The sequence below is a fragment of the Miniopterus schreibersii genome (genome assembly GCF_964146895.1).
Source record: "Miniopterus schreibersii genome assembly, chromosome: 3".
In the NCBI taxonomy this organism is placed as follows: Eukaryota; Metazoa; Chordata; class Mammalia; order Chiroptera; family Miniopteridae; genus Miniopterus; species Miniopterus schreibersii.
Genome location: NC_138103.1, coordinates 29,033,757 through 29,099,781, shown reverse-complemented (window position 1 = coordinate 29,099,781; position 66,025 = coordinate 29,033,757). Strand labels below are relative to the sequence as shown.

The following is a 66,025-nucleotide window of genomic DNA, read 5'->3' as shown; positions in this document are numbered from 1 at the left end:
CTGGGGGCCTAAACCAGAGTAAAGGCTCAGGGAAGGCAGCTAAAGAGGGGGGGGGAGTCCTAAGTGTGCACAGGGCTCAGTCCAAAGGCCACTGACACCACCACTTACACCGCTCCTGCTGCTCCCCGCCTCTTGCTCTGTGCCTTTGCTTAGGCCAGGAGGGTCCTCGCTACTTCACAATACCCAGCAAACTTTTGTTTTACCTACCCCAGGGGTTGGCACTCTTAGAAACATGCCCTGGTTGGCCTCGGTGCTTCCCCTCCATGCCCCCGGTACCTGGCTGCACCTCCATTTTCTTTTTTTAGATATGTTTTTATTGATTTTAGAGAGAGGGGAAGGGAGAGGGAGAAGGAAAGAAACATTGATGTGAGAAACATCCATCAGTTGCTTTCCCCACGAACCCCAACTGGGGATCAAACCCGAAACCTGGGCACGTACCCTGATCGGGAATCGAACCAGCGACCTTTCTGTGTACAGGATGCCGTTCGACAAACTGAACCACACAGGCCAGGGCCGTGCCTCCATTCCCTACTCGCTGCGACAGTGCAGTGTTACGTCAAGGGCACCCTCCTGCTGAAAGCTCCCTGAGGGCAGAGCCTGGCCCTCACTCAGGACGGTGGAGGTGGGTGGGCTCCCAGTGTCCTTCACAGGCCCACCCACAGAGCAGCCACTTCAGCACAGTGGCAGTCACATGGCTGCATTTCAGATGCACGTCGTCCAGCCATCAGCACTTAGAGGACAAACTGGTCAAACAGGCAGAATTTTAAGCAAATATGTGGGTCTTGGAGAGAGAGCATGACTGGAGCTACACTGCCCAGATGAAGAGAAGAGGATATGAGTGGGTCCAACTGGGGCCAGCGGGCAAGTCCGGGTCAGACTCAGCCATGGAAAGGCTTTCTTTACCTCCCCAGCTTTGTCCGATGGAAATGACCACATGTATATAGTATAAAAGTATCCAGGTCAATGAATGCCCGTATATACAGCCTCCACCCAGATCCAACAATTGTTAACATTTTGCTATATTTGCGCTGGACCCCCGCTCCCCAGACATATATATATATTTATATACTGTGTTACTCTCTGTACACCTGTAGGAGGCAGTTAGGCATGAGCAGAGAAGAAACCAAAGGCCAAGTTCGGAAGGTCACCAAGGCGGAAAGCCCCAGGGTGACCTTTCCTCCCCTAGGATATTGCTGGTCATGTGATTTAGGCCCCCTGACCTTTCATATTTCTGGTCGTGAGGTTTGGACTCTCCCCTGACATTTCCTCCCCTGGCAGGTCCGCTAGTCAAGGGGTCTACCCTTAGAAAAAGAACAAGGGGGCCGGAGAATGGCCTCATGTGACTCCCTGGCACAGGCACTCCCTTAAGCATTAAGCCCTCAGGACAATGAGGTTCTGACCCACATCAAATGATCTTGGAAGCAAAGCCTCAGGTCTGTCGATCACAGAGACAGAATTTTGGTCAAACTAGAGATAACTTCTAGGCCTCAGTTGTGTTTCAGCTCTAGGACCAGAAAAGCAGCAAGGCCAAGCCAGCAATGCCATGGCTGACATCGGGACCAGCTGTGAAGACCAAGGATCCCCCTCCCAGGAGCTGACCAATCAGTGGAGACCGTGACCCTGAGGAGACACACCTGGAAAGCTGATGAATATTCTATTCGTATCCTCCCCTGAGACCTCCAGGTAAGAACCCTCAAGACAAAGGACTCAGCTTTCACTTCTTTCAGGGCTCACTTCTACCTCTGTGACTTTCTAAATAAACTTTTGCTTGTATTTGAGTCTTGACTCTGAATTTTTTCTTAGCCAAAACTCAAGAACTGAGGTAACACTGGTGCCGTTTTGCTGCTAATTCATCTGTATACACACACACATATATGTATATATAATATATATGCTTATATAATAGGTTTTTATATATTACATATTTTATATAATATATATTAATATATACATGTTTACATTTCTTTCTAACTTTTGAAAAGAGGTTGAAAGCAGACATAAAGTGGGAAGGACTCGCTTCATCCCTTTGAATGCACGTTCTTGCTCAGGAGCTCATCTCCCCAGGTGCCCAGACGTGGGCAGGGCAAGCATTCCTATTAATCTCATTAAGCAGATGAGAAAACCGGGCCCCCAACTGACTGGGGAACTTCCTGTGCTGGGCAGCGGCACAGCTGGAGATCAGCTGCGAATCTTCTGAGACTCCGGCAGGACTCTCTTTTCCCTTTTTTATCTGTGTTTGATTTGGGGCCTGTGGGAGCAAGTGATTAAGCTTCTTTCTCAAATTGTGACTTGCTTCTTACTGCTCTGCACAAGCCCTGCCTTTATTTTGTTAGATTTTCTCTTCAAGCCCATCTCTTGCCCACTCTTGCCCCTCCCTCAGTTTGGTGTGTGTACCCATATCAGTTAGTTACCTGTGGCCGTTGTGGTATACAGGGCGTCCCCCAAAAATGTATACACACTTTAACAGCGGATAGCTCAATTTGAAAGTGAAAAGTATTTTAATAAACACTGCCTTTATAATTATTCACAGTGTGTGTATACAGTTTTTTGGGACACCCTATATATTATGGTCTTTGTCTGTGGACCAGGCACAGAGCTCCTAAAGGGGCACCTTTTGTTTCCTGAAATAGCTCCAGAGTAATGAAGGTCAAAGGGGTGCTTTTTGTTTTTCATAACAAGCCCCTTTCAAACACACCTGAGTTTATGTTAATAAGGTGGTTTTTTGGAAAGCCCCTGGAGAACCACAGGATGGGAGCTGGCTGCCAAGGGAACCAGCCACGTGATATCAGCCCTACCTCCAGGGAAGGGAGAGGGACTGGAGGTTGTATTAATTATCAAGGATCAATGGCTTAATGAAGCCTCCATAACAACCCCAAATACTGAAAAAAACTAAAATACTGAGAAATCAGTCCTTTCCCTATTGATTTGAAATACGATTTTTATCATACACTGGAGAAGTGGGCAGTCCTTAGTGACCCATCTCCCGTACGTATCAAGGGTGTTCACACCCGCAGCCTGCTCGGAGTACCAGCTGGCTCAGCTTATCTCCTTGGGTACTGGTGTGAGGGCTTCTTCCAGGCCCACAGGGCTCCAGGAGCCCTCTCTGGTCTTGCATTCATCCTGGGGCTGCTGCAGGTGACAAGAGGGGAGCCAGGCAGCGAACAAGCAAGCACTCGGCGAGGCTGGAGGGGGAAGAGACTGGGTCACCTGCATTTCCCCTCCCTGCCCAGACAAAGTCCCAGGCCACAGATCTGGGGCCTCTCTTTGCTGAGGAAGAGCCTTGCTATGTCTCCCTGTATACCTCCTAAGGACAGGGTGTGATGGTTGTCAAGAAGCTGAGGACTTATTTGGTGACACAGGGCTGGGTGGGCCTTTGGGAGCCTTTCACTGGCTGCTCTATGTGAGGGGATGAGAGAGAGCCCCACCCTGTCCCATGAGTCACCCTAAAGGTATACAGCAAGGTAGGTCCTTAGGAATAGACTATATTCCCCAGGGCTTGGCATGCCCCCACCCAACCACCTTGGCCCCTCTGGCCATTCTGGGCCCACTCCCTGCACTCTGGGAGTTGGGGACATCTGGAGCAGGGCTGGGGACATCTGGAGCAGGCAGAGGGGACACAGCAGGGAAGCTGGCCTCTGCCCAGAAGCCATGACATTCTGGTCATCAGCCTGATGCTATAAAACAAGACAGCACCCATGGGCCACCTGGCCAGGCACACAGAGCAGGAAGGGGTCGATATTAGCAGGCAAAATGATTGCTGAGCACAACTATTGTGCCAACCCTGGGCTCAGCGCTGGGGTGACCAGATCCCTGCCCTCAGGGAGGTACATGGAAAAAAGGCGTTCACCAAATAACAATATTGCTGATTGGCGACTCATGACTGTGAGGGCCCATTTATCCTGTGGCAGAGGGAAACACAGTGTAAAGTTACAATGACCAAAAAAATGGTCTGGTACCAATTCCTGAAGAGACAGATTGATCCAAAGCTTGAACCAGAGTCTGAAAACTAACCTTGGGGCCACTCACCAGACCTTGACAGACACATTTGTGTTAATATCAAGCAGGAAAGACCTCACAGTTCATCAACCCTGTCCTGGGCCTGAATCTTTCTTTTTTCTTTTTCTTCTTTTTAAAATATGTCTTTATTGATTTCAGAGAAAGGAAGGGAGAGGGAGAGAGAGATAGAAATATCAATGATGAGAGAGTCATTGATGGGCTGCCTCCTGCACGCCCCCTACTGGGGATTGAGCCCACAACCCCGGCATGTGCCCTGACCGGGAATCGAACCGAGATCTCCTGGATCCTAGGTCGATGCTCAACCACTGACCACGCCAGCTGGGCATGGGCCTGAATCTTTCTACTGCCCAGTCTGTTTGTACACCCCTCACGACAAGCAGCTCACCACCTCCCCAGTTTAGTTAAAGCCTCGTACACATGGAATCATAAACCAGAAACTGTTTAATAAGTGAATGCCTCTTTTCAGTGAAATCTCACAATTTTAGGGCCATGAGGCAAGCAACCCTGGCTGGTCCCTGATCCACTGAGCCTGGGGCCAGGTCCTGTCTGCTCTGGGCCTGCATCTCCCCACCTGGATACTGGGCAGCTGGGGGTCAGAATACTGAGACCTCTTCAGTTGTTACGTTCAGTGCAACTGTTTGGTGAGGGTCTACTATATACAGGCCCACTCTGGGCGTGGGCTGTGGGCAGAAGCTCTAGAGGAGAAGTGGGGGTTGGGAAAAGGGCAAGCACTTTATCCATTCATTCTCTAGCAGGTCATCATAGAGCCCCTGTTCTGTGCCAGGCTCCGGAGTACCTCGGGGAAAATAAACCAAGTCTCACATCCTGGTTGGGAGGGACACAGTAAAGGGCTCTGACAAGGACAGGGCTCCATGCACAGGGCTGAGAAGGCAAAACTGAGCCTGGAGTTTTCCTAAATTACTCCTGGGGACTTTGGGCCCCCTCTACTGGGGAGCAGGGAGGGGTCTGGAGATGGGGAGGGAGAGGCCAGGATGATTAATGGGACATTCCTCTCTGTCCTTTAGAGGGAGAAGTCGAGGAGAAGAATGGTTGTCAAGGGCAACACATTCTTTCCTGTGGATAACTCTGGCCTGCGTCACACACAGGGAGTGGGGTTTCGGGTGTCTGAGCCAAAGGCGCCTTGAGATATTTCCTCACTTACAGAGGGAAAACTGAGGCTGGGGAGGTGGGCAGGGCTCACAATGAATGAGGCATAAAGGGGGCACCCTGGGCTCCTGTCTCAGTCCTGGGACCGTCTTTAGGAGTCAGGGACATCCAGGCTAAGACCAGTGTGAGCAGGGTCAGGGTCAGGGCCGGGGAGCAGGCAGGGTCCAGCCTGCACTCACCCCAGTCCATACTGAAGGCCCTTCCTACCTCCGAGCCTCTGCACAGGCTGTTCCTGCTGCCTGCAAAACCCGGGCCCTCTGCTTGTCTGTGGGCTCTCAGAAAAGCCTCATCACCGCCGTCTGTTCTGTGCACCCACCCCCGTCACCACTCATGCCCATGACGCCGTAAAGGTGGGTGGATTGCTCTGATTGCGCTGCCATGGCAAAATGCTACAGACCGGGGGCTTAAACAACAGACATTTATTTCTCATAGTTCTGGAGGCTGGAAGTCCAAGTTCAAGGTGTCGGCAGGGTTAGTTTCTCCCGAGGCTTCGCTCTTTGGCTTGTGTATTTGGCTGTCCTCTGCCGCCTCCTCACACAGCCTTCGTGCACCCCCCCCCCATGTCTCTACGTATTAATCCCTCTTATAAGAGATTGGCTCATTGGATGAGGGCCCACCCTGAAGGTCTACATTTACTTAATTCTCTCTTTAAAGGCTCTATCTCAAATTCAGTCACATTCTGAGAGGGGATTAAGGCTTCAACACGTGAATTTGGAGGAACAAGATTTGGTCTAGAACAGTGGGTGTGCCTCCTGGTGAGTGGGACACTTTCTGAGGACAGGGACTGGGTCTGAGCCTCTGCGTGGCCTTGGGCTCTCTGGGTCAGGTCTCTAGGCCCGTTGTCCTGCTCAGTAGTGGGTGCCCAGCAACTGCCCCCTCCCCCTGACTCCACCTCATTCCTCACCCTCCTGGACTTCTGGGGGTGGGGAGGTAGGCTGCAGAGCGAGCAGTGAGATGTGGCGGTGTCCCTCTGCTCCAGTTTCATGCTGGTCTCTCCTGAGAAGGTGGAGCCTGCCCCACCCTCCATAACAGGCCCTGCACGGAGGGGAGGGAGCTCCAGGAGGCAGGGAAGCGGTGGGCTGGGCTTTGAGGCCAGGAGCTGGATACATGCTCTCTGGGCCCAGCTTCCTCCTACGGACAGTGGCAAAGGGCCGAGCTCTGCAGAGGGTCCTCATGTTCCCATGCTGGGAGGGGCTGGGAAGTTCTGAGGCAGCAGCAACCAGTGGTCAAAATGACAGCTTTGTCTTCCTCTAAAATAACAAAAAAATATCTCAAAGGAAAATATAAAAATGCATTAATTGGGCATCTACATGTCAGACCTTTCAACCCCCTCCTTTCATGGCCACTCACAGCAGCCCCAGCTGCCCAATGTGCAGATGTGAACACTGAGGCTGGAGGGTGGAGTGTGACAGGCCCAAGGGCTGATCCCTAGAAAAGCCCTCCCTCTCTCCCATACTGGCCCTGGGACTTCCTAGAAGGCAGACAGTCACAAACCCCAGCAAGGCTCTCAAGAACACCCAGCATTTAATGAAATTCTTTTATTATAGTGGAATTTACCAACCAACATAAGCTCCTCAAGGTCCTAGGTGTGGGAGACGGGTGCCATTCTTTCTGACTGCCCCGCTCCTGCCACTCCTTCATGTCTGGGACATTGCTTTCTGGCCACACATGTCCTCAGAGGCAGCACTAGCCATATGATATCTTTGTGAGAGTCACAAAAGGGCGCCCCTTCTCCAGGTGGACTCACCCCTCATCTACACCTGGGTACCCTTGTGCTCAGCCCATCTCTCACCGCAGCAGCCAGAGGGGGAGACTTTCCAGTCTCCTATGCAGCCGGGTGCCCACCAGTCATGCACCCACACCAAACAAGGAAGTGGGTGCCGTGGTCAGTGCACTTTGGCCAGGGCAGTGGCCACCAAGCCCAGCTTCCAGAGGCAACAGAGCCGAAACTCCCATGGTGGGGCCAGGAAATACAGCTTTGGGCTGGGATTGCTGGTGTGATCTCCAAACCTTGCTCTCAGAGCCTCCAGGAGCTCCCCAATCTCCTCCAGAATGTCCCTTTCCCACCCAACTCTCCGAGGTTGGTTCTTGCTGTTTGCAGCTGAGAATACAGGGGGTGGAGGTGGAGCAGGGGCTTGGGTCCCTGGGGAGACTGAGCCCCTTTGATAGTTGTCCTATGTGTCCTGGTGAAAGAGACTCTGCTTTTCCCAAAGGCTAGGCACTAGCTTGCAGTTCTAGCCAGTTACAAAGGGTTAAGAGACAATTCAGCCAAGTGAGAGGAATAGTGACTGACAGAGCTCACGACAGGCAATGTCAGGGCTCCTGTTTCCTTTCCCCCCCAAATTGTGCTCAATGAAATGAGCCAGTCACAAAGAATCACACATTGTGGGATTCCATTTCTATGAAATGTCCGGAAGGTAGGTAAGGAGTTACCAGGGACTAAGAGAGGTTGGAGAGGAATGGGGAGTAGACTGCTTAATGGGTACAGGGTTTCCTTTGGGGTGATTAAAATGTTCTAAAGTTGATAGTGGTACAACTCTGCGAATAATAAAATCGTTGAATTGTACACTTTAAAGAGGTATATGGTATAGTATTTGAATTGTATCTCCATGAAGCAGATCTTTTTTTAAAAAAGAGTATAAAGTGCCTTTTATAAAGCATTCAGTCAACAATTACTTATTAAGCACCTGCTGGGAGCCAGGCACTGTGCTTGCTCTGGGAGCACCCTGATGTCAAACCAGACATGGTCAGTCCCTGCCCTCCTGAGTTCACAGCTTAGTGGGGAAGATGCAAAAGCTCCCTGTCTTAAATGTCTAATTGCAAAATGGAAAATGTGCTGAGAAGGAAAAGAATCACAGCTTAGGAGAGCTGAGGGATCCGAAAAGGCTTCCTGAAGAAGGGAATGAGCTAGAGGAAGGGTGCAAGGTGGAAGAGTGTTCTACATCAAGAGAAAAGCAAAGGCAAAGGTCCTGTGGCCTGTGCGGCTGGAATACAGGGGATAAGGGGTGGATCATGGGGCCTTGCAACTGAAATGTTGAATCCAGATTCTGTTCTTAGAGTAGGAAGTCTCCGAGAGCTGTGAGCAATGGTGTGACACCATCAGGTTTATAATCTGGTCCCTCAGGATGCTGGGAGGAGAATGCAGGTGGGGAGCAGGAACACTGGTGTGGGGAGACCAGCAAGAGACAGACAGCTACTGACATCCCAGCGAGAGCGCAGGCTGCCTGCTTTTTACCTGCTGTCATTCTGATTCCTTTGATTTTAGGTCTTGATGAGTCATCTGCGAGTCACCACCCCCACAATCATTGCTGTTTTTTCCTTTTTAACAATGGACTTGTTTTTAACCACTGAGCCATTGTTACGGGCCAATGGATTTGGAGATGCTTCCCCAAACACTGCCCTGGGGAAAATTTTAAATGCCGTTTAATAAAAGAGTTTCCAAAACTCCATTTAATAAAAGATTCTCCACAACACAGCTGTCACTACGTGCTCGCTCAGGGCTGTCATGAGCTGGCCAAGGAAGGGCTGGGTTCAGCTGATGACTCCGGGGCACAGTGCCCTGGCACAGCTGCTGGGGCTCAGCGTGACAGTGTTTGGGCTGGGAGATGACTGATCCCACTGCCCCTTGCTGTGTGGAGTCTGTGACACCCTGGGGTGCTTGCTAGCACAACCCCGGGGCAGAGCACCCACAATCATGCCAGTTCACAGGATGGCCTCCTGCTGACCAGGGTACTCTTCCATCTTTGTAAAATACTAACAGCTTGTGGACTCACCCAGCTACTAAGATGACATCCCCAGTACTCCCTTTTCTGGGGATCTGCTGAAGCAAGCTAGGGTGATATAACCACCCTCAGAACATAAAGGGCCCCCATTTTGCATTCACAGCCATCCTCATGTCAGAAATCCAGGCAGAGCCTTCTCCTTCGGCCTCATCTCCCACATCTAGGAATCCCCAGTTCCTCCTACCACCTCCTGAATATTTTTGGAATTCACCTCTTCCTCTCCAATGCCCTTTGTCTGCCCTGGTTCAGGGCTCAGTTCACCTGCCTGGAAGAACAGGTCAGCTTCTTTCATTGGCCTCCCAGCTCCCAGTTCTTGCCACCACACCCCCCACTCCCCAGGCACCATTCATGCCACCGTAGGGCAAGATGGTCTCCTTCCTCTCTCCTTTCCTCTCTACTTGACTAACTTCCATTTGCCTCTCAAGACTCAGGTCAGAAATCACCATTTGGAAGCCCCCTTGACTCTCAGGTGGGGTCAGCTGCCTCCCCTGGGCTCTCCATTCCCTTCATAGTCTCCACCCATGTGTTGCAAAGTCTGTTTAGAGCCTGTCTCTACGCTCAAGCCCAGGGTGGCCAGATGGGGTGAGAGCAGCTCCTCAGAGGGCTGGATGGGGGGCTGTTCAGAAACTAGGGGCAGCCCAGGCACGCACAGGATGTCACTGGGGCTGTACCTAGGATCAGCACAGATTCTGGCACTATGAACAAGCCAAATAGGGCCCTGAGACATGGAAGAGCCTGGAGCAGTTTCTGCTCCTGGCTAATCCTCCTGCCCTGTGGGGTTTGTTCATATTTTCACTCAGCAAACACCAGCAGACCCCTCCTGGGGAGGCCCCAAGCTGGGCATCCTGGGCCTCAAGGGCCTCTTCATCTGGTGTTGAAACCAGGTCTGAACAGGACAGTGTGAGACAGACTCTGCCAGGGGTAACCAGTGAGGGTGAGGTGGGGCGCCTTTAACCCCCGTCAATTCCAGTAAGTCAATAGGGAACTGGGCTCTAAAGCAGTAGAATTTCAAAGGTGGCTGCCCAAAGGGGCTGGCTCCCATGACCAGATGTTATGCAGGACACAGGGCCTGAGCTCCTGGCTGCATTTGACTCTGCTCTGTCTGTGCCTGGAGAGGATAGTGTGGCTGGTGGGGGGCAGGCAAGATAGAGGGAAGGCCACCAGGAGCCAGGAGCACGGGGATTTGGAAGCAAAGACTCCCTAAAGTGTTTGCCTGGGAGGGAGCACTACTAAATCCACATAAACTGCTTAGTAGTTGGCTTCCTGGCTCTGCAATACATGGGTGGGTTTTCCTAGGGCCCGTCAGGAGGTGGGGGCACCCCCAAAGTACAATTAGGGTTAGCAATCAAGGGGACAGGCTCAGGGCAGCCCGGGGCTGGGCAGGGAAAGGGCTGGCTGGACCCCAATGTGTAAATGCTCCTCTTCTGAAACCAGCACAGGCACCACTCAGATGGAAAAGCCAGAAAGCATTTATTCACCTCAAAAGAGAGGGCACTCCCGCCCGCAGGCCACCACAGAGCGCTGTAGTCAGGCTAAAGTGGCCAGGGGACATGGGGTGGGGTGGCTGTGGACAGAGCACAACTGAGCCTCAATTTCTCCATCTAGAAAACAGTTGGGGACTGTGTGGATTGGAAGGCACGCAGTGAGCCCTCAAGTGGGAGTGGGACGACTTATCCCTCCACCTTGGTCGAGGTGGGGCCTGGAGCCCTGACCTCCAGAGGCCCTGCTGAGTGGCAGCTGCTGGTCTGAGATTAGGAGGCAGCCTGCGAGGCTGTGCGGCAGCAGCTGCGGTGCACTGGCGCCCTCGTGTGGCCACGGCAGGTACCACCAGCCTTGTGGGCAAACGGATGCCTGGGGAACGAAGTCTGTCCTGCAGTGAGGGGTGGTAGTAGACCCTAGAGGGCCCATTGGGGTGATTGTCTGAGGGAGTGTGAGCCCAAGGGTATGTGACAATCTAAGGGTGTGACAGCTTCCCAACAGTTACAAGTCACATCTGGACATGTGGTCATCTGAGGTCCAGAGCAATGAGAGCTCCCCAAGATTTGCCTGAGGCCCCATGTCTAACACTGTGCATGGCATGCAGAGGGCACTCAACAAATGTCTGTGGAGTGAGAGTGAGTAGATAAGTGTGTGATCCCTGTGTGTGTGCAAGGGGGATGGAAGTAGTGGCCCAAATCAGTGGCTGGGTGGTCATAATGTGCATCTATACTCTGACGTTCTAGCCACCCTCAGGAAGGACCTGTGCCCAGGGACAATGAAGGGGCCTCTGAAGACTTCACTGCAGCCCCAGACACTGGCAGATGGGACAAAGGGACAGAGGAGGCTCAGGCCTCATAGACTCAATGATGGGCCCAGTTCAGCTCCCTGCACAGGAAAGAGCAAGGCCCCCTGTAGACCTCCTCCTGGGGCCTGGAAGTTTCCAGTCAGGGTGGCCTTTCCACATTGCCTCCAGCTTCATTTTCAGGAGGAGAGGCAGAACAGAGGGAGGGATGGAGGTGGGGGGCGAGATGCCCAGACTGACCACAGCCTTCACCCAAACTCCCTTGCATGCAACTTCAGTTGCCTGGAGGAGGTGGGGGCGGCTCACAGAATGGAAAAGCCAGTCAGAATGGGAAAGCCAGTCAGGGCTGCTAGTAGCAAGGGGAAGTGTGATGGGAGAGGGGCATGGGGGTGCAAGGGCTGAGAAGGAGCACTTTACCCTCACCCCCCACACACTGCCCCAGCCCCAGGCACATAGGCCGGGCTAGGGACTGAGGCTGGGGAGGGGCTCCAGGCCAGGCTCGCAGCCCACCGGCAGGGTGGCCACTTCACTGGGTGGGATATGATGGGTCATGTACCGCTTGCCCATGAAGGAGCCAATCCGAAGCTGCTCAGGGACCTCCTCAGGCCACCACAGGCTGGAGCTGGACAGGGAAAGGAGGAGAATTTGTGTCACTGTTGGGTGAAGCTGGCTGCCATGTCAGGGCCTCCTCCCCACTCCCACATCCCTCCTCCTGTAGCCCCTGATCTCCCGTTCCTTCCTTCTAGAACAAGCTGGAGGCCTGCCTCCTCCAGGTGGCCACCCTGATTACCTTAGTGTCAGTTCACTGAAATGATAGGGGGGCTCACTAGAGAGAAAATGAGGCCCAGAAGGACAAGGGCCAAAACAAAAGACGCTAATGGATAGGGGCAGAGCAAGGTGGCACCTTCTCTGAACCTGTCTGTGGTCAGAGGAGTTGCTGGACCACCTCTCTGACTGCCCAGGGGAGATACACAGGGTGGGAATTCTTTGCACAGCTCTTCCAGGGACACTTCTCAGCTCAAAACCAGGCTCAGGGGTCGGGGAGAGGGAAGGGGTTCCAGGTGAGGAAGGGGGCCCTGGGAGTGTCACCACTCACAAGCGCACAGTAGAGGCTGCCAGGAAGGCCAGGAGCAGGAGGCCGGCAAGAGAAGAGAGGATGGAGGTGATGACAATCATGTCACCACTTCGCCGCCCTGGCCATGTGTCGATGGAGCCTGGGGACTTCCCTGCACACACAGCAGCTGCTCAGAGGCTGTCCCAGGACCCTAGGGCAGTCACCCTCCACCCATGCTCATACCCAAGGCCGGGCTGTCTCTTGTCCACAGACAGCCTCCTGAGCACACCCATCTGTACATCTCAGACAGGCATCTGTGCTCTGTAGCCTGGACCACCCATCGCTCTAACCTCCACCCTGGTCTCACCTTCTAGGTTGTCCCACCAATGCACCAACCCCTGGCACACCCATGGCAGGCAGAGCGGCAGCAGACCTTGGGACTGACCATTTGGCTGCCCTGTTCCCTAGAGCGTGACATACAAGGCCTTCAAACAACAAGCCCCCACCCCCATCCCTGGCTTCTGCAGCCCATCTCCCAGGCAGCCCCCACACAGGACATTCTGGTCTTCACACAAGCAGTGTTCTCAGCCTGGTGACTCATGCTGGCTTCTTGGGGCCCTGCTGAGGGAAGCCTCCCAGAGCCTGTGCCCTGACTGACTGGCCTCCTTCTAGCTTTGGCCCTTCACCCAGCAGTGCTGGGCTCCAGGCTGGCTCCCCATTGGGGGTGGGGGGTGGAGGCTGTTTCTGCCCATGAAACTGGGGCCTGGGTACCCAAGAGTTGGCAAACATTTGGGGATGGACAGAGTCAGTGCCTCTGCCACATGCCCCACCCCCTCAGCACCAATTTCTGTGTGGAGGGGCAGCTGGATTTGAATACTGCCACCAGGACCCCAGTCCCATGGCATCGGGAAGCAGGGTGGGGGCAGCTGAGCATGACCATTTTGCAGAGGGTGATAAGTCTACAAGGAACAGATTGGAGCCAAAATGCTCCCTCCCCAGCACTACCTTGGTGGAGAGCAATGGGGTTGGACCACCTGGTCTCAGCCTGGGGTGAGCCCCTGGTGTCCATCAGGAGGAACTTCACCCTGGGGAGAGGAGGAGCAATGAGGTTCAGAGCCTCAACTGCCCTAGACAGGGTGCCCACCACAGCCAGACTCCAGGCAGCTTTTCTGGGCCAGCTGTGAGCCTTTGTTCAGGAGGGTGTACAGGCAGGGGGCCACAGGCCCCCCAGAGGAGAACTGCTGGTCCTGTGGAGTCTCTGAAGTAATGGGATGCCCCCCAATAGGGGTGAGCACCCCAGGTAAAGGCCTAGGGAGGGAGGGGCATATTCAGAATGCACTCGGAGCCCAGGGAAGGGGCAGGCTGGCACTGAGGGAACCAAGGGTGGGGCAGAGGAGCTCAGGTTGTATCTTTGTGGGGGTTGGGGAGCTCTGGAAGGTTTCTGAGCGTCAAGAGACTCAGGCAGGCTTACACTGAGGGAAGCTGGCTCTGGTGGCTACTAGAGATGGAGGCCAAGCCAGGGAGTGGGCCTGGAGGGGGAGGAGGGAGGTAGATCTGGCAGGACTGGGTGAGAGGGCAGAGGGAGGCTGTGGATGGAGGTGCTGCCCCAGCCCACACCACACTACCTTCCCTGCACCCCTGTGGTCCTCCCAGCTGAACTTGGCCTCCCCTGTGGACACCTGGCATCATCCTATGGCCCGGGCACCCCTGGTCTGAACACCTGCTTTCCCACCCCCGCTCTAACCTGACCTCGACAAGCCATTTGGCACTTTTGTGCCTCTCTTCCTTTGCCTGTAAAAATGGGTGGTGGTCTTCTCTCCTGCTTCCCCACCTCATATCCACTGACTGGGGCTGAACTCAGCCCTGGGCTTGGTTTCCCACCAGATCTACCCGTGGGAAAAACAGTGGGTGAGTTACTGCAGCCCTGCAGACCCACTCCACCCCCACCAGCTCTATGGTGCCACCTCTTCCTCCTGGGCCCACTGGAAAGGTTGAATTCTGCCTGCCCATGGCTGCAGTGAGTGCTGCTCTTCTTCCAACTCCCCAACCCCAGCCCAGAGGAAGAAGCCAAGGCTTGCAAATGGGAAGAGCTTGCAGCCAGGATGGGGCCTGGGGAAAGGCTAGGGAGGGCAATCCTGTTCCCTGAAATCCCTCCCCTCTCAGCATAGCCCCCATCCCAGGCTCCAGATAGAGAGACCCACCTATACGGTCCGGGGCCAGGGAGCGGGGTGTTGCAGTAGGATGGCTGCTGGAGGTCAGACAGGCAGTCAGGGTCATTGCCCACCCGCAAAACAGGGATGCCGCTGCCACCCATGGGATCCTGGCAGGGCAGCTGGTCCAGGGACAGGGGCAGTGTCATGTAATGGCCATTGGTCAGCAGCTGTGGGAAAGCTGGGATCTCAGCCAGTGTCTGCGGGTTCTGGAAGTCCCTGGAGGCTGCAGGAGGGAGACAGATGAGGCTGGTGGGCAGGTGAAGCCAGGCCTTCCTCACCACAATTCCTAGCTGGGGCCAAGGCCTCCAGCCCTGGCCCTCCATGCCTCAGCCCCCAGAGGGCCCCTATGACACAAAGCAGGGTTTGTCACCCTTCAGAGACCTCTTTCCATAAAGCCCAACTACCAATCCACGCCCAGTTGTCAAAGGTCACAGTGAGGGGCTCCCCATTGCAGCTTTCCTCAGCCCCATCCCTCACCCCAGGCCCCACACCTGCACTGTGACACACCATTGCTAAAGGCAACCACCAGCCAGACAGTGTCGTCAGCACTGGCATGACCATCCAGCACACAGCGCGGCTGCTCCAAGGAGAACGTGGTGGCAGTCACCTTCCCTTCCAGGTCCCAGGCTGTTATCTGCGGTGTGTAGGGGATCAGCTCTGTGGCCATGGAGATAGGTATGAGGGTCCTGGGGGCCGTTTCCCCTGGGGCTGCCTCCCCCAATTAGGAGACATGGGCACCCAAGGTCCAATCACTCCAGCAGGTGCCCCAGCCCCTTGGGTCTAGCCAGGTGCATCCAATCCCCGGACCCCACTCACCTAGGCTCCTGCAGGGCTGGGGCCAGATCAGCGCCATCAAGAGGAACAGCAGCCATGGGTAAGGCTGCCTCTGGGGCATCCCCATGACAGCCATATTCTACCACATCTGCAGCCTGGGGCTGGTCTGGTGGCCTCTGGCTGTACCCCTCCCCCAATATGTTGGGCCTGGAGGAGCTGGTTAGTCAGGCTGCCAGGCTGGCCAAGGGCTGGAAAGACCTGATATTGTGAATGCAACCCAACCCCTCTCCTCAGCCCAATCCCCCACTGGGAGGGGCCTGAGCAGGGCGCTGGTGTGGGGCAGGCCCGAGCTGAAGGAGAGCCCAGAGTCCTATGTTTGAATTTAGGCCCCACCCAGCCTCCCAGCCCTGGGGAGGAAGACCAGTCTCTGGAACCTTGGGCTTGGGGCCACATGCCTGAGATTCCTGCACCCCAGGTGCCAGGAGACACCCTCTGGCCTTCTATCCCCACCCAGGAGCAAGCCTGGGGTAGCTCCAACTTGTCCAGCTCCAGCCCTATCACAGCACCCCCAACTTGTCCAGCTCCAGGCCCATCAAAGCCTGCCTGGCCCTGCTGCCATCTTGTGCCCTGCCCTGCCTCCTCGAGGCCACATACTCCCTGGTTCTTCAGTCCTGTTGTCCAAAGGAAGAACTTACAGAAAGGTGTGTAGAGCCCTTGACAGCTGACAAGCCCCCCACTTACATTACTTCCTTTGGTTCTCACTATATATATGGGTGGGGCAAAAGTTGTTCAATAATTAATACATAATACAAGAATAAACTCACATACTCACAAGTGTAAACCTACTTTTGCCCCACTATACACCCACACACACACACGTATACACACATGCATACATATATATAAACCTCTTCATCTCCCCAAGAGGAAACACAGTACCCATTAAAACAATCACTCCCCATTCCCTCTCCCCCTGGGAACCACTCATCTACTTTCTGCCTCTGGATTTGCCTATTCTGGACATTTCACATAAATGGAATCACACAGTATGCGGCCTTTCACGTCTGGCTTCTTTCACTTGGCACATTTCAAGGTCCATTGACGGTACAGTATGTCAGCACTTCCTTTTGATGGCTGAGTGTTGTTCCATTGTATGCAGAGACATTCTGGTTAGCCATACATCAGCTGATGAGTAGTTGGGTTTTTCCCACCTTTTGGCTATTATGAATAATGCTGCTAGGAACATTCAAGAACAAGTTTTAGTTTGTACATGTTTTCAATTCTTGGATATGATCATAGGAGTGGAATTGCTTAGTCATATGGTAACCACTTTTTGAGGAACTGCACAACCGTTCCCCACAGTGGCTGCATTTTACATCCTCACCAGCAGCAGATAAGGACTCCAATTTCTCCACATCCTCATCAACATTTGGTATTTTCCTTTTTTTTTTTTTTTAAATAATAACCATTCTCATGGCTGTGAAGTGGAATCACTTTGTGGTTTTGTGTTTCCCTGATGACACTAAGCATGTTTCATGTGCCTATAGGCCATCTATCTTCTTTGGAGAAAAGCCCTTTGTTTTTAAAAAATATGTATCTTTGATTTCAGAGAGAGGAGAGGGAAAGATAGAAACATTAATGATGAGTCATTGATCAGCTGCCTCCTGCACGCCCCCTACTGGGGATCGAGCCCGAAGCCCACGTATGTGCCCTGACCGAGAATCAAACCAAGATTTCCTGGATCATAAGCCGATGCTCAACCACTGAGCCACGCCAGCCAGGCATGTCCTTTGCTTTTTTATTGTTTTTTAAAAAATTTTTTTCTTTAATTTTTAATTTGATTGTTTTTTAGAAATTAAGTTTATTTGGTATGTTCCTTTTTGTTGTTGTTAATCCTCACAAGTCCTTTGCTTTTTAAAAAAAATTGGGGGTCTTTTTATTGTTGAGTTGTTGAGGTCCTCATATGGTCTGGATACTAGACCCTTCTTTGGTAGATGATTTGCAAATATTTTCTCTCATTCTGATTCTCATTACACTTTAATGGTGGGAGTCAAGAGGGCAGCGGCACTCAGGTGCCCATCCAACTCCTGTGCCCTGTTAGCCAGTGGAGGTCTCACTGTGGAACCAAACAGGTTGGGGGTCGAGCCAGGCTTCCCTGCCCTCCCCAGGACCAGCTCCCCATGAGGCTCAATGGGCAGTGCCCAGGGCCCACAATACATTTAGGGGCCCAGGAAAAGCCTTAATTTCTTTTAAAATCAGAAAGAAAAAAATAAACTCTAACATATATTCACCTTTATACCAATACATCGTAAAACAGAACTTAACTTTTCTTCTTTTTTTTCTAATCCTCACCTAAGGATATGTTTTTATTGATTTTAGAGAGAGGAAGGGAGAGAAGCATTTATCAGTTGACTCCCGTACACACCCCAACTGTGGACTCAAACCCACAACCTTTTGGTGTACAGGATGACGCTCCAACCAACTGAACCACCTGGCCAGGACTAACTATTTTCCTTATGTGGCCCTGTGTGTCCCTCATCTCGGGCCACAAGCACCACTACCCCCTTAGGAGACAGCAAGTCTGGGAGTATCTGATCCTCCTCTGAGAGGGTCCAGAAGAATTAGAACATTGAGGAGGATATCAGACCAATCCTGGCTGGGATTCCAACTCTGGCTCTACCACTAGCTGGGACCTAGGGATAATCACTAGACCCTTGAACCTGTTTCCCCATCTGTAAAATGAAGGCAGCAGCACCTTCCTCCCATGAGCAGTGTTCCCCAGAACCTGGGAAAGTAATGGGATGGTAGACTCTCAGTTGCTGGACTCTACATTGCAAGAACTGGAGTGGGGGATGGGGAAGCAGCATAGATCAGTGCCATGGGCTCTCCAGCAGCCTCCGTTTCTTCATTTAGGAAATGGGAGTCAAACGGGCAGCCCATAAGGTCCCTTCCTGCTCTGTTACAGCAGGACATGTATGTGTTGGCCTTTATACATATCACACAAACACACACAAAGCCTCTCCACTGACAAACGCACCAGGGCCTGCTGACTTTGGCTATTGGGCATTTATTGCAAACAGAACATCTGAGGTATGAGAAGCTGACCCAGACCCATGCCTGCCCCTGGCTGGGGGTAGGACAGTCTCTCCTCACCCCATGCCAGGCCCCCAGCACTGAGGTAGCTGCATCTTAAGCCCCCGTAAGTACAGCTCCCCAGGCTTGCTCTATTCCCATGCAGATATAGGCCTGGAGGGGAAGAGGAAGGAGGAAAGGCAAACAGAAGAAGCTCCAGCTTCGGTGGAAATCTCCCATACCCCCAACAAACATTTCAGCTTCTGACGAAAGGCACCTTCCTGCCTGTCCATCCCAGGGGCAGCCCAGCAGGCAGTGGGGATGGGGAGGCTGGCTGCCAGGCTGATGGGTCACTGCTGCTCCAGGCAGTCCTCAGTCACTCCCTGGGCAGCCAGCTCAGCCAGCACATTCTGCAGGTAGTTGGGGTCAGGGTAGCCATGGCCTGTCACATTGCGGTCCATCTCTGTCTTGTGGTGGATCTCGTTCCACACTACTGTGTCAGTCTCACCTGTGGTGCTGGATGTCCCCACTGTGAAGATAAGTCGCCTCTTCCAGGCCACCTTCAGCAGCTCTAGGACCTAACCCAGGAGGGAGAAGGAAGAAGTGAGGGAAGAAGAAAGGTGAACATCCCAGCACTGGCCTGTGCCTTCACAAGTTTTTTCACCCTGGGGCAGGGATGGCCAAAAGACAGGGTGGGAGCATCCACTGCGCTCCCCTAATTTGCCCGTGGTAAAGATGTGGTCAGCAGCACCAACCATGCACCAGTGTCAGCTGTGGGTTGTAGAGTGCCGTGTGCTAGGTCCTTGGTCCAGTCAACATGTACCATTAACCCACCAGCACAGCCCCTGGGAGCTGAGCCCTTTTGCCTCTCCATTCGATTCTACTGCCACCTAAGTGATGTCATCCATAGTCCCAGGGTGTGAAACCCCATCTGTGAGGGTCCCCAGCCTATAGCTCTAGCCCTGACCCCCCTGGAAGGCCAACTGCTGATCTGAAAGTCCAACAGGACCTCACACCGGGCACCTCCATGACTCAAGTGTTGGCCCCACCCCACAACTGGCCCTCCCACCTCAAGACAGTACTGCCATCTACTCAGCCCCTAAACATCCAGATCATGCCCTATTTCCACATACACCTTGGATGAACTCCCTTCTATCCCTCCTTATTGAATCCAGGCCTCCCTGCTTTCTCCCATCCCTGTTGCCCTCCACGCCTGGCAACCTGCAGTCCATCCCGTCTCAGCACCAGAAGGCTCTTTCTCAAACCTAAAACCTGCAGCTCTTACTCCTCTGCTGGACGCCCTCACCTCGTTGCATCACACAGTGCTCAGACTAAAGTCCCACTCCTGCAGCTGGTCTGGAGGGCGCCGACCTGCCTTTACCCCTCCTCAAGTACCTCACTCCCCCCTCACCCACCTGGTCCTCCTTCAGGCTCTTCACATCTTCCAAGCCTGTTCCCACCTCAAAGCTGTCACACTAGCTGTTCTGTCTGCCTAGAATGCTCTCCCATGAGCAAGGAAAGTCCCACCTCAGGTCTCAGTGCAGAGGCACAACCTGGCCCACTAGGTGGCTAGAAGATGGTCTATCTTCCCTTCTCAAGCCCCAGTAAAGTACGAACCATCTCTCCCAGGACTCCCAGTGCCTTGAGGATGCCTAGCCCACAATGGGGCACCTGGGAAGGAGTGGCCTTGCACTGGAACCAGCACTTGGGCTCAGGCCTGCCAGCACAGGGGGCCTCTCCCCAAGGGTGGCGCGGGGCCTTTACCTTGCGGCCCTGGGCATTGTCCGGAAGGTAGCACTGGCGAGGAAATCCTCTGGCGGTGAATGGCTTCCCGGGGTTGGGGTGCTCAGGGCCCTGAAGAAGGAACACAGATAGGGAGTGGGGGTGCTTTGAGAGGGGCTCACCAGCTACAGAGCTGCACAAAACATGGAGGCCCAGCCTCACCCCTTAACCCTCCTGGCCGGGGCCATTCCTAAGCTCAAGTGGCCAAATAAATGGCTATCTCTCAAATTCTGTCCCTAAAAGACCCAACATAAACATGGCTGCCCTCCCTGAATGCAGGGCGACTCCACCTTGTATTAGACACTCCTGCTAACTGTATTTCCCTGGTGAGTCAGAACCCATCAGAGGCTGGGACAGAGGCTCCTACTTCCTTTAGCGATCCTCCAGGCATGGCTCTCTGGGCTGTTTTGCTGGCCTTCAGGACGCCCTCACTCCAGCACACAGGCCTCCACATTTGTCACTCTAGAAGTGGCCGGAGCAGGGCCCTGAGACAGTGGCAGTGGTCTGGCCAGGAGTGGGGAGCTGGACCAGTGGACAGCCCTTGCTCCTGCCCTCTGCCACACAGTGAACGCCACGTACAGCTCCAAGTTTCCCTCCAGCCTTATGGTTCCAACCTCATCTAGAATGTTTTAAAATTTCACTCTGAGCCAAGGAGAAGCAGAAGGAAACCAGGGAAGAGTACATGATTAAACAAAATAGAGGGACGCCCCATCTGTGCCAGATGGGCCCAGTCAGGCTCCTGGTCCCTACTGCTCTGTATCTTCCCAAACCGCTCCAGGCTCTGAGATCAACCCTGGCCCAAGGAAGGAGGCCTAAGGGGCCAGTGCTCTCGTCTGGGTCTCCACTGGAATCCTGGGGTCTTCTGCTTGGATCTCTCTGCCTTGTTCCTGACATCCAGGCCCAGCTCTGCCACTCCCTACCCAGCCTAATCTGGCCACTGATCAGTCCTCACTGCTGGCACCTCCCCACCCCATCCTGTAGCCCCCAAGAGGGTTCCTGTTCCTCAACACAAGTGTTCTTCCTGCTTATACACTAGGCCTTCTGCTCAGTACAAATCCAGCTAAGATGTCTCCACCTCCAGGAAGTCTTCCCTATCTCAGAAAAGGGCTAAGGGTTATCTCTTTGCTTCCACAGCCCTAAGAGCTTGCTGTAACCCCAGCACTAGTGCCTCTTGGTTCCTGGAGGCCTAAGCTTGGCAACCTGGACATTCTCACAGTGATCGGGGGCAGACTGCTGGGAGTGGGACTGATTCCAGAAAGATCTGAGCAGGCTCCTTTTGTGCCAGGGCGCCCTTACCTGAATGCCATGAGGAATGTTGTAAACTATGAGTATCGTCCCGCAGTCCTCGTGGCCAGGGAGGGACACCTGGAAGCTAAACACCTCCATCTTCCCCCGAGGCTGGGTCCCAGTTTTCTCTCCATAGATGGTTTTGCAGGAAGGACACTGTAAACTTCCATCCTGAGAAAAAGCAGAAAGCCATACACTGAGCTGGCAGCCCTGAGAGAGCACATAAGCAGCCACCCGCCATCTAGATGGGAAGGAGGCCTACAGGGGGACAGGTCGGCTGCCGTCAAGCATCAGGTTCTTGGCAGATGGCCCAACTCCCAGGCAGCCTCCTCACACAGAAACTTGATTCTACAACTTCCTTAGAAAGATAAGTTTTGTACCAGAAACTCGCTACACAATTTTATTAGAGGAGGAAAAGTACCAGGAGACTGGCATCAGGTAGAAAAATCAGGTTTATGAGCAAAAGTCCCCGCAATCTAATCACATTTCAAATCAAACAGGAAACCCTGTGCCTGATCAACTGTTGCTGCTGGCACCCTAGCTGAGACAGGATACACAGGGATACTGCGGAGAAAGGCTGAGCCAAGCCTGAAGGTCTGTCACGTGACTCTGTTCTCTCCATACTCCCAACCTCTGTCCATTCTGGCTAAACTCCACTGAAGGAAGCAGCCAGGTGCCGCCTGCCACCCCCAGCCCCCCAGCTTCCCACCCCCCACCTGGTGCAGGGCAGGGGCTGCCTCCGAGCACACTCCAGGTCCTTCACAGAGCAGCTACAGTCACTTGCTCAAGATGCATGACAAGGACACGGTCACCCCTGGCCCCCACCCTGGGTCAGCATGTAGGCACCTTGTTCCCATTGCAGTACATGGCCAGCAGGCAGAGCAGGTGGAAGGCATGGCTACACTTGGTGAGGCGGCCCACAGCCACTGGCCCGATGGTCTTGCTGTTGGTCACGTCACTATACCCAGACACCATGGACAGTTTCTCCATACAGATGTTGCAGTCCTAGAGGGGGACCAAACAGAACGCTCACCAAAAGAGATTGCACCCAGAGGCAAGACTTGTACGAAAAGGACTACATCTGCCGAAATGCTAGTTACAGTCGAAGTTAATTCAACAGTCATTTGTTCTAGAGGCTGGGAACACAGATGAATCACTGGGATCTGTGCCCTCAGGGGCTTACCATGAACCCAGGGGCCAGTGCAGTAACAGAAGCAGAGGCCAATACAGCAGCAGGAACAGCCAGACAAAGAAGGAAAACAGGAGGCCCTCCAAGCTGGATTTACAAGGGAAAGGGGAACTTGTCTGATGGACAAGCATAGGAATGGACGTTCCAGGTACACAGAAGAGAATGATCTAAAGCATGAACCAACATATAGTTTGGGAGGGGCAGTAGCACCTGCAGGGGGCAGGGGGACAGGGTGTAGGAGATGAGATAAGACAGGACGAGGACCAGATCCTGGAAGCTTCTGATCATGCTCAGGAGTCAGGACTTTGTCTTATATATCAGGGCCCCTCTAAGGGGTTTTAAGCAGGGGGTGCTACCATGATCACAGCTGGTGTTGGTTGTATAGATGGCAGTTTGAAGAGGCTGGGGGCAAAGCAGCCCAGTTGTGCCTGATGAGCACAAGGGCAAAGACAAAGACTGAGTGCTGTGAAGTGGGAGCAGAGAGGGCTGGAGAGAGGGTGGGAGACACAAGGATGCCTCTCAGGCTTCTGTCTAAACCTTTACCAACTACATGTTTCTCACATACTCAACTGGCAGGAGAAACAGGCCAGTGAAGAGGCCTATCAGTACTAGAAGGACTGTCATTTAGCCCACTTCCTCCAGATTCTCCAGGACTCTCTATTCAAATCAGAGGGAAGTGGCACTTGTAGCCTCTAAAATGTGGCTCAGCAGAGAGAGGTTCGGGTCCTACTGAAGCTTTTACAGGGGTCTGGCAGGCCCTGTCAATTACAGGAACCCTGACCTGCTCTCCCAGCATCCAGAGGGACAGGATTGCTATCTGGACAAGACCAATTCCCTTCTACACCAGTGTCAGCCCTCAGAGAGTGGGGCAGGCTCTCCCATCTTGTCTCCAGAACTCCTGACCCCCAGGATCGCACAGGACTACACAGAGGCCAATGTAAGAAAGAAGCTTCTCTCAGAATCACACTTGTTCGTGACAAAGCTAAGATTGAAATCCAAGTTTTAAAAGCTACAGCAGCCTCATCTTGGTAAGGTCTGCCTCCTAGGGAGGATGGGAGATTAAACCCAAGTGCCCAGAGCATGGTGTTGGCATCCAGTGGTGCCCTACTAGCCTACTAGCAGAAACCAGGTTGGCGTTCTTCTCATCTGGAGCTGCCCCTTGTTTCCAAAGCAGCATGGCTCCTGTGACACCTACCTCATCCAGGGCTGTTTTCAGCTCTTCAGTATAGTTTCTTATCACCTGCTCTGGCTCTGGCTTTGGCTTTGAAGTCCCTCCTAGAAGAGAAGAGAACATCAGCAGAGTCCCAAGGAGTATGAACTGGAGATGCTAAAACCAGAGAGAAAGGAGGACAAGGAAGAAGTCCAAGCTGCCAGGAGGATGTTAGAGGGGCTGAGACAGGAACGTTAACATGCAAGAGAGGACAGACCTGGAGCCAAGAGCAGAACACTCTGCTTGGCTGAGCCCTATCCAGGCCCATGCACTGGGGGCCCAGCCCAGCCCCAGGAGCCCTGGAAGCAGAAGAAGAAGAGCAGAGACAGCAGGTGGTCATAGCCCTGAGGTCCCTGTGCACATTCTGTCAGGAAACCAGACCCAGGCTCCTTGGAGGATATGCAGAAAAGTCAAATAGTTTCTAGAACAAACTACTCTGGAGAAGGTACTGACAGTGTCATTTCACTCCACTTTCATTATTCTTGTAAGAAAGTCTCAGTAAAAAAAGTTTTATGAGTTGAGTGTGTAGCAGGTGCCTACCCTGTGTGGGCATCTGTGTGCACACTGACTTCAGATGACGGCCACACTGACAATGTCACAATAAGCTGCCAAGTCTTCTTGAGGCTGTCCCCAGACTGTGGAGTCTTAGTGACACACTTACTAGGTGTCTAAGGTGAGTGACTCTGGAAAGCAGCCAAGATATGCAGCAGAAAGGGTGCCTTGGCTGCCACTCTCCTCTCAAAACCTCCCACTCCTCTGTGCACAGGTGCAAGAAGCTGGGAGGGGAGCCCTGCACCTACACAAACACTGACCTGCACCAATAGGCCTCACCCAAAGACAAGACACTCCCCCAGCTAGCAAGAGGGAATCAGTACAGCTGAGGCATTTTTCTATTCAGGGGCAGAGGCAGAATCAGAGAGAATGGTAGCAAAGCCGGTGCAAGAGCAGAAAGGAGGGGCCAGGGAGATGAGGGCAACCTGGGAACGCAGCCCTGCAGGGCTCCTCATTGTGCCTCAGGGTCACTGGGGAGTTCCTGGCCTCTAAGAACAAAGGGCTCTGGTTTGAACCAAAGCTCATGGCCATCAGCCTGTGGCTGCAAAGATTTACAAGCCTGAGGATTCAAAAGCTGAGCTCCCTCTAAATCAGAGACCAGGTGATAGTTATGAGGGGAGCAGAGAGGCTGGCACCAGGCAACGTCTGGCTCTTGCACTGGGACTGAATCATGTTACCTTCAAGTCTCAGTTATCTCATCTAAAAAGTGGAGACCTCATACTGACCAAAGCTGATAGCTATAAAGGCATTAGCTATTATTACCTGAAAGGCAGCTATAAGCAAAATAATATCACTCTACACCCCCCCGTACACAGGCACCCCCATACCAACAAATACCCACCACCCCATACACACTCATACACACACAAACTTCTAGGACCTGACTCTGGTCACTGCGATGAGAAAGCCAGGCCAAAGCACAATGGCCACCAGTGGGTGGCCGTCCTGGCATCAGGGACTCTACTCAGACTTTAGGGAGGAGCCTCTTAGAAAAGCCTGGTGGCCACAGATCAGTTTCCAGATGACCCCATCCACCAGGATTAGCCACTGGCCCACTTCTGATGAGGCCCAGCTCAGCATCCCATTCCCCCACCACCTGCCCTGGCCCAGGCAGCCTTTTAGAACTGAAGGTAACTTTCCAGGAGCCACATTTCTCCAACGGGGCCAAGCCAAATGACAGCTAACCCCATGAAAGGGCCATCTGAGCTCAGGAAGGCCAGAAGGTCTGCTGAGAGCCTGTGTTCTTTCAAGGCAAACCCGAGTGCCTCAGGAAGTTGCTGGCCTGCCCCGGCCCACAGACCTGTATCCATCACCAAGGCAGAGTAAGAACCAGAACAGAGTCAGGATCTCCGAGCCTGCTCAATTGCTGGGGGTGAGGGTTGGAGTGGGGTGGGGTAGGATAGGTAAAGCCCTGCCCTCTCCCTGGGCCTTTCACCTGCACAGTGGGGTGTGGGTTAGATAAGCAGTGGACATGATCAGAGCAGCCATCCTTACTATGGGCCAGATGCTTCATGTGTGTACTATCTACTCCTCCTATAACCAATCTGCTAAGTAGGAGGTACCAGCTCATGAATGGAGGAGACACTTGCATGAGATCACAAAGCTAGTGAGTGCTGAGCTAAGACAAAAACCCAGGACAGGCTGAGCCAGAGCTGTACTCTCTGCTCACCACATCATCCTGAAGGTCACTGGCATTCAGCAATCCATGCTCCTCCGGCCACATGATGGAGCCAGAGCCACAGTAGGTTTTAGAAATGGCAGGTTTAGAACTTCTTATCCACAGGCCCCTCCACGCAAGTCTTGTTAAAACTCACAGGACCTTCTGCGGTTCTGAAACCACTTCTCCCCCAGCAGGGTAATGGGCAGGGCAGTGGTCATCGGGGGACCCCTATGAAGTAGACCCACTGGGGGGGGGGGGGGGACGAATAGGGCTGGAGGTCTTTCTTGAGACACCACTGGCCCCAGTGGAAGGGACAGAGCTGTCCCTCATCCTGAAGCAGGCCTCACCCCACACCTGTGTTTACAAAGCCACAGAGTCCTCAAAAACAGGCCACTCGCACTCCAACTGTGCCAGGGAGACAGGACCTGAACTCTGGGGCTACAAGGAAAGGTAGATTCTCAAGAGGCCACTTCTGCTGCTGAGGGCAGGGAGAAGGGCGCAGAGCCCATGCCCCAGCAGGTGAAGGAAGCGGAGAAGGGCCGTGGGAGTCAGAGAAGAGCGACCGATGCAGGAGAGTCAGAGGCAGCAAGACTCGGAGGCGGCTGAGCAGAGGCCAGAGAGTATTTGTGAGTAGAAACTACCTTTCATGGGCATTTTCCTCAATCTCTTAACTGAGCTGTGACTTTTAGAGGCCAGACAGGAGGCGGGAGGACTGGTGGGCTGGGGTGCGCGGCTAAGACACACAGGGAGTCCAATGGCTGACATCAGAACACTCGTCATGCCTACACGGGGTGCAAGATCAGACATGCAGAGGGGAGAAACATTAGGAGTCAATTGGCACATGACGTCCACAAACCCCAGCTGAGCCCAGGAGGCACTGAACAGCCATCAGGACTCACCGGTCTCCCTGGAGAATCTGGCAGCTCCAGGCTGCCAGGGCCTACCCGGGCTGGCAGGTCTAAGCTCCAGGCAAGCAACCAGTGAGATGCCTGGCTCATTGGAGTCCTGGCCCCAAGTTCTACAGGTGCCTATCAAGCAACTGATCAGCTTGCACCCAGAGCATGCAGGAGGGTGAGGCCATTTGCTTCAGGAGGACATAGGGCAGAATGCCAACCCAAGAAGTCTTGTGAGCAGTTCCAGGTGGTGTCCCCCCATGCCAGGCACAAGGAGAAAGAGCAGAAGGGGAACATGGAAGGGTGCAGCCAAGCTATGGGAACATGGACAGGCTCTTAAGCTCACAATCCTCCCAATATACCCCCTGCCTACCCCCTTGGCTCCTAGTCATTGCCACCAGCGGGGTGCTGTCTGCTTTCCATGCCCCATCTGGACTATCTAGGTGGCTTCAGTATCACTGCTGGGGTGGGCGAGTAGGAATGCTGACCCCTACACCTGCTCCCCAACTGAGGCATCCCCACAGCCCATGTGACTGCTCCTCTGGAGCAGCACAAGTCCCAGGCCATGGCTTCCTCCTCTGGTACCCTCAGCCGAGGCTTAAATAGCCGTCTGCCCTGAGTGGGCATGCCCATAGGGGGAGGGAGCTGCAGCAGACAGCCCTCCTGAGATGGACTGCCCATTCTTGTCACACTTCCTGATGCATGCAGGGGGAGGCCTCACTCCTCAGCCTGATGCTCCTTCACCCCCCACTGTTCCCTGAGGACTCGACACTTTCTGGAACACAGCATGTCCTCCTATTGGAGTCCCTATTCCTACCACTCTCTCAGCCTATCCTGCTATCCACAGCACCACCAGCCCAATCCCTCCTGTCCTCAGCCTGGCTCAAGAGCACCCCCTCTTGAGGGGAGCTCTGGGCTTCTCCTTGAGCACCTCCCCGAGTGTGGCATTCGGGTCCCTCAGAATCTGGCTACAGAGCTGGGCACAGCCTGAGGTAGGAAGTGGAGATCCTGGCCCTGCTGGGTCCCATTCTCCATCTTGGCCAGGCCAAAAGAGCTTCCTACTCCAGAGGCAATTCAGAGGGGTGAGGTGACACCTGGCCTTGGGATCCATCAGGCCAGCCACTGTGGCACCTACCAGAACAAAGGCTCTCAACGTGACAAACATGGCGTTCAGGGACAGAAGCAGGTGCCAGCCAGCAGCCTGGGTGGCACGGCTGAGGCAGACAGGGTATGCTGTGGTGGCTGCTCAGCAGGAGACCTCAAAGTACACATCAAAAGACCAAAGTTGGACTCTGGGTGCCTGCTCATCAGGTAATGCAAAGCCACCAATGTCCCAAGGTTCGTTCATGGGCTCAAATGTGGATTCATACCCTTGGGAACTAAATGTCAGGCAGACTGAGTAACAAGCAAACATGAGGGGAGGAGGGGGCAAAAAGACGGAGAAAACAGGAGCAATCCCTTAGGACCTTGGGCCTCTGTAATGACCATAACCTCTTCCTCAACATCAGCTAGCTCCCACTTCCACCAGCCCTCTCCTCAAGCATCATCTCAGCAGGCAGCCCTTCCATGACCACCGCATCTACAGGGGTCACATTCCCCTCCAACTCTGTGTCCTTTTCTCTGCTTAGCATTCTTACCACCTGAGGGGACTCATTTATCTGTTTTTTTGTGATTGTCTTTCCCCACACAGAGCACCTAGGGCAGGGGAGGGTCACAGGAGATGCACAGTATCTGCTGGGGAACACAGACACCCATCATCAGCTCCCAAGAAGCTGGCATGAACAATGCCCCTGCCCTTTTCAAGGAAGGACCCTTTCCCCTGAATTCAAGTCACAGACACAGGTCTCCACTTAGAAACCTGCAGGTCTGCCTTGTGAAAAAGTGTGAAAATCACCCCCTATCAAACACTGCATAGAGGCAGTGTCCAGTGGACAGGATGGTCAGGGGACACTAAGACTGGACCATCACATCTTCCCCAACAGCAAGGGCTCAGGACAGCCACCTAAAGTCCTAACATCCAAACTGTAACAGCTCAGATAGCCACAGCTTTTCTTCCACTCATCTGATCTGTCAGAGCCCCCAGAGATTGCAGTCCTCTGCACAGGCAGATGTGTGAATACCCCTTTTCTGACATCAAGGGTTGGCCTTTCATCCAGTGACCAGGGCTCAGGTCCAAGCTTATTCTCCTCCGGCTCTGGCTTTGCCAAGCAAGACTCAAGCCCAGCACCACTCCTCCCTGGCTGACTGGTTTTGGCAGGTTGCAGTAGCATAAAATGCAGCTACTCCTCCTCCCTAGGTTCCCTAGCTGGGAACCTAGCCCCAGCATCACCCCCCCCCTCCCCCCAAAAAAGGTGTGGCCCAAGCCGTAGCCAGTGAAGCTGCCACCTGAGGCACTCCTGGCCTGACCTGGAGGTGGCTCCTCTGTGGACCTCCTCTGCCAGTGCACAGGGGTACACAGTCCAACATCATGGTCACTTATTTATAAACTTACCTGCAAAACCCTGTGTCCAAGTGCTCACCTCATTGCAGCCATGCCCGAATCCATATTCCCAAACCCATAAACATAGCCCAGGCTGAAAGAACACTCTCCAGACCCTGCTTCTTGTGGGGCTGGCCTGGGATCTCTCATTCTCTGGCCCTAGACAATGGGCCCAACAATAGGTACAAGCCAGAGGCTTGCGTTAAGGGTAGGTGGGGTCTGGCCATGGCCTCCAGTCTCTATTCTTTTCTAGCTGGGACCAAGTTCCTGAACCTTTAGAGTGTTTCCCCAATAAGTAAAATGAAGGTTAAAATACCCACTCACCTGCAGGATTGCTCTGAGAGCCAAGGCAATGGGGGACAGTGAGAACAGTTAGTTCTAGGTTCTTTCACTGTAGCATTTTTGCTACAAGCATTTTTGCCATAAACATTTTGCTGCATAATTAATTGGCCATAAAGCAATTTTGCCATAAAAAAAGACAAAATTGTGACAAAAAGGGACATTAAAAGAATCACGAAATTAAAAATATATATTGGGAAATATAAAGTATCTGACTACCTTTAAAATGTGTGCTGATTCATGGCAATACTGCACCAATATCTGATTTTATTTTGTGGTTTGTACATAAGCACTTGTCTTTGTCCTATGGGAAGTGTGGGTTCAACTCTTTTTCTCTCTTTTCCCAATGTAGTGTGTTTCAAAATAAAAAAAACCAACTATCTCTTGGGGCAAATCATCGTCATCTGAAAGAAATGCAGAAATGCTTTTTTTTTTTTCCCAATCCTCCCCCAGGGATATTTTTTCCATTGCTTTTCAGAGAGAATGGAAGGGAGAAAGAGAGAGAAATATTGATGTGAGAGACACAAATCAACTGGCTGCCTCCCTCTCGTGCCCCAGCAGGGGCCAGGGATTGAGCCTGCAACCAATGTATGTGCCCTTGGCCAGAACTGAACCTGGGACCCTTTGGTCCTCAGGCCAATGCTCTAACCACTGACCCAAACTGGCTAGAGCAAGAAATGCTATTTTAACCACCACTATTATTTAAGTATTTTCTCCACCACCTCCTCAATGGAGAAATAAACCAACCAACCAAAAGAGAAACCAAACCAACCAAAAAAAAAAACCACACAAAAAAACTGTCAACCAGTTATTTTACCTTTTTTTATGGAAAAACTGCCTTATAGCCAAATAGTTAGGTGGAAAAATGTCTACAGCAAAGATGCTATGGCAAAAATACTGGACACAAGAGAGGATAATCTGGAACCTAGTCTGGAGAGGGTCCTCAGCCTCAAGAACAGAAGAAAAGGGAGCAAGAGCTACTCAATACCCAGACCACTTCTAGAAGTTATTATAACGTGTGTTAAATTCTTAGTGATTACAAAGCAGAATGGAGCTGTGTCATGTGAGGGCCAGGCCTGTTCACTCACAACCTTTCTCCAACAAGACCACCACCACACACATGTACTCACACGCACGCACAAACACCACCCCCCCGACTCATCTATGACATCTCATGCCACAAGAAGACCTAAACTGGGCAGGAACTTTTTAGTCACCACCTTTGCTCACTGTTCTTTCTGTCCCAGTAGAGGATGTGAGTAGCTGAAGTCAGTGCCAGAAGGCCTGCAGGGTAGGGTCCCCCTCCTGGAGCTTTCCTAGCCCCATTCTCCCATCTTCTACTTCCTGACTAGTCCTTCCATTTCCTTCAAGGGCTCTTCTTCCCAGTGTCCCACCCATGGTCTCTGTAAGCTCACACACTCCCATGGGGCAGGGCAAAGGCCACCCCATTGCACCCCAGACTGCTCGTCTGAGCTGCATGTCCAAACTCCCACTGCCTCCAGGCCAGTTCTGTCTATACACAGTCATTGCCACCTACCCCTCCCATCAGACTCAGGAGCAGCACAGTGTAACAGCTAAGAGGCTAGAGTCTGAGAACAGAATGCTTGAGGCTGCATCCCCGCTCTCTAAGAACAAGCTGGCTGACCTGGGCAAGTTTCAGAAATCTCTGAGCCTCAGTTTCCTCAAGTGTAAAATGAGAAGTTCATCAACACACATACAAAGCTCCTAGTTAATCCTCACCAATGATTTATTACAATACTGCCACGAGCAGCTGTACACCAGGCCTTGTTCTAGCCCTTCTCTCACAGCCAGGCCCATCACCAAGTCAGAAGCTCTTACCTCCATCCCACTGCCACGGCACTGATCAGGCCTTGGCTGGCTTACCTGAGGCATGAAGTCAGGCTCCACAAGGGAAGTCAGGCTCCACGAGGGTCTCCCTGCCTCCAGGGCTGTCTCCTCCAATTCCCGGTGTTACCATAGCAACTCACCTAACACATACACACTGCTTATCTTATTCCCTGCTTTGGTCCTTAAATGATGGAGGCTCACTACACTACGTCTACCTTTCTATCACACTTTATATTTCTCATAAGTTAAAAAATATCTTTCAGTGCCCCCCTAACACCTGTAAAAAGAACTTAAAAAAAGTTCCAAGATGTATGGTTAACAAAAGATCTAGCTAGATACAAAAACCACTTATTCATAACATCACTTCAACCAAAATAGTTCTGGAACTTTCCCAGAGGGCCCTTTTAGGGAAATGCCTAATGCACTTCAGTATACAGAAGTGGCTCTCGAACCATGATTCAAGGTGATGTGAAAATTTAAAAGATGGTGCCCTGGCCAGGTAGCTCAGTTGATCAGAGCATTGTCTCGATACGCCAGAGTTGTGGGTTTGATTCCTGGTTAGGGCACATACAAGAATCAAACAACGAAGGTATAAATGGGTGCACCAAAAAAATCGATGTTTCTCTCAAAAAAAAAAAAAAAAAATCAATAAATTAAAAATAAAATAAAATTTTAAAGGTAGGGAAAGGTTCACACCAGGACACCCACCCCATAAAAGAGAAAGGAAGGGTACCCCAGGCTTGCTCACCAGAGGTATACCATCACTGACAAGAGGCATTGCCACCCCCAAAGGAGACCCTTTGGGTTTCCATGAGAATACAGAGGGTAAAACAAGACCCTCATCCCACAATCTCCTCCCACTGCCCCCAAGTCTTTCCAGCCAGAGTCTCTTCCGAACCCCAGAGCCTGAGAGCAGCCTGCCTACCTGCAAGGGCTTGCTGGACCCTGCTGGGCTTCGGCATCTGCACGGGCACAGTGGCAGGAATGTTCCCAGGGCTGCTCACAGGACCGCTGGGCATGGAGGCACTTGGAGAGAAGAGAGCAAAGCTTAGTGTGTGAAGCCAACTTAGCAGAAACAAGAGCCAGAGAAACACCAGGTTAGGATACACTGGTGTTGCTGAGGCCCCTTCACAGTTTCACTTTCTACAGCTGCTTTTGTGAAAGGGCTTCTGCTTTTTTCTTTTTTTAAATTAAAGATCCTGATGAAGAGTATCTGAAAAGAAGAGCAAAGAAATCTGAATTTTACCACTCTCAGATCAGAACTAGCCTATAGAATCTGAATACTTTAAGAAGTTAAGCACAGATTCCCATCCACTATCACTCCCTCTGCAAAAATCAAGTGATAAGAATCAAACTCCAGGCCAGGTGTTGGACAGGAAGGAATGGCAGGCAGGCACCGCTGGGTGTGAGGTCTCATCTCTTTACAAAGAAGCTTTAACTGTCAAAATATGTTTTCCTGGGAAATCAAGACTCTGAAGACAAAAAATTTTGAGCTTCCTGCTTCTTCAAAATGAGAGCTCTAAGGTAGCTGTAGAAGGAAAATCCGGCAGAAGCCACTCTAAGAAGTGATCAAGACCAACATCGCTAGTAATATGCCCAATCAGTATCAGGAGCCCCAAGAAACAATGCTCCGAGGACACACCACCATTTTTGCATTTCCTGCCAAGATTGCATAAACGCAGTCCAAATCATGAGAAGACATCTACCAAATCCAAACTAAGGGACATTCAACAAAGTAATTACAGAAGTGTCAGGGTTACGGAAGATGAAGAAAGACCAAAGAACTGTCACGGTTCGTAGGAGGAAGAGAATTGACAACTGGATGCAAATAACAAGACACAGAATGAGAACAGTGGTTGAAAATTGGTTTAGTTAACATACTGCACCAATGTTAATTGTCTGGTTCTGAAAACTGCACTATGGTTACGAAAGATGTTAACATGAGAAGTAAAGTAAGGGAAATTGGAAACTCTGTACTATTTTTGTAACTTTTCTGTAAATCTAAAATTGCTCAAAATAAAGGGGTTTTGTTTTTTTTAAATGAGGGTCTTGCTTCTCACAGTGACTATGTTCAAGTCACTCATTTGGCTTTAGGCCGTTATTTTGTTGTTGTTTGTTAATCCTCACTAGAGAATATTTCTTCCACTGATTTTTAGAGAGTGGATGGAAGGGAGGGAGAGAAAGAGAGATGTGAGAGACACACATCAATTGGTTGCCTCCCACACGCACCCCGACCTGGGTCCAGGATCAAACCTGCAACCCAGGTACCTGCCCTTGACTAGGAATCGCATCTGAGACCCTTCAGTCCTCAGGTGAAAGCTCCAACCTTGTTCTGAGCCAAACCAACCAGGGCAAGGCCATTATACTTTTATTATTTTCTTAAAATATATCTTTATTGATTCAGAGACAAGAAGGGAAAGGGAGAAAGAGAGTTGAAACATCAATGATGAGTCATCATTGATCAGATGCCTCCTGCATGCCCAACTGGGGATCAAGCCCACAACCCAGGCACATGCCAACTGGGAATTGAACCTCAATCTCCTGGCTCCTAGGTCAATGCTTAACCACTAAGCCACGCCCAGCCAGGCAAGGCCATTATATTTTTAAATAACAAACCCATGTCATTATGGTTGTGGGCAGCCCCACACTGGAGAACAACTGATGTAGATGGCCCCACATACCAGTCAACATGACACAGATACCCCAACCCTGATTCCTGTGTCCTTCCATGCCCATGTTAAAAATTATGAAATAAGAAGAGTTACGAAACCCTTCCATGTAATCCCTACACTGGAGCTTCCCAAGGACGGGACCTTTGTCTCTTTTCTACTGGGCCCAGCCAGGAGCCAGGTGGTGGGAAGGTGCTCAGGAAAAGGACAGCTCCAGTCTACCGCACCGCCCTTATAGCTGCCAGCAAACCAACAACTTGCCTGGTTACAGCAAATGCTTCTCTAGAAGCTGCCCCAGATCCTTCCCTACTACCAGCTATGGGTCACAGATCCCGCTGGTGGAAACTACAGGGATCTGGTTGGCTCTGATCCAAACCAGAAAAGCCTCACATATAGCTAGTGCTGAAGCTGCTGGGGCCTCACACAGGGTCCATACAACAGCAGGTGCTCTGGTATGCCTGAGTGAAGAAAGAGGTTGTTTTGTTTTCATTCATGGATTGTTTTCCCAATCAGAATATCTTGTGTGGCCATACTACTCAAATAGCAGCTTCCTGCCCTCCTCATCTACTCTCATCCCCAAGAGAACAATGGAATTGGACCCGGAGTGCTCTAATAATGCAATGGAAGGGCTGGGTGTTCAGGACACCTGGGCTAAGGTTTTGGCCCACTAACCTCTGTTTAATTTGGAACAAGCTCCAGCTCTACTCCTTACCCCACTTTCTGAGCCTCTTCTCTTCACCCATTTGTTCTTTAAAAAGAAGGTAGATTATTTTGCAATTCTCAGGTTCTGTAAGTAAAGGAATTCAAGAAGATATAGCCCTTCCAGGCATCTTTCATCTCCCAAGCCAACTCTCCAGGGAGCACTGAGCTTGAGGCCTTACCTAGGAAGCTGGAAAGCAGAAGCTTGGCTCTACAACTGCACAAAATTAGTGAACTACTCAGTGGGCTTGGCACCACTGGCCCAGAGGTTCTCCAGGAAGTGTGGTCTTCCTTCACCAAAGAGAGGCACATATCTGAGGGAGATGGCCTAATTTTAGGTTCCACCCACAAGAACTAGAGCAGAAAACAGACGTGCAGTGAGGCTTCTAGTGGGCAGCTCACCCCAAAACTGGGACCAGGAACCATGACTAAGTTTTATTTGCTTAGAGGTCTCCCAATGTGACCACTTCCCCTATGAATTATCCCAGCTCCTCCCCACATTTCCCTGCTCTGATCAGAGGAAATGGAGAATAAGGATCCAGTGGTTCCCAAGATGGAGACTCTCAGGAGTGAACAGAACCTTGAAGGTCACCAATCCATTCCACCATCCTCAAAGAGCTCAGACAAGCAGAATGTTCCCAATGTGGGGCATCATTTGCTCCATGAAGTGCCCTTGTCTGAGAATTCTGTCACTGCCTCAGGCCTCCCCACTTCCTGGGTCTACCTACTGGGCTCTACCTGGCCTTCCTGTCTGAGACCATCTCCTAGAGCTTCCAAATGGAGCTGAGAAAATGACACATGAGGACAGACAGAATTTGACAGTCCCAGGTAAAGGGCAGTGCTAGGAGGCTGAAAAGTAAAAAAATGCAAGGCCTCCCTCCAGCTCACCAAAGGCTAGGAAGCCAGCACCAACTGGCGGACCTCTGAGAGCATGTACAGTACAAGGACCATTCGTTGTGGAGTGTGGACACCTCACTTCCAATGCCTGCTCCCACTTAAAGCTGTGTGCCCTTAGGCATGTTGAGTCCCCTTTCTGAGCTTCAATTTCTCTATCTGTAAGATGAGAATAATTCCAAAAGGCCCCCGGGGCAATTACAAGGCTTGATCTGTACCCCAATACAAATATCCATTGTTTCCCAGGTCTCAGAGGAGCAAAGGGGGTACAGGAAAGCTGAAGGGCTGCCGGGCACCTTTCTGCAGGGCCCTCACTAAACCCCTGAAACCCACAGAAATATTAGAGCAAAAGGAAACTTCAAAAATTGGTCAGCCCAACTCCTTAATTTTAACAGGTGAAAAGAGACCTGGAAAGGGAACAGAGCTGGCCCAGAGGCCTACAGTGAGTCAGGAGGAAGTCCCACCTGGAACCCAGGACTTCAAATCACACAAGCCTAAAGAGCCTGGCCAACAGCAGGAGGGAGTGGGGTGCCTTTAGAGGAAGGGAGGACAGCAGTGAGAACAGAGCAAATGAAAGCAAACTGGAAGAGCCATTTTCTAGGGCTGTTTAGTTCAGAGATAAAGCGTGCTGAGGCTTAGTCACACCAAAGCTGCAATAGACTGTTGGTCATAATCACCACCCCAAGTCATTAAAATATGCAAGCCAGTACACCCTCTATTAAAAAAGACAGGAGTGTGCATGACACATTTTGGAAAGTTTTCCACCCAACATCATTAAAACACAAGCTTGGTGCTTAAAGGGATAAACTTCAGAGACCAGGAAATTCATTTAAATCCAGCAGCTCAGTAACAAATGATGTACCTTCTCAATGTATTGCTGCCTACTCAAAAAGCCTCTCAGGGTACAAGGAAATCAGTCAGCCAAGGTTTTACCCAGATTGAGCAAGAAACGATCTGAAACCACATGGGTTCCACAAATTTTTATTTTACTAACTTACATGTTCTTTCCAGTGCCTACCAGTAAACAAAGCTGGTTCTCAGGCTTCCCCAGCCTATGGCACTGCCTGCCCTGCTGCCTTCTCCTCTCCTCCACACACACGGTAACTTTCACCTAATGCTGTTGACATTCATTTGGCTTCAAGAACTATACCACAGCCCCTAGGGAGACCAAGTTGCCAAGTGTTTTCAATCCTCCCATCCTCACTGGGTTAAGAAGTCAGCTATTTATCAAGCCCCCTCTGGCTCTACAACACTCACCAGAGAAGGGTTAACTGAAGAGGGCCCCACTACAAATTAGATACAGGAAAACCTAGTTTTTCAAAGTGGGGATAGGCCCATGCAAGTAAAGATCACCCCTCCCAGTTCCCAAAAAGCTGTAGGAGATAAAGATGAACATCCACCTTAGGAGGCAGGTCCCTTTGAGGCTGTTTCAACTAACAGAGCCAGCTGGCCTGGTTCCCTCCTGGCTTACAATGCAGGACAAGCAGCAACATGCATGGCCCAGCAACAAAGGTAAGACCGTCTGGCCCAGCCACTTTCCCTTTAGTAACTTGCCTGGCCTGTACCAATTGAGTCCACATCAACAGACAGTCTCTTGAGCCTCAGGCTGGGGAGGGGAAAGCAATGAAAGCCCCATACCAGGAGAAAGTGACAAAGCCTGTTATGTCACCTAGCTCAATCCCAGAATCCCCCCTCTAGAACCATCTAGAAATTTGCCTTGAAATAATTTGTAAGAACGTAAGAAACCCCAGGAGGCTAGGTAAAACTGATCTAGTAGAAGCTCTAGCCCTACTGATAGTCATTCTGGGCTGGCAGATACAGCATACTTTTCCCTAAAACAGACTGGCCTACATACTGGAGGGGACCTCAAAAGGGCACTGGGTGGAACTAGGCTTGCACAGAGTCCTGCTTGCTTATATCTATGTGAAAGTCCACAGAGAAGGCGCAAGTGAAAACTGTCTAAGCTTCCAATTCCTAGAAAAATCTCAGATCTACATGCCACAACTCTCAGAAGGACAAAATGCCCAGGAAGATGCCCTGACCCACTAAGGACCCATTCCCAGACTCCTCCACACTCATCCCTCTGGACACCTTCTGCCTTCCTCTTCTCCTGCCTTTAAGAGAGCTTCAAGAACTACATGTGTCCCACATGGCCTACCCTGGGGCCTCAGTTTAATCCCAGCTTTGCCACTTTCTGGCTGTGCTGCCAATCTTGTCAGCCTCAAGGTGCTCACCTGTAAGCTAAGGACACCACCCACTACCTGGCTGTTATGAGGATTAATGAAATTACTCACACAGCCTGCTCAATGGGGCTGGCTATAACGTGTGCTCAGTGAATGGCAATAGTCACTGTGTCTTCTAGAAGCTTGCAGGGCCCTCTGAAACCTAGCTTGAAAAAATTTTAGAGGCCCAAGCTCCCAAGGTCTCAGCCACACTAGAAAGCCTCAGCCCTCATTGTGGTCAAGTGGGCAGGGCTGGGGCTGGGTGAGTGAGGCAGCACCAAGATGCTGACTGGCTGATAGTAGTGCAAATCAACAATATGCTGACTCCCTGGAAAATAGGGCAGCCATGGGCTCACATGTAACTACCTGCCCAGGTCACCCTCTCTCAGAAATCAGCCCCCCTCCCAACTACCACTCTCAATTCTCAAAATGTTTTTCAAACCCAACACCCTCAATAATGATCAATGACAAGGCCTTCGTCAGTGACAGGTGTCTGAGCAGCCCAGGGGCACAGCCCAACTGGCCATTCCAGGAGCTTTTCTCACTTTAAAGTGTCAATTGGTCTGGATGGGGCCTATTTCATCCTCTTTCTCAAGGTGCAGAGAGCTCTGATAGACACTGGGCTGGAATGCATCAGCACAGAAGCTGTCCTATGTCACCTGTTGCCACCCCCCCAACATTTTGCCCTCTCCTCAACCAATGTCTAAGCACTAAAGCTGAGGTCACAACTCTCCCCTGGACAAGACTGTGGGCTTAGGGAGGGGACTGAACCTTCCAGGTCTGTGTCCTCAGTGCCTGGCACATAGGAGTCAGTGAAATGTTCTCAGGCACACGGTACCAGCTGCATGGCACACAGGCACAGCCAAAAGGTAGTTAGCTGCTCTACACAGAAAGCTCGAGTCTCCTGAGTGGAGGGATTACTCGTTTTAACCAGTGTGGCAACTATTAATATTCAAGTCCCTTGCTCTGTGGGATGCAAGGCTGTGGACAGCTGTGGCACCACATGGCACATGCAAAGGAGACGACATAGCAGAAACAACAAAGGAAGCAGGTGCCAAGTCTGCAGGTATTTGGGCAAATCTTCCCAACTAAGTAAAGGCAAAACTCAAGCCTGCTGACAAGGTATATGGGTGGACAAAATGACTCTAATAACACAAGGTACCTGGCTCCACTGGCAGTGGATGATCCTGGGGGCTGGTGCTGAGGTCCCAGGTAGGAGAGGCTAGAGCAATAAAAGGGTTGACTCCCCAAGGAGGGTGGCACCCCACCCCAGGGGTTGGTGGTATTCAGCCTGGGCGCAGACCTAGCCCCCGAGAGTGGGGGCTTACTATATGGGGCAAAGGCCTGGTGGGCCCCAAAGACACTAGCAGTCCTTTGGGGGGGCTGGGGGATAGAGTAAGCAGGGAGGCTGGTCATAGAATGGCGGTAGCGGCCTGACACAGGGCCAGTTCCACCGCCGTTGAGGCACTGATGGCAAGAGCAGGCAACTCCTGTGTGGCCCGGTGGAGCAATGATGGTGGTCACTGGGTAAGGAGGCCCTACTTGGCGCCGCACATTACGGCAGAAGTTCGAACTCTTGTTGATCTGTGTGTGGGTGGCATAGTCGACGAGGTAGTTGTACCCCAGAGGTGCCAAGTCTACAAGCTGGTTGCCACTAGCCAACTGCTGCTCCAGATAGTCACAAATGCTGGCTTCATAGGCCGTCCAGGAGCCATCGTCGTTCAGCCACTCCCAGACAATGCCCCGGCCCGGGGCTGAAAGCTGGGAGAACAGATGTCTCCGCACAGCCCGCATGGTGCCTGTTTTAGAAGGAATATTACATATAAATGGTTAATCTGCTAGCACCTCCAAAACAAAGGGAGTTTAAAAATTATTTTTTTCTACAACCAAAATAAACCAATATGATCATCATGGTATATATAGGGTCATGGTGCCATCTGACCTAAAGGTTGGCACTGATTGTTCTTTCCAAATTTGGGGTGAAGGATAGTAAAAAAACGTGTGGCCCAAAGGGATCAAGTAGCAGCAGAGGATCCATGCTCCTGGGCAGAAGTGGGGGGTGCTAGAAACTTAGGTCAAAGAATTGCTGTGGCTCAGACTCAGTGAGGCTTTAAAAAATATTTCTAATGATGAAACCTATACAGCCTCACTTAAAAAATTGAAAACGAAAAAATACAAAGAAAATTAAATCTCCCATAATCCAACCACCAAGAGGAAAGCACATAATTTATACTGCAATGCATTTCTTCCCATCTAGGCACATACATTCAGGTAGCTGAGAATCACACTGAAAAATGTTTCCTGCTATTTTCATGTATTATGCAGTAAGTATTTCATATGTCTCTAAAACTTTGTAAATCTCATTATAATTACGTAATTCTCTTTATTTATTTATTTATTTAAATATATCTTTATTGATTTTAGAGAGAGGAAAGACGAGGGAGAGAGAGAGATAGAAACATCAATGATGAGAGAGTCACTGATCAAGCCCGAAACCCGGGCATGTGCCCTGACCGGGAATTGAACCCTGATGCCCTGGATCCTAGGTCGATGCTCAACGGCTGAGCCACGCCCGGCCGGGCCGTAATTCTCTTATATGGTATACCATTCCCTTTGACTTCTCAAGTAGTAAATATTGGGTAACACCATGCTTAGCTTAGTTTATATACTTAATAAAATCAAACCTGAAGATTAAGGAGAAAAGAAAAATAAATTTAGGCCATGCTTCCAACAGCACTTGCCAAAAGGTGATCACTGCAATTACCTTCCACCTGGTCTCTCAACTGCAGCAGCCCTTGCCTCCATCCACAGCAGCAAGAGGGATGCTCTTTACTCCAAATGGGATTACGTCCCTCTGTTCAAATCCTTCCAAGGCTCCCTCTTTCAGAATAAAAGCAGTCCCTTTGAATGGCTGAAAAGCACTGCAGAACTTCCCCCGCCCCTCCTGCCCTTCCTTCAGGTCTGTCTCCATCCCTTGCCAGTGCCATCAAAGCTCAAACTTCAAATTGACCTTTCCTAACACTACACTTCCACTCCCTGATTAACACTTACTGCTTGCTATCTAACATAAAACACAATTTACACGTTATTTCTCTTGTGTGCGGCCTTTCTCAGTTTCCTGCAAACATCCTGAAGGCAGGGACTTTTATCTACATCCAACTGGAAGCCTTAGTCCTCACTTGCCTGAGGAGGCTACTACAGAGATAAGAGCAGGGTTTCTGGAAACAAGTGACACTTTGGGAGAATAACTCCCTGTCCCCAAGCCAGTCCTGTGCACTGTAGGATGTTTAACAGCATCCCTGGCTTCTACCCACTAGATGCCAATAACACCCGCCCCACAGTCATGACAATCAAAAATGTCTCCAGACCTTATCAAATGTCCTGGGGGACAAAATCACCTCCATTTGAGAACTACTGGGTTAGAGGGACAGAACAAACTCTGGGAGGAAGTTGGTGGCCCCATTCTCAGTAATACTGATCAAAACATATAATAAAACCAAACATGAGCACACAGGAGAGTGAAGTAACCTGCCCAGGTCACACAGCTACAGTGTACTGGAGCCAGAACTAATCACCAGGCCCTCTTTTTTTTTTTTTAATCCTCACCCAAGGATATTTTTTTCCATTACTTTTTAGAGAGTGGAAGGGAGGGGGAGAGAGAAACATCGATGTGAGAGAGACAAATTGATTGGTTGCCTCCTGCACAAGCCCCAACAGGGGACAAGAATCAAGGCCACAACCGAGGTACATGCCCTTGGCTGGAATCAAACCTGGGACCCTTAAGTCTGAGGGCGACACTCTAACCACTGAGCAAAACTGGCTAGGGCAAGGCCCTCTTAACTAAAATGGCACACCACCTCCATGCTGCTGCCACCTGCCAGAGAGACCTCAAATCCCTGCAGGTGGAGGCAGGCATTTTTGGTTTGGGAAACAAGGAGGAAAAGGGCTGGGAGGGCCTCTGCACTGTGCTCCTAAGGTACCCTCTACTACTAAGAGGTACAGTAGGGACTCAAATAATGTTATTTCATTAAAAGTTAATGAGATGCCATAGTAACTTAACTCGTTTATACCAATTAGCCTGTGGTAAAACTGGTTTCATTATACATCGTTTCACTTAAAGTCACAGAACTTATCGACAACGTTAAGTGAAGACCTACTGTGCATCTCACATTGTGTGGTACCTGCTATCACTCACAGTACCCACCTCCCAATGCTATGTTTATCAGGGACAGGATTAAGCTCTTAGAGTCAATTCTGTAACTCCAACACCTAGCATGGTGCCCAGCCCAAAGCAGGTACTCAGACACACACTAGAGGCAGAACACGTCTTACCAGTGTCCTGGCGGAACTGGGTCCAGCTGGGGAGGTCGATGATGTAAGGGGCCAGCGAAGGGTCAGCTTGGCCTAAGGGAATGCTATGAGCCAGGCTCCCCAGCCCGAAGCGCTGGCCCCTCTGCTGGACAAACTGCTGCTCAATGTAGCTGCAGACAGTAGCACTGTAGGGGTGCCAGATGCCCAGCCCATCCTGCCACTCCCACACGACCACAGCCACAGGGCTGGTGTACACCTGAGCCAGGGAAGAGCTTGGGGCCATGGCCATCTTCCCCAGGATCCCTCTGCTTTCTCAAAGGGCTTCAGACCACTCTGGGCTGGTGTCTCCAGTTCATTGCCCAGTGTTTCCAGAGGACCTGTAAACAGGACAAACAAGCAGTTACCAATGCACACTGTTGCCCTGCCAGAGTCAGCTGCAGTGCAGGGGGAAAAAATCATGCTTTTCCACAGTCACTTTTTCCCCTAATACCTTAAGGCATCTTGAATCAAGTACCCGATCCTCTCTTTGCTCAGGCAGCCAGGAAGAATTCAGTCAATCTAGCAGCCTACCTACCTCTGCAAATGTTTAGGGAGATACAGTGAAATGAATTTTAGCTGCTGATCAGCCCAGCTTCTGTCTTTTTACCAATAATTTCCCTCTGACCCACTACTAAATGTATCCTTTTATACTGTATTTTCATGAATCACTCCAAATCCCTCATGGACTGAGGCCATGATGACCCCTTACACCTGTGTGAGGACTCTACGGTTTCCAAAGCAGGTTCATTTTTTTCCATGCTACAGATGGGAGAAAACTGTGTCTCAAAAAGGACAGGGGCTCAAGGATACTCAGGGGCTCAATGCAGAGCTGGGATTCAAAGTACAGGTCCTGGCTCCGCCTGAGTCTCCAGGCTGCCCCAGGAGGCATCATTAATCATGAAGGATGCCCTTGATAAACAGTAAAATCTCCTGGCTGCTGAAGCCTGGCCTCTCTGCACTCCACTCCCTGTGCCTAGGCCTCGCTGATCAGTGGGTCAAGTCCAGAGAGTTTAAACCCATCTTCTAAGAAATTCTTCTCCCAGTCAATCCAGCCCACCTTCTTCCCTTGCATACCGTATTTATCTTTCAGGCCCGGCCTGTCACTCAGGGAGCCTTTCCCTAGCCACCCAGTACATTAACTTCTTCACAGCACTGCCCAGAATTCTATGCCCATAAGCATGTATGGGTATGATGACATTCTGTGTCTTTCTACTCCCCCACCAACAGCAACCGGGTGAGTTTGCCCTGTCCACAGCCATATCATCAGCCACAGCATAGGTCTTGTCACATAGTGTTATACATGTTAGTTCAAAACATGGCTGAATGGAAGGGGAGGATGGTCCTATGCACCTGCAGCTTTTTGAAGGAGAGAAGTATGTGAATGCAGTCCCCCAGAGCACCAGCTCCCAGAGTGAGGAACAGGACCAACATTTTAGTGGCAAACACCAAATGTACTCATCTCTTTTAAGCCTAACAGACCAACAAGGTGCTTTTTCTTCTACTTTATGGACAGGAAACCAAAGCTCAAAGGGGTCAAGGTCTTATTGAAGGTCACGCATATACTGCTAAGTGTCAGCACTGAGAGCAAACCGAGATCAATCCAGCTCTGATACGCATTTTCTTAAAGAAAGATCAGCCTGAACTGTACCTTGGGCTCCACTCACAGGCCCTACTTAGAGATGGGGAAGGAGGAAGGGAAAGAGGAACTCGTATCTCAAGTCTGTTACAGCATGCTCATGCAGGCCTGATGCCAACAGGGTTCCCAGTCATACCATCTACTCTGATTTCCATACAAACTGCTTAAGTACAGACACTGAAGTTTATCCCCATTTTGCAGATGAGGCCCAGGTAGTTGCAGTGACTTGCTTACATGACTAGTAATAAGGCTGGGATCCTGGGCTTTTGCTGTTGCCTCTAAGACTGTACTACACCATCAAGGTTTCCATAAGAAGGCCAAGACCACCCACCGCCCCACAAGGAAGGTAGATGTGGAGCAGCACATGAAAAGGAATAGCCATGGGTTCTGGCATCAACACACTGCCGACTTACTCTGCTCTACTCACTGCATCATCATGAAAAAGGTACCTAAATTCTCCAAGTTTGTTTTCTTTTTCTTTCATTTGGAAATGAAGATACCAGTATCTATTCTAAGTGCTTTTCATGGGGATTAAAGCATAGACGTGCATAGAGCACCCAGTAAAGCACCAGGGACACAGCAGGTATGAGCAAATTTTGGTCTCCCTCCCTTTCCCTACTCCCCTCAACCCCAGTACCTCTCCACCCCTCAAGTCTGGGTGAGGAATGGCAGCCTGTGGCAGCACTAAGCAGGAGAATGCAGGCGATGAGTCAGGCCTGCAATAACTGAGCACACCTGTGAGTGCCAATAACTGAGCTGCCAACTGCTCCAGTAAAAACATACATCCCGCCCTGGAGGGTTGGACCTACGATGCCCTTGGGATGGCTGGCTGGCTGGCTTATGAGCCCAGGGCCTGCAATCAGAAGTCTCTGGAACCACATCCGGGTACAAGTCACAGGACCAGTTTCAAAGCCAATTACTCTTGAGTCCGGACTTTCCTCCTGGTAGGCATCATTCCTCTCTCAGGCAGCAGAAGCCTCCAATGTATCAGCACACATAGTATATCCACAGATTCCCAGATGAACGAACTTGTAGAACTTTGCCAAACAGCCTGAGAAATACAGTTGATAACTTCAGCTAAATCTTTTCATAAAAGTGTTCAGTCTCTACAGACTGGGGCCCACCATGGTCCAGGCCCTGTCTGGGTACAGGAGACCCAGAGATGAAGCAGTCATGGCAAATAACCCCTCTGTGCCCAGCTGCTGTCCCCACTCATATCAAGGCCTCCACACTAGGTCTAGCCACATTAAATTTCAGTAAGTGCCAGAATATTCAGAGCCATTTCCCACCTCCCAGCCACTAATCCTGCTGGTGCATGTGTCTAGAGTAGTCTTCTTTCCACCTAAGCCCCCAAGCAAACTTGTCCATCTTTCTAGACTCAGCCATAGCACCCTCTTCCTGAGCCCTCTGCCCTCCATCCTCAAGAGTGTCTTCACCACACATTCCACTTATCCTTGGTTTCAGTGTCTATCTCCCCACTGGAACAGGAACTCCAAGGGCAGATCTAGGGCTGACCCAAAGCTGGGGCTGCAGCTCTTTAATATCCAATATCCCAGAGAGTCTGATATACCAGAGGACAACAGAGAGAACCCTCAGCTCCAGGGGCCAGGTGTTTGAGGCACTGACCAGAAATGCCCACTGGCATTCTACTTGAACACAGAAATTATGCTCATATAGCAGCCCTGTCAATGCACCCATTCTCTACAACTACTTTAGCCATTAGGGAGCTGCAGTTCAAAAACCTAATTTGTTTCAGTTCCTAATGACAGGGCTCTTTAGTGTTCTTAATTATGAAAGTTATTATAATTGGCCATGGAAAAAAGCCTCAATCTGGAAGCAACCTAAACATCTTAAAATAATGAAATTCTTAAATAAATTATGGTACATCCTAATGATGAACTGCAAGTCTTGAAATATGTTTGTAAAAAGTTTATGGACTGAAGATAATGTTCACAACAAATAAAAAATACAGGCTATGTAAGTGCACACACTATGCTCTCAGGCAGGTGAGAGTGTCATTTATTGAGCACCTACTATGTGGCATACACTCTGCTTGGTGCTTTTGTCATCCAGTTCTCTCAACCCTCAACCACCCTTGAAAGTAGAAATTATTCCCATTTTACACACAAGGGAACTGAAGTCAAAAGAAATTAAGAATTTACCCAAGGTCAGGCAGCCAGTCTGTGACACCATAAAACCCATGTTCTTTCTACCTTATATAAAATAATTTTTAAAAGGCCAAAAGGAACAATTCTGAAATGTTAACAGGAATGATGGAATTACAGGACTTTTTTTTACCTCTTTCTGCACTTGCAAATGTACTACAATGGCCATATTACTTTTTATGATCAAACCAAAAGAAATTTTTAAAAATACTGATAACTTTGACCATGAAAGAAACCATCCTGGTTTTGCTCTCTCTCCCCCCCCTTCCTCTAAAATCAATCAATAAATAATTTTTTTTTTCTTCAATCCAGATTTCCAGCTTCTTGAAAACCAGAAAAGCTGGCAACATTTGCAGGCCTGACCTAGATTCATCATTCATCCAGAAACAACTAGCTAGTACACACTCTCCAGGTTACCACAGTTACCATGACTCCCCATGGCAGGAGTCAGCCAACTTTTCCTGTAAAGGGTCAGAAACCATTTATTTTATGCTTTGCAGAACAAAGGGTGTCTGTTGCAACTATGCAACTCCAGTACTGTAATGTGAAAACAACCACAAACAATGTGTAAACTGGAGTGGTTGTATCCCATAAAACATTTTTTCCCCCTTTTATTGAATTTATTGGAGTGACACAGGTTTACAAAATTATACAGGTTTCAGGTGCACAATTCCAATAAAACTTTACTAACAAAAACAGGCAGTGGGTAGGACTTGGCCCATGGGCCATGGTGTGTTGACCCCTCCCCTACTGCCTCCCCAACATCTATCACTGTGTTCCACTGTCCTACAGATGAGAAATACTTCTCTGAACCCATTTTTCTACTAAAAAGTAGGAGAGTGCCTATGTCTCTGGCTAATCACCCCAACAACAGGCCCTCTGCAGACATGTAGGTCTTTGCCCAACATCTGACGATGAAATACAGCATCCAATGGCACAACAGGCAGCTTGTTTGTCAGCGCCACCTCTAGGAACCCCAACTGCTTCCCAGAGTCACACCAGGCGTTAACACCTTTCCCAGCATCAGGAAATCAGGTCTGCCCTCCCTCTCTACACTTCCTCTGGACCCTCTTATCTGTTCCTAGGGCCTCAATAATGCCATGAATGCAGATTACCCAAATCTTTCTTCAGATGAGCCCTCTGCTCCAGCCATAGGAATTCGAGAGAGGACCCAGAAGAGGCAGGCTGTTCCATGCCCCTCAACCCCATTGAGAGAGTGTCCATCCCACATGCCCACCTACTCCTCTCTTTATTCCCAGCTTGAGACTCGGTATACTGTGAAATCATTCCTACATCTGCTCCTGCCCCACAGGAAGAATTGGCCACTTCTATCAATCAATGTCCATGTAATATCTGAGTGCAATTACCTTACCTATCCCCTCCACTAGGTCATAGGCTCCTTCAAGGCAAGGATATGGTCAGGAAAAGATATCTTAAACAAGACTCAGAACACTGACTATAAATGAAAATAATACATCTCACAATGTTAAAATTAAGAATGGTCATTCAACCAAAAATGCCTTAAAGAAAGTAGAAAAATAAGTTACAAGCTGGAAGAAAATATTTGCAATGTGCATAAAGAATTAAAATCAATATATAAAGAACTACAAATCAATAATAATAATAATAAAGCACCAAAAACCCCCAGAAAAATTGGGAAGAAACATGAACAAATATTTCACAAGAGATATATATGCCAATAAACTTATGAAGAGATGCTCAATGTCAGGGCTCAGGAACGGAGAAATCAAGATCCCAAAGATCCCATTTTATACCCATTCAATTGGCAAAAATTTTTAAAAAGCCTGCCTATATCAAGTGTTGGCAAAAATGGAGAGCAACTGGAAGGCCTCTACACTGCTGCTGGTAGTCTGACTATAACTGGTACAACCACTTCAGAAAACAATCTTACAATATCAACAAAAGTTGAACATTTACTTACCTGATGACCCAGCAAAATATCACCCCTCAGTTTATACCCAAAAAAACTTCTTGTACATGCTCAACAGATGTGTATAGAAGTGTTCAGAGGAGAACACTTGCAACAGCTAAAACCTGGAAACAACTAAGTGCCCATCAATGTAAGATCAGATGCATAAACTGTGGTGTGTTCCACCATAGAATATTAGTAGTAAAAGCAAATGAACCACATGCCATGCAATAATATGGAGAAGAAATCTTAACAAAATTACATTATTTTACTTTCCTTAGAAATACATAGGTACAATAAAACTGTATTAAAATGAAAGCGAGGAAATAATGGTAATCTCAGGATGAAAAATGGGAAGATTGCATGATTCAACGTATATTTTTTTGTTTCAAGCCCCAAGCTTTTGTTTTAGTGGATGGAATACAGAAGCTTACTACATTCATTAAAAATAACTTAGTAGCCCTGGCCAGTGTGGTTCAGCGGTTAAAGCATTGACCTGTGCACCAGACAAGGGCACGTACCTGGGTTGCAGGCTCAACCCTCAGCCCCAGCGGAGAGGCAACCAATCGGTGTGTCTCTCACATCTATGTTTTTCTCTCTCTCCTCTGTCTCTCTCCCCCCTCTCCCTCCTTTCCACTCTCTCTGAAAAACTATGGAAAAAATATCCTCGGGAAAGGATTAACAAACAAACAAAAATAACTTAGTAAATAAATATAAGCAAGCCTGAGGTAAAAATTAAACACACAAAAGAAATCATTTATCTTTGTACTCCAAGTGCTAAGCACAAGCCCTGGCATACAATTGCTGCAGGCATGTATAGAATGAATCAGGGACTTTTCTCCCTAGCCCACTGTCCCCTTCCTGTTGACACTTTAGGTACCTTCAACGTCTGAAGCCAAACTCACCTTCCTTCTTCCTATTTCTGCCTTTTCTCCTAGATTCCCTGGCTCCACTCTGACCCAGGCTGTTAGGAGAAAAACCTTGGAGTCCTGCTCCTCCTTAACCTTCTCCCCAACTGCCTCGTAGTTGCCATGGTTTGCTCTCTCCTCCCTCTCAACTCCTCAGAGCCCATTGCCAGCATCTGGTTGAAACCTTTATGGCTCTCACCTTGATAAGTATTCTCTCCCACTGGCTTTCCCCAACTCTTGTATCTCCTTCTGGTCCACCTGTGACAGGTGCAAGATTGAGCTTCCTGAAATATAGTTCTGATCCTGTTTCTTCCACACCTCCGCTGGAATTCTGAAATAAAGTTCAAGTTCCTTGGGTTGACATTGAAGCTCATCACAATCTGGTCCCTCTCTATCAACAGTATTTGCCAGTGTACTTTCCTTCAATACCCTTTCATCTATACCTCCCTCTCCCCAACCCCTCCTCTCTCCCCAACTCCTTCCAAAGAGTTTAAGTGATGATCTATTACCACATTTACATCTCGCTTCCCCACCTCTACACCTCAGCTCCACACAGAATCCCATTCACTTGGCAACCCACCCTCACCTGATCCATACTTTCAAGGCCCTATTTAAATAGCACCTCCATAATGCCTTGATGTGCCCAACTGAAAGAAAACACCCTTTCATCAACTTCCACAGCATTCTGTCTGAACTTCACAGTTCTCTATGTCCATGAACAAGCTGACGGCAAAATCTCATGTTCACCTGCCCCTTACCAGATGCTAGCATAGTATAAGGAAACAGTCACAAAGAGAATAATCCAATCAAACCCACACTTTCCAGCCAGTGTGTAAATTTTAAATGTCACTCCTCCCCCCGACAACTGCTAAAATCCTTCTGCTCCCCAGAGCCTTGGCATGGCCCACAAAACCCTCCGCACTCAGCCCTCTGCCCACCTTTCCAGCATCCTCTACCCCACACCCATCCCTTATTGTTCCAACCACTGAGCTACTTACAGTGGCCCAGACATATCCGTAGCTTCACGACCTTGCATATGCTCACTCCTCTGCCAGGCTACTGCCCCTACTTTCTAAGTACTACTCCTGCACAACTCACCTTAGCTATCATCTTCCAGAAGCCTTTCTGACCTTCTCATCTTCCTTCCTACCCCCTTCCTGGAGTGGTGGTAGCTCTGTCCTGTGAGACCCCCCTCAATCCATATCACACTGACAACACCTGTTTAATGTCTATGGTTTGTCTGTCTTTTCTACCAAACCACCAAGTCCCAGAAGACAGAGCTCTTGTTGCTCCTCACTGTACCCCCAGCACTGAGCACGGGGCTTGACACAAAGGAAGCACCCAGTAAAGATTCATGCAACAAAATAAAAATTTCCAGTTCGAATGCAGAAATTGTGACTTACGTCCTTCATCCCATAAAGCATGTCTTAAAGTGCAAACCATGTAGAAAGCACCCTCTAAGACTGGTTAAACAGGAGAAGTCATTGGCAAGAAGCCACTTGCATTTATTTGAGAGAGTTAGCAATCAACAATCTACACCCAGGGCTCACTTTCATCCTGGAGACCTCAATTCTACCCTCCCCAGACCCCACCTTCTCTATTGAAAACCAGATTAAAAAGGCAGCAATATAAAGTCCTCATGGCTCTCACCTCTTCTCTCTGGAGAGCTGGCACAAATTGTCCCTTCTTGATGGAGACACCAGATCCTTAGGAGGAATGACTTGTTCAAGTTCCCATCTTGATATAAAACGCAAACAACAAAACCCAGGCAAATCTGAAAGGCTTGCTGACTCAGCAACACAAATTTCAAGGCACCTTTGCCAACAAGGAAGAAGATGATCAGGTTTTAAATTGAGAAACAGCAGTTGGTGAAAATAAACACACAGATGTTTGGTCCGCGTGCTGTGACGGGGGACTGGAAACCACCAGATTTATTTTCTGACATGATAGGCAGAGCAGTAGTCTTCCTCTACCCACTCAAACAATAAAGGGAATGGTCAAAAACAACAACACAAAAAAACAACCTGAGCCCTTTCATAGAAAAGCCCAAAAGGACTTGATAAGCCAGTCTGCAGTATAGGCACTGAGGAAATCAACACACCAGAGAGGGTAAAAGGCTGGCCAAAGTCACACAGCAATGAATGAGAGACCTAGTCATAGTTACCCAGATGGTTTAAGTTAAAGCCTAATTTTGGCGACCAGAAAGTCCACCTTCTAGAACTCTAGAGCGTGGATGGCATGCAGAAATGTTTTGAGTTTCTTAATGGTCCAAGCGTCTGTGCACACACTATTTCCAGGGCTACTGGCACTTAGGGAAGTGGAACCAGTAGCTGGCTGAGAAAGGCGGGACGAAAAGGTAGCTCCAGAAAAAGTCTTCTAAATCCTCTTAAGCAAACATTATGAACCCCGCAAAAGTAACCCAGGGTCCCTGGAAACAGGAACTTCCTAGAAGGCGGACCCCACTTGGGACAGGAAAGCAGAGTTAGGAGGCAAAGTCCTCTAAATTAAGCCCCCGCTCCAGTGAGTCGTTCAATTAGAAGCAGACCCCCAACAGAACCCACACCCTAACTGGTAGCCGGGTGGCAATGTCACCACCGCCTCCTCCCGGTCCTGTGGGAAAGGGTTCACTCCTCCCGACCGACCCAAACTCCCAGGGTCTGCGCCCCTCCACCTGCTAGCCCGGCGTTTACCCTCCTACCCAGCACCCAGTCTAAGCTACCAGCGCCTCCCAATTCCCCCAACTCCAACCTCCGAGACCTCCAGTCTAGAAACAAGTCCTCCCAATTCCCTTTGGACCTCGTCCCGGGACTCTTCACCGGCCCGGCCCAGCCCTCCTTCACTTCCACGCCCGCCCCCTTCCGGTCCAAGCACAACTCGGTCTTCCCCGCGCCCTCGGGACCCCAGCCCTGGAGACTAGCAGGTGACCTGACTGTCTTCTCTCACCAAGGCTGAAAAGGGCGAGAGGGCAGGATGAGGGCACCGCCGCCCTCGAGCAGCTGCTCTGGCTCGGCCTGGGCACAACTCCGGCTCCGGCTCCGACTCTGAGGAGACAGCCAGAGTGAAACTCCGCGTCGCAGCTTCCTTGCGCTCCGGTACGCATGCCCAGGATGCGGGGCCTTCTGGGAAATGTAGTTCAGTCGGGGTGGGGGGCGGGAGCCGGGGGCGGGGCCCGGGAGGACCTTTTCAGGTGTTTCCTTCCTCTTTAGCCTGTTCACTCATGACTTACTCCTTTATTAATTTACTGATTACTTACATAGTTTTTCACACAGCTTTTACCGGTGCATACATGGTTTCAGGCCCTGTGCTGGGTACTGGGGATTAACACGTCAATTGGAAACTTGGTTTCTCTCCTGGAAAAACTTCATATCTAGTTGGGGGTATAGACACTTAAACACACAATACAATATAGTGGGATAAATATTATGATAAAAGAGTGGGAGCATAGACGGGTGCACCTAATTTTGGGGGTGAGTCAGGAAGACATCACAGAGAGGTGACACCTGAGTTGAATTTTCAAGCCCACATAGAGGTTTGCCTGGTGGAATGCAGGGAAGCCCATGCAAGAAAGAGAGATGTGAAAGTGCCTGACCCACTCAGGAAGCAGTAAAATGTTCCTTGTGGCCAGGGCAGAGGACATGTGAAGGGACTGAGGACAGAGAAAATGGATTAGGGTTTGACAGGATATGAGTATGGGGAGAAGGCTGGGTAGGAGTATGATGGACTTTAAAAGCCATGTAAGGCATTTAGGCATCTGGAGCCAATGGAAGGATTTAAGCAGGGGAATGAAGGTAATGAGACCTAAACAAGGCTGGTGACTAATTTTTTGGGATTACAGACCTGTTTTCCAAAGCTAAAGAAAGCCATTCCCAGAAAAATGCTCAGATGTCAGTATTCACACGTGTGCACACATATTACACACACATTTTGCATACAGTTTCAGGGGTACAGAGTCCTCTGAATCTTGAACTCTAGATAAGGATTTTTACTTAATCTAATGTCACTCATTCTTTATCAAAGATTTGAGGAAGATTCAGACTGCTGAGGTTGATGGAAGAGATACCCCCATCATTCAGTTTTAAAACTTTATTTTATAGAAGAGGAAGCTGAGGCCTAGAAAGGGGGAGTAACCAACCCGAAACTGGTGAAGGAGAAAAAGGAGTGCCTCTAGTAGGCCAAATCTCTGGTATGCTAAGCCATGACTCTACCACCCTAAGCCAGGAATCTACAACCCAGGAGCTGACTTAGGAGACACCAAAGTCAGGTTCTCCCAATTACTTCCAGAGCCAGATCTCCACTGAGAAAAAAAGGGTAGCATTTTACCTGTGATTTATACTAGATGACCATAGTAGCTACAGCTTAGGATGGGAACATTTCCCTTCCTCTCTCAGTCTTAGTTTTCTCAGCTATAACCATCTACAACATTTCTAAAGCACCTAGTATGTGCCAAGCACTTGACATGCATCACCTCCCTGAATCCTCTCAATGAGGTAGGTGCTATTTGTTATCTCCATTTTAAAGATGAGGACTTTTCAGGCACAGAGCTTAAACAGTGTGTCTAACGTCACACATTTGGCAACTGGTAGAGCTTGTCTTTAAATTGAGGTAGTGTCTAACTCCAGATTTGAACACCCCCATATGACTGGCCCCATTGGGGGAGAGGTGCAGATGACATAGTCTGAAGTATTAGAAAAGTCTTTTAACATTCAAAAGATATTTTCTTAAGTGCTTCCTTTTCCCTTAGTGAAAAGCTGAATTGATAGTTGCTGATCAAAAACCTCACTGCATGCACAGGAAGAGACTCCAACAGAATACTGGTGAGAGGGTAGGCTGGAAAGGTTCTGGATCTAAGGCTCTGGAGAGGGGAGGAGGTGGAGGAGGTGGAGCTCTGGGGGAGGCTTGCTAGGAGGCAAGGTTGGGGATGATGTGGGATCCAGGAGAGAGGCCAGGATAGAGAGGCTCCACAGAGGCAGGAAGGACACTGCCTGGAAGACTAGGTTGCATGAAGGAGAGTGCCCTAGAAAAGGGGGACATCAACAAATTGAGTGTGAATAGGGGGAGAGGAAAGAACTACAAGGTGTGAGGCTCTGGAGAGATCTGGGGTAGAGATAGGGATTTTGGAGTCACTAGCAAAGACATTGAGATCACCTGGAAGACCACAGATGAGAAAAAGTGAGTCCAGGGCCAAAGAACACTGGCCTTTAAAGAAAAGGTGAGAGGTAGAAGTGTCTGGGAAGGAGGCTAGACTGGGGGGCACTGGGTGACCATGATGGCAGAGAACCCATGAAGGCAGTGCTCAGTAGTGACAGATACTCCTGAGAGGCCCAACAGGCTGGTCTCCTGGGAGGGCAGCCTATCTCTGGGGTAGGGGCTCCCGTCTCCCTATTCTGGGCTCTTTCATCTTTCAGTCTGCCAACCGACTTCAAGAAAGATTCCAAACTTCTGACTGTAGTACATGGAGGCCATTGGTGACCACAGAGTGTTTCCATTGACAGGTAGGACCTGGAGCAGGTATACCTGTGTTCATGAAGGTCAGGAATGCAATCTAGGAGTAGATAGCTCTTTTAAGAGCAATCTTTGTGTCCCACACATTGTGGGGCAGGGGTGGAGGGGGCAGTAGAGAGAATAAACCCACTGTGTGTAATGATGCTACTTACATAAGTTTGCCCATGGCTATGTGTGCCTGGAAGAACACTAGGCAACATGGTAACATTGAAGGGGCAGGAGAGCGGGTGATTTTCACTTTCTTTGTACTTTTCCTGTATCATTTCAGTGTGTCCCAAGAATAGTTTCCACTTTTATAACCTGAAAAGGAAAACTATATTTGGGGAAAAAAATAACGAGCTCTGATCATGAAAAGAAGCAAAATAGGGCAGCAGCAAGAGGGAGGATGGGAAACATGGACTTTTAATTTTTAGGCAGGACAGTCAATGTGCTGTGTCTTAAGGCTGCAGCAGGATGTCCTCCAGGAAGCTAGAAAGGAGGGAAACAGGATTGGCCACCTGCAAAATGAACTTTAAACCAATATACATAGCAAAGGATCAGAAACACCACCAGAAGGGGGCTGCTTAAATAACCCTGGAATGCTAGGTAGAAAGACTGAGGAAGACTCACAGATATATTGTTAAGTAAAAAGGGTAAGAAAGGTGAAAAAAGGAACTTTCAGAGCAGAGAGAAAAGTAAAACATGCACCTATTTGTGTGTGGGGGGGGGGGCTATATATATATTTATACACAAATAGTCTTGTAGGCACAGAAAATTTCTGGGAGGAAACCTAAGATGCTCCAAGAAGGTAGGGGATGAGCTGAAGATTTTTATTTACTATGTACTCATGCTATTTTTTCTATTAAAAAAATCTGAGAATGCATACACACAGTGGGTTAGGTTTGCCTTGCATAAAGGCATGAAGTCTAGGGGTAAGTGGGAGCTGAAACCTTCCTGGCTGGGGCTCTTTGTCCTAAATCATCTGCCCGTAGAGGGAGCCTTTTTTTTTTAATGTCTCAAAGGCTGGAGCTTGTATAGCCCTCAGGCCTTCCCAAGCAACCAAGAATGAATGACATGGCCCAAGAAGGAATGTGGCTGTTAGCCATGGAATGGGGAGTGGTGGTGGCAGAGAAGCTTAGATTTTTTTTTTTTTAAGTCCTTAAACCTTACTCTATGTGTCAGGGTTTACTGCTTTCAAAGGCTTCAATCCTGGAACCGGCCCCCAGCTCTCTCTGGAGCAAGAACAGATCAAAGTAAACCTGGGAAAAGGCCAGGCACTGGGACTCAGTGCCACTGTTAATGGGCTCGAGCACTTTTTGATGCTTTGCTTGTGAAGGCAGAATTTTGTTGCTCAGTCAGTGCCTCAGCTAATTGGCCTCCATCAGACATTATGGAGGGAGTGTCTGATTAGAAGTCACAGCTGCTTTGCTCATTATTTCTATTTAATAGCACCTGGTATCTCTGGGCGATGGTGCCCGCTCAGGACCCAGGTGTGACCTACACAGCCAACAAAAGTGCAGTGGCTTTGCAGCCCCTAGGAGTGAAGCTGACTTCCCAAAAAGCATCATCTTATGTAAGTCCTGGCCCCGTGGAACACGTTTTAAACTAGCTCATCCTTGCTAATTCCCTTGCTACAAATCTGAAATGAGGTGCACTCAGTGAATTAATCTGAAAAGTTTGTTTTTACACTAAACAATCACACTGGACCAGTACCCCCCACCCCCAGATAGTGTTCTAGTTATAAATTAATACTCTGGCACCCTGGTTTGGGATCTAGAGTTGCTCAAGAGAAGGGACCAATTATAGCGTTTGGACAAGCCAGGCTTTTTAGCCTAAAGGTTGAGGGTGAGAGGCCCCTTGGGAGACACAGTTTTATCTTTCTGGTAGTGTGAACGTAAGAATGGAAACATTCAAACCTGTGAAGAATTTTTGTGAGTTTATTTGAGCTAAATTGTCGACAATTGCCGGGAAGCAAAATCTCAACAGATTGAGATAATGCTCCTGAGAATGTCAGTTTTGCACCTTATGTTATATGTTATAATAAAAAAAGGAGACACATGTGGATTACATGAAATCCACTGGTAATAGATTAGGGAGGTGGGAGAAAGCAAAGGGGGAAATCTCTGGGATTGGATAAAAAGTAAAATGATAGCCCTGGCTGGTGTCGTTCAGTGGTTAGAGCCTCGGCCTGTTCACGGAAGGGTCGCAGGCTTGATTCCCAGCCCAGGGCATGTACCTGGGTTGCAGTTTGAGCCCTGCCCCCTGTCAGGGCGAGTGTGGGAGGCAACGAATTGATGTGTCTCTCACATCAGTGTTTCTCTCTCCCCCCTCCCTTCCACTCTCTCAAAAAATCAATGAAAAAAATATCCTCACTCCTCGTGTGAGGCTTAAAAATTTTTTTTTAAATAACACTATATTTAAAAAAGTAGCCCCAGCCAGTTTTGCTCAGTGGTTAGAGCATCGGCCCACAGGCTGAAGTGTCCTGCGTTCGATTCCAGCCAAGCCCTCAGTTGAGGGCTTGATCCCCGTCCCCAGTCCGGGCTCATGCGGGAGGCAACCAATCCATGTCTTTCTCTCACATCAATGTTTCTCTCTCTCCCCTCCACTCTCTCTGAAAAGCAATGTGGAAAAAAAAGTAGAATGATAGACACATACTTGGCATAGGATAGTTAGCAGTCAGCAATTAACTCAATGATAATGAGGGGATTTGTGGTCTCCACAGAGAGGTGCCTGTGCTTTAAGGGATACAGAAAAAGGAAAATTATTTTGACAGTCCAACATTGTTATTGAAACCAGACAATAATGGGTCCAGGTTGCCTGTCACCACTTCAGCCAATTAAGCAGAAAAAGGGTTGAATCATATATGAGCATTTATTCCAATATTACCAGCAAATTGGGAGAGCAGTAATGGCCATCCACTAAAATCTGCTCTCCCCCCTCCCCTCCCCCCCATAATCCAGGTGCTTATATTGGGTAGAAGGACAAAGATTACATGGGAAAGTAGGAATTACAGGCCTGGGGAAGCAGGCAAGGTGGGCTGGGGGTTGCAAAGGGCAGGTGCCTCGGGGATTCCATTGTTTCTGGAACAGGCTGTTAATCTTCCCATGTTGATAAAAGTATGGACCACATTCCACAGTTAACTCCCATGTCCCGGGGTGTACAACTCTCAGCCAGGTTAGAAAGTGCTTTTTCTGATTCAAACAGAATCACAGTTAACAGAACATGATTAATATTTCGTATAACTATAGCTAACAATCACCGTTAAGGCGAACATCTCTGTCCCTAACATCAGGGATGCAAAAAGACAATAGACTCAGTTAAGGTAAGGATTGACCTTTGTCAAGGAAGATACCGGCCTAGGGCATGCATGACTTCCCACCATAAACTGCTTTTAGTTAGAAAGTTTTCATTTCAGAGCATTTTTTTAAATGTTTTTATTGATTTCAGAGAGAGGAAGGGAGAGGGAGAGAGAGAAACATCAATGATGAGTAATTGATCAGCTGCCTCCTCCTCCTGCAGGCTGCTTCCCAGGGATCAAGCCCTCAGTCTAGGCCTGTGCCCTGACCTGGGTCGAACCATGACCTCCTGGTTCATAGGTCGACTCTCAACCACTTACTTAACCACTCGAGCTGGGCACACTGGCCAGGCTAATTTCGAACCATCTTTGTGGTTACTTTAGGTCTCTGAGTTTGCAAGGCTGCCATGCAGGCCTTTCCTGAACTAATCAGGTGGCCCCTTTTCATATCTAACCTTCTGGTGAAAACTTCCATTAGCCCTTAGGAGCAGCTTAGAATCCATCACTAAAAGTACCTGATAAGTCTAACAACCTGTGAGGGAAAAATTGTGACAGACTTTGAAATAGGCAAAAAGATTACTGAGTGTTCTCCAACTGCCTTTCAGGTTATCTGATTCCACAAGAGCCAGCCTGCGCCTTTCCTAGTCTTTGTCTAAGGTATTTTACAATTCTGTAAGTTGTAGAAAATCAATAGTAATGCAAATGGTTGCAAATGATCTTGCCCTTAGAGATGCAATTGATTTCTGCCCATGGAAGAAGCCATTTGTGCACCTATCAGCAAATTCGTTTCTGCATTCCTGATTACCTTTATATAAATGTTATTTGCATTTTCCTTTGAACCAATCTTTTGCATCTTAGTTTTCCCTCAATGAATGAGTTAAAACAAGACCTTTGACACATTTTCATTTTGTATTTATACGATTATGATTTTACTTTTTTCTCCTATTGTACTTTTTTTAAAAATGTTTTTATTGATTTCAGAGAGAGGAAGAGAGAGGGAGGGAGAAAGAAACATCAATGATGAGAGAGTCTTTGATTGGCTGCCTCCTGCACGTGCCTTACTGGGGATGGAGCCTGCAACCCTGGCATGTACCCTGACCGGGAATACAATCATGACCTCCTGGATCATAGGTCTATGCTCAGCCACTGAGCTACACCAGCCAGGCTCCCCTATTGTCCTTTAACATACCTCATCTCCCTTTTTTTCCTGGCTGCAAAGACAAAGTTTTAAACCCACACAAAAAGTGTTGATTCAGTAGAGTGTCACAGGGTATGATAGGAAGCTACCCCAAACACCAGGAAAAGAGGTGGCCGTAAGCAATGAAATCAAGACAACTGTCAGCTCTCTGCCATTTCCCTCCCTTTCCCACTCAAGTTCCACCTTGAGGGGGAAGGCAGGAAGCCCTGACATTACGGCTGGAGGCTGCCTCTTAGGCCTGCCCAGGGCCAGCTTCATGCTGAGCTGAGGCCTATCTGGAACTGGCTGGGGGTAATTTTCAGAGTCAATTCCTAGTCACACTTCCTCTCCATACCAGACACAGCCACTTCCTCTTTCTGCTGAGGACAGAAGTTGAATGAGAGATGAGTTCCCAGGGTGTCGCAACATCTGGGAACATGAGGGCAAGTAACGAATGGGTGTTCGGGCAGGGATGGCCCCCAGGGTGTCCTGGGAATAGCCTTTGCTTATAGAACAGCTTGGATTGAACACATGCTGGACACCAAGTATCACAGTAATCCTCGCAACAACCCTGAAGTAGAGAACTTCATCAGGATGTTGCTAGGCAGGAGTAAACGGGCTCAGTCGGGGTTAGAGCTGGGTGGGTGTGAGACAAACCATCTGGCCCCAAGAGTCCTGCTGCATGAACCAGGGTCCCACCATGTGCTCTGCTCACCCAACCTCCAGACATTCCCATCCTATAGCTGAAGTGGCCTGCCAAGCCTACAGTGGCAGGAGACTGGCAGGCTTTGTTTCAGCCTCCAGGCCATGCCCTTTGCTGCTCCAATTGATTTTCCTAACAGGAATGGTCCATCCATGGCACTCAGAACCCTTTAGTGGCTTCTTTTCACCAGCTCTACTCCCTCTCTACTCCCCCATCCTTACTGGATTCCATTCCTCCAGGGCATAGGTTCTCCCTGTTCTCTCCTCCCTCCACGCCCACCTCCCCCATTTTGTCCATTGAGGATCTGCTAGTTCTTTGAGGATTTGCTCCAGGATCACTGACTCCCCTCTTCCACCTAGTCTTTTGCTCCTGCACACAGCACACCATGACCTACTTGGGGGGCATGATTCCTTCTTGATGCATATCCCCTGACCCAGTGTGCTTCAACACACCTGAATCACTGGGGATTTTGTTAAGATGCAGACTCTTAGATCTGGGATGGGCCTAAAACTCTGCCCTTTCCACAAATCCCCAGGTGATGCCAACAGTGTTTGCAGACCACACTTGGAAGGGTGAGGACCTAGGTCAAGGGCTTTCCTGCACTTCTCAGACCCACAAGTCACAAGACTGCTCTGGATGTACTTTAGACATCTGCTTCTATGCCCTGTCAACACATTTGAGCCCCTCACCTCAGCCAGACCCAAGGCCACAGAAACAGAGCCATCACATGCAGCATTTATTGGTAACCATCCTGCCCAGCAGGTACCAGCCTGTGTTGCCTCCAAGGACCCCAAGACTCATAGGTATCTAGCAAAGCTGGGATTCTGCAGTGAAGGGGACCCTTCACCCCGTGAGAATGAGTTGGGTCTGGGGTGAGGTTGGAGCCAGCTAAGGGCCAGCCCACTGAGAGGCTTCACAGCCCTCAGCAGAGGAAATATGACCCCTTGTCCTGGAGAGGGGGCCACAACTCCCTGTGCACCATTTCTTTACTGGGCACTCCTAGGCGCTGAGGCCACGGCCTGGGGGAGGAAGGCAACCTATGTGGGGAGAGTGACATGAAGGTACGAGAGGCAAAGATGCAGTTCCCCTCAGCAACAGGAAGCACAAAGCAGGTCCCAGCCCTCCTGAGGTACCCAGGGCAGGGCGCACACACCCGCAGATGTGCTTCTCTACAGCAGCTTCAGGCCGAGATGTCCATTGCCCAGACCACCCCTCTAGGCCCAATCACCTCTGGACTTCAGGCCTGTGGCATGTGGACATGTGGCTTTCTGCTTGCTGCCTCTAGGAAAAGGAACTAGAAGTCCTTTAGTCCTTTCCTCCACACCCCACTTCAAAACAGATCCAAGGACCCAGAGACACCCAAGATCCTTTGCTAACCTAGAAGCACAGCTGGCAGGGCCCATACCACTTTTGCCCCCAGCTTTTGTCTTGGCCTTTTTGGAGACATGACATTATAGTTGCCCCTGGGAAGATGAGCCTTGCCCCCAGGAAAGACATGAGGCCCAAAGCCAGGGAAATGTAGGCTTGCCTTCACAAACCAGCCTGGCCTCTCCACTGTATAGACAGGCAGACTCGCTACAGGCGCTACAGTGCTTAGATTGTGCTATTTGAATCCCTGGTGCTGTTTTACAGTCTTCCCCTCCCCCACAACCACGCCCAGTTCACCCCCATCTGTAGTCACTGCACTACACCCCAAAGGTTGCTTTCTTGTTTTATTGAGAAGCATACATAGGTCACATCACAGTGTGGAAAGCAGCCTGTCGCCTCTTGGCAAGACCCAGGACAATGGTGGCCAGAGTCAGGGATACCACCGTTGCTAGGCCTAACCCCAGCATCACAGAGGTGAGAGAAGAGGTTGACTCCTCCACATCATGGTAACCAGTCTTTCCCAGGAAGATCAGTGGCCCCACTGTGACATCTGCCTCTTCTGTCACTGAAAGAGAAGACATCCAAGGGTTACCTTTGTCCCTCACCAGGAATTGGGTTAATAGGGGTTTTGTCTGCTTCAGTGGGCTGAACTAGGTTTTGTTTTAAGCGAGAAAGCTCAAAACTGCACTTCTAGAGGCAAGCATCCTTAAATTGGATATAAGGGAGAAAAATGTCACCCTGAGGTGACAGTAGGTACCCTAGACCAAGGGGAGGACAATAGCCCTGTGGCCAAGGTAAGACCTACCGTGCCTGCGACTGCGGGAAGCAGACTTGCGCCACTGTCCCACCAGTCTCCTGGAACGACCTGGAATGCCACAGCTGCCCTTGTTACAGCAGTGACAGATATCAGCAGTGCCTTCTACGGGGGACCAGCTGAGAGGAAGACAAGAGGATTAGAAGACTGAGTTGCCTGCAGGAAGCAGTTTGTTGATAATGTTCATGTTGGGGAATAGACATGAGGGTAGTCAATTAAATTGGCTACCCCAGCCATGTCCAATCTCATCTCACCTGTTGGAGGACTTGCTGAAGGAACAGGCTTTGTTTAGTTGGTCTGGGACTTGGTCAGCCGGAGTGACCTTCAGATGGCAGGTGATATATATCTGGAAGTAAAAGCTGCTATTACGAGGTGGGGTTCTAAGCTGTGTTAGTGATGTTAGTAAGTCAGTTCTTATATAATCCTTGGGGGAGGGGTGGAAGAGCCTCGTTTTAGAGATGGGGCAACAGAAGGTCAGAGATTAACTTGTCTAAAACTTCAGAGCAAGTAGCAAATTGGATTCTAAATTGGAACCCATCATCTTTATTGCCCCAGTCTTTCCCAAACTTGTCCAATTACTTAGTGTGTCCATTACTTACCTGGGCCCATTAAGTTGGAACCAAGGGGCCAGGGCCAGGAATCAAGCACAAAGAGGCCAAAGTCCCCCAGACCACCTGGGGTAGGTGGAATTTTGACAAAGCCAGGGCTCAAGTCAGTTCTGGTCCTCTTGACAGAGGCATCCTCAGCCAGAGGTCCTATTTTATACCCCAGATGGTACATCAACAGTCCCCTGCCAACCCTGCAAGGGCAGGGAAATTCCATCACCTTCTCTCTGAAGCTTCTGCTGAGCCGCAAACCTTGGCCACCACCTAGTGGCCAAGTATACAGGCAGGGAAACCATTTCAGAAACTTGAACAAGGCAGGATGCACTATCTGCCCCACCAGAGAAGGGTTCAGGTCCTTGGGAGTCCCTATTCCAGGAAGGAAACTGCTTTATCTTCAGCTTCTTCTCAGCAGATTCCTGATGCTAACTGGGGCCTGAGATCCTAGGGCAGTTCCCCATTAGCTCGTGAATAAGGTGTTCCTTCTTTGTGCCATGGCCACAGTCAGCCAGACCACTCGGCCCACCTTTGAGGGAGAACCCTCTCAGAGCTCAGGCTACCTTCCACTGGTCAGCATTGTCCTCTGGTACCTTAGTTACTCCCAATCCCTGGAGATGCAGATACCAGCTCAGGCCACCACCTGTATAAAACCTTATGCCCATCCTTCCCACTGGACCACCTCTGAAGTCAACTCCCTATCCCCAAAAGGATCCTCTAGCTTATGGTCCACAAGTCACCAATGGGGGGACCAGGATCCTTCCTTGGAAGCTATTCTCCTTTATCCCCAACTCCATTCAACCCAGGACCTGTCATCAGAAGCTTCAGGGCATCTCACTAACATATGTAATTCCTGCCCCTCCTGCTATCTACCAGTCTGTATCAAACTACTCTTCTCAGCCTGGCAGGCGTGGCTCAGCAGTTGAGCATGGACCTAGGATCCAGAAGATCTGTTCAATTCCCAGTCAGGGCACATGCCCAGGTTGCAGGCTTGATTCCCAGTTGGGGGCGTGCAGGAGGCAGCTGATCAATGACTTTCATCATTGATGTTTCTCTCTCCCTCTCCCTTCCTCTCTGAAATCAATAGATATTTTTTTTTAAAAAAAAAACTACTCAGAACAGAATTGCTGGGCGAGATGAGGGAGTATCAATGTAGTCTTTAATAAATTCACACTGCTTGCCCCTAAAGCCTCCTAGCCTTTGATCCTCTGGTTCAGTGGTTTGCAAACCTGGCTGCTTATTAGAGTCATTGGGAGCTTAAGTGGCTTTTGATGCATTTTCGAGTAAAACAAGATAGATGAGTGGATGGGTAATATAATATTAATGGTAGAACCTAGGTGGTAGGTACATAGGTGTTTGCTATAAAATTCTTTCAACATAATGTTTGAAGATTTTCATAAGATGTTGGAAAAGGCAATGCCAGGCCCCACTTTCAATTAAGTGAAAATATATGGGATTATAAGCAAGTATCATAGAATCACTTTCCAGGTGATTAGTACAGAGCCAAAGTTGAGAACCCCTGCTTTAATCACTTCCCCCTCCTCACCAGCTATTCCAAACTTTGCACCTTCCACTCCTATCTCAGGAAGTTTGTTTAAAAGCTACTTGATTTTTATTTCTAAGGTTTTACCAGAACTTTCTGGCTAGAGGCCAGTCCTTCTGCCTGTGCTTCCTGCCCCATTTGTCCATACCTCAGGCATCAGGAGCAGTCCACAACTTAGCTCCCACCCCCTCCATCCCCTTAGTTTCAAGTGGGCTTTCTAGCTTAGTGGATCTGAAGGTGTGGCTCCCAGAGCAGCAGCAGCAACAGCCACTGGAGACTTGATAGGAATGCAAATTCTAGACTCCAATGCAGACCTACTGAGCCTAACCCTGGAGGTAGGGCCCAACAATCTATTTCAACATGCCCTCCAGGTGATGCTGATGTATTCAGGTTTCAAAAAGTCACTGGTCTAGCCTATGATCTGGTTTAAGATGCTACCCTGTATGCAAAGAAGTTCATATCTGCTTTCCTTGCCCTTCTAGAAAGCCTCCAGGAAGGCTGACACACCTGCTTTTGTCAACTCCTTTACTCAACCCACCATCGTCTGGGTTCTGGCCCTGCTGACCCTGGCAAGGACAAGTTCAGTGACCTGGGCACCAAATGCCATGGCTGTTGGTGCTCATCTTAGTGTTCATCTTACTCTTAACTGTCAGCTAAGTCTCCTAGGTTCCTATTCTCCTACTTTGTTCTATTTCTAGGACCCCCAATTCTGTCTCTATCCTTCATGGGTTTTCTACCTATCTAAGGGATTGGGTCACCCATGCCTTCTCCTTGAAGATCTCTCTAGAGCCCAAGGTTTTATTTACTTGGCAAGTTGTGGAGTTACTAGGATAGGGGAAGAGCTATCAAGTTATTCCTTGAGGAGACAGTGAGTTAAAGCAGCAGAGTAAGCCTGGTCAGCCTGACCCCTAGAGTTCAGTCTCATTTCAGGGTACTTAAAAGGTATTACCGTGTTTCTGGAGTCATTAGCAAAGTGAAACACATCCACTGTGAACTGGAGAGTCCCTGGCCCTGGTCTGGGAGCTTTGAAAGCTGATGAAGCTTCGTAGAGGCCATCCACGAGACAACTTTGAAGAGAATGAGTGAAGAGTGGGGTCAAAGGATGCAGAAGGTGGCGTAGGTTATGTTATAAGGGTGCCCCAGAAAGGCAGCCCAGCCCTCACCCGTGGAAGTCCACGATGGTGTGATAAGGGGAGGAGTTCCGATCTGGCGTTGGTGTGGCCACACAGTGGTCCACAAACAGTCGCAGTGGCACATGGCTACCAGTGTGAACTTCGGCCTGGAGGTGGGCTACATCTCCCAGTTGGAAGGTAGGGGACCTCTTCTTAGAGCTCCAGTTCTCTGAAGGGCACAGCCAGGGGTGAGAGACTCTCCCTGGCAGAGTTCTGCCTGCAAGCTCCCCCTGCCAGCCCTCCTTGCTTACCCTCCATGAGGTACAGGGAAAAAACCAGCTTCTCCTCCAAAAACACTGTGGTCCTGAAGGGCACCCAGGTGGGCAGGATGGCATGGCTGCTCACGTTACCCTTCCTGGGAAGAGAAAAGGAGCTGCCCACACTTGTTGTGGGGCTCACCCCATCTGGCTCCACATTGGATGGGGGGGTGTCTCCCTTCTACCTCATTACAAAGTCTTTAGCAATGATCCAGCCAGGCAGCTAGTCAAGGTATCTGAACACACATAAAGTCTGATCCTGTCCCTTAACCACCTGTATTCAACAACTGAGTGGGCCCTCCCAGCCATGAGGACACCTGAGCTACAGCATGAATAGATATCTCATTACTTTGGTTTCTAGGCCCACATCTGCTCCTTGTTAAGGTTCATCCTGGAGGCTCAAGTTTGGGGTCTGAAGCCACAATTCCCCTCTGTACCACTCAGGATTCTTGAGACCAGTACCAGTGAAGAAGTTCAGAGATAAATGCAATTAGGACTCTGGTTCCTGAGACGTCAGTGAGATACTCTGAGCCTATTCTGAAAC

At 49.8% G+C, this 66,025-nt stretch overlaps 3 protein-coding genes across 9 annotated transcripts in view; all 3 read right to left on the bottom strand.

Annotated features, from left to right (window-relative positions):
- Nucleotides 1-10,413: 10,413 nt before the first annotated feature.
- UPK3B (uroplakin 3B) lies at nt 10,414-15,697 on the bottom strand. 2 transcript variants are annotated; one of them, XM_081131908.1, is made up of 6 exons: nt 15,331-15,697; nt 15,022-15,171; nt 14,503-14,737; nt 13,307-13,386; nt 12,344-12,473; nt 10,414-11,869 (listed from the first exon to the last, which is right to left on the bottom strand). In XM_081131908.1, exons 1-6 carry the CDS (start codon nt 15,422-15,424, stop codon nt 11,710-11,712), a joined length of 849 nt encoding a protein of 282 aa, XP_080988034.1. In that variant the 5' UTR covers nt 15,425-15,697; the 3' UTR covers nt 10,414-11,709. The 2 variants fall into 2 exon arrangements, with proteins under 2 accessions (XP_080988034.1, XP_080988035.1); XM_081131909.1 differs by lacking the exon at nt 15,022-15,171 and having other exon boundaries at nt 10,419-11,869; nt 15,331-15,538.
- Nucleotides 15,698-17,629: 1,932 nt separating this feature from the next.
- DTX2 (deltex E3 ubiquitin ligase 2) lies at nt 17,630-52,172 on the bottom strand. Of its 6 annotated transcripts, XM_081132529.1 has the most exons (12): nt 52,016-52,172; nt 50,723-50,887; nt 49,272-49,403; nt 42,416-42,771; nt 39,246-39,882; nt 32,525-32,625; nt 26,682-26,822; nt 23,814-23,893; nt 22,276-22,434; nt 21,439-21,600; nt 20,125-20,214; nt 17,630-18,938 (listed from the first exon to the last, which is right to left on the bottom strand). In XM_081132529.1, exons 4-12 carry the CDS (start codon nt 42,681-42,683, stop codon nt 18,711-18,713), a joined length of 1,866 nt encoding a protein of 621 aa, XP_080988655.1. In that variant the 5' UTR covers nt 42,684-42,771; nt 49,272-49,403; nt 50,723-50,887; nt 52,016-52,172; the 3' UTR covers nt 17,630-18,710. The 6 variants fall into 6 exon arrangements, with proteins under 6 accessions (XP_080988655.1, XP_080988659.1, XP_080988657.1 ...); XM_081132533.1 differs by lacking the exon at nt 26,682-26,822 and having other exon boundaries at nt 50,723-50,778; nt 52,016-52,168; XM_081132531.1 differs by lacking the exon at nt 26,682-26,822 and having other exon boundaries at nt 52,016-52,163.
- Nucleotides 52,173-61,461: 9,289 nt separating this feature from the next.
- The window catches only part of ZP3 (zona pellucida glycoprotein 3), a gene marked incomplete at both ends in the record, with an annotated part of 7,910 nt that continues 3,346 nt past the window's right edge, over nt 61,462-66,025 (bottom strand). Inside the window, 6 exons of the mRNA XM_081131726.1 lie at nt 61,462-61,661; nt 61,902-62,029; nt 62,165-62,256; nt 65,002-65,119; nt 65,216-65,393; nt 65,476-65,575. Of these exons, the coding sequence (XP_080987852.1) occupies nt 61,462-61,661; nt 61,902-62,029; nt 62,165-62,256; nt 65,002-65,119; nt 65,216-65,393; nt 65,476-65,575 (816 nt within the window). The remainder of the gene's footprint in view (nt 61,662-61,901; nt 62,030-62,164; nt 62,257-65,001; nt 65,120-65,215; nt 65,394-65,475; nt 65,576-66,025) is intronic.

Bases quoted from the DNA above. Each gene is read 5' to 3' on its own strand.
- DTX2 (XM_081132529.1), bottom strand. From the start codon at position 42,683: ATGGCCATGGCCCCAAGCTCTTCCCTGGCTCAGGTGTACACCAGCCCT. The intron at 26,823-32,524 runs GTAGGCAGGCTG...CACCCCGTGTAG, and splicing joins GGTCCAGCAAGCCCTTGCAG to GCATGACGAGTGTTCTGATG. The intron at 21,601-22,275 runs GTGCCTACATGC...GCTTTTTCTCAG, and splicing joins TGTACTGCAATGGGAACAAG to GATGGAAGTTTACAGTGTCC.
- UPK3B (XM_081131908.1), bottom strand. From the start codon at position 15,424: ATGGCTGTCATGGGGATGCCCCAGAGGCAGCCTTACCCATGGCTGCTG. The intron at 14,738-15,021 runs GTGTGTCACAGT...TCCCTCCTGCAG, and splicing joins GGTGGTTGCCTTTAGCAATG to CCTCCAGGGACTTCCAGAAC. The intron at 11,870-12,343 runs GTGAGTGGTGAC...TTCCCTGTCCAG, and splicing joins GCAGCCTCTACTGTGCGCTT to CTCCAGCCTGTGGTGGCCTG.